The sequence below is a fragment of the Sorghum bicolor genome, chromosome 3 (genome assembly GCF_000003195.3).
Source record: "Sorghum bicolor cultivar BTx623 chromosome 3, Sorghum_bicolor_NCBIv3, whole genome shotgun sequence".
NCBI classification, from domain to species: Eukaryota; Viridiplantae; Streptophyta; class Magnoliopsida; order Poales; family Poaceae; genus Sorghum; species Sorghum bicolor.
The window spans coordinates 12,130,367-12,200,571 of NC_012872.2; the positions used below are offsets into that span (position 1 = coordinate 12,130,367).

At 43.7% G+C, this 70,205-nt stretch overlaps 7 protein-coding genes and 1 long non-coding RNA gene across 9 annotated transcripts; 5 read left to right on the plus strand and 3 right to left on the minus strand.

Annotated features, from left to right (window-relative positions):
• Positions 3,540-10,214, minus strand: LOC8054660. Of its 2 annotated transcripts, none has more exons than XM_021457045.1 (10): positions 9,460-10,214; positions 8,686-8,822; positions 8,517-8,594; positions 8,113-8,202; positions 7,585-7,750; positions 6,961-7,147; positions 5,857-6,698; positions 4,353-4,934; positions 4,174-4,239; positions 3,540-4,063 (listed from the first exon to the last, which is right to left on the minus strand). In XM_021457045.1, exons 1-10 carry the CDS (start codon positions 10,030-10,032, stop codon positions 3,944-3,946), a joined length of 2,841 nt encoding a protein of 946 aa, XP_021312720.1. In that variant the 5' UTR covers positions 10,033-10,214; the 3' UTR covers positions 3,540-3,943. The 2 variants fall into 2 exon arrangements, with proteins under 2 accessions (XP_021312720.1, XP_021312721.1); XM_021457046.1 differs by having other exon boundaries at positions 8,517-8,579; positions 9,460-10,213.
• Positions 10,405-11,696, plus strand: LOC110433923. The gene is made up of 3 exons (XR_002451356.1): positions 10,405-10,908; positions 11,071-11,120; positions 11,194-11,696. It is a non-coding gene; the product is annotated as an uncharacterized LOC110433923 (long non-coding RNA).
• LOC8074532 (protein KRTCAP2 homolog) lies at positions 17,270-20,161 on the minus strand. Its single transcript, XM_002457598.2, has 5 exons — positions 20,002-20,161; positions 19,613-19,768; positions 19,065-19,116; positions 18,922-18,988; positions 17,270-17,651 (listed from the first exon to the last, which is right to left on the minus strand). Exons 2-5 carry the CDS (start codon positions 19,766-19,768, stop codon positions 17,561-17,563), a joined length of 366 nt encoding a protein of 121 aa, XP_002457643.1. The 5' UTR covers positions 20,002-20,161; the 3' UTR covers positions 17,270-17,560.
• LOC8074533 (isocitrate dehydrogenase [NAD] catalytic subunit 5, mitochondrial) lies at positions 26,720-32,040 on the plus strand. The gene is made up of 8 exons (XM_002455408.2): positions 26,720-26,867; positions 27,118-27,299; positions 30,014-30,334; positions 30,416-30,577; positions 30,671-30,745; positions 30,906-31,015; positions 31,091-31,163; positions 31,447-32,040. The coding sequence occupies exons 2-8, from the start codon at positions 27,135-27,137 to the stop codon at positions 31,636-31,638; spliced, it is 1,098 nt and encodes a 365-aa protein (XP_002455453.1). The 5' UTR covers positions 26,720-26,867; positions 27,118-27,134; the 3' UTR covers positions 31,639-32,040.
• Positions 34,043-40,332, minus strand: LOC8054661 (mitochondrial import receptor subunit TOM40-1). The gene is made up of 11 exons (XM_021455041.1): positions 40,012-40,332; positions 39,825-39,906; positions 39,635-39,734; positions 39,452-39,547; positions 39,298-39,348; positions 37,979-38,044; positions 37,310-37,411; positions 35,311-35,379; positions 35,144-35,227; positions 34,842-34,937; positions 34,043-34,466 (listed from the first exon to the last, which is right to left on the minus strand). Exons 1-11 carry the CDS (start codon positions 40,220-40,222, stop codon positions 34,410-34,412), a joined length of 1,014 nt encoding a protein of 337 aa, XP_021310716.1. The 5' UTR covers positions 40,223-40,332; the 3' UTR covers positions 34,043-34,409.
• Positions 43,492-45,055, plus strand: LOC8074534. Its single transcript, XM_002455409.2, has one exon. The coding sequence runs from the start codon at positions 43,957-43,959 to the stop codon at positions 44,869-44,871; it is 915 nt and encodes a 304-aa protein (XP_002455454.2). The 5' UTR covers positions 43,492-43,956; the 3' UTR covers positions 44,872-45,055.
• On the plus strand, positions 46,106-46,687 carry LOC8054662 (embryonic protein DC-8). Its single transcript, XM_002455410.2, has one exon. It carries the CDS (start codon positions 46,182-46,184, stop codon positions 46,476-46,478), a length of 297 nt encoding a protein of 98 aa, XP_002455455.1. The 5' UTR covers positions 46,106-46,181; the 3' UTR covers positions 46,479-46,687.
• Positions 53,250-54,345, plus strand: LOC8054663 (embryonic protein DC-8). The gene is made up of 2 exons (XM_002455411.2): positions 53,250-53,711; positions 53,825-54,345. Exons 1-2 carry the CDS (start codon positions 53,329-53,331, stop codon positions 54,108-54,110), a joined length of 669 nt encoding a protein of 222 aa, XP_002455456.1. The 5' UTR covers positions 53,250-53,328; the 3' UTR covers positions 54,111-54,345.

A 70,205-nucleotide genomic window follows, 5' to 3' on the forward strand; every position in this document is an offset into this window, starting at 1 on the left:
AGCTAGCGTCCGATGAGTGTTTTCTCAGCGAGAAACACTCCCGCGACTTCTCCAAATTTCCCACCGGCACAAAAGAAAATATGCACTTCATTTTCTCAAAAAGCGCCGAATCCCACGTCGCAAGCTCGGCGGGAGGGAGAGAGGAACCCATCCTCTCTCTACCCTTCAAACTCCACCTCCTTCTCAAAGTGTGCCAACACCACAACGTGTGTAAACCAACATGTGCACGTGTGTTAGCATTTTCATAAACATTTTCTTCGAAGGAGTTAAGTTAGCTCACTAGGTTCTAAATGCATGCACATGAACAATGACACCTAGTGGCACTCGATAACCGCTTAGCCAAAGAATTCCCTTCTTTATAGTACGGCTATCTATTCTAAATGTGATCACACCCTCTATGGTGTCTTGATCACCAAAACGAAAACCCTAAGCAATACCTTTGCCTTGATCTCCATAGGGTTTTGTTTTTCTCTTTCTTCTTTTTAAAGTTGAGCACTTGATCATCTTGTGGTCATCACCATCACCACCATGATCATCACTTGCTCCATCACTTGGCATGTACCAACCTCATTAAGTCTACACACACTTAGTATAGAGGTTAGCATAAGGGTTTCATCAATTATCCAAAACCAAACTAGGGCTTTCACCCACCGAAACCCTAATCCCGATCTGAGTAGGGGTGCAACCAATGACGGGAAGCCCTCTGCGCCGCCACTGCACTGCACCACCGTTTCTTCCCCGCCGGTCGCCACTGCACCACCGAGACTACATCGATCGTCGTTGCCTAGCGCAGATCCACCACTCAAGAGATGGCAGCCTCCGGATCCGGATCCTCGACCGCACCTGCTCCTACCTCCTCGGATGGTATGAATCTCCTACCCTCCCCGGTACTGAATCCTACTACTATGACCTTGTTTATTCCGAAATGAAAGTTTAATCCCCACTGGTCTACTCCTAGTCGATCCCTAAGATTACAAAAAACACTACTGAATGGCTGACAAATTCGGCTGATAAGCTCAAGCTGACTGCAAGGATCTTTGCAGCATACCTCTCAGTCCACCCATATAATACTTAGCTCCTTACTATTAGCACATGGTCCATTTCTCTATCTAAGAGTTTGGTTCCTGCGTCTAGCTTCCTTACATCCTGCTATTATACTTGAGATATACCCACCCCAAACCGGGTAAACCTAGGTACCCAGGTCATACATGTAATTTGATAGCTACTGTTTTGAATGCATTTAAATTTAATTTCATAGTAAAACATACTTTGAGCATACACTTTATAAAGGAACTTTGGATTTCAATTGAGCGCATGTGCTGAGAAATTACATGATAATACTAATTTTCTAATCATGAATTTAGATTATTTTTCTTAATGTTGAAAAAACAAATTGATGCTAAATAGCTTAACCAATAACTCAATATATAGGAAGAATTTTAACTTAACACTTCAAAAGCTATAATACCATATACAAACATGGTCGTACTTGATTCTTACATCCATTTCAAAATTATAAAAAAAATTGAAAGCCCCTATGTCCTTAATTTCGATCAAAGAAAAACATTTCAAAAAGAAACAACATACCCCCTTGGATTTTGTTTATAGGAGGAACCACTTATTAGAAAGACATTCACCCATAAAACGACTTTTCTATAAAAAATCCACAAAGTTTGTTGGTATAAAGAATGATCCTTGGCAAGCTACGTGCCTGCTCCATGGTATAGAAAAGAAAACAAAGAGGGAATGAGAAAAGTTAAGATACAAGGACGAGAAAGGTCCAAAGATAAAAACAGATATAATCCTAGGTAATAGTACTAAAAGGCTGTTGGTATTAGTTTCAAAAAAAAACTTGTTGGTATTATAAAATAATGATCGCAGATAACCGAAGTAGCTTTCACTCGGTTATCAGATCTAAGGAGAACATGAGTGAACTATCGATGACATATGTTCATCCAAGAAGAAGATAGGTGAAGATAAAGAAGATTTCTATGGGTAGAGCCAAATCGTTCGTCCACGCTAGCAAGGAAAATCACCGCTTGCACAAATACGAGGCATGTGAAAGCTCTAGTTTAGTTTAGTTTTAGTAAATTGGTTGTCAAAAAAAGTTCTAGTAAATTGATGAAATTTTATGTGCTAACCTATTGCTTGCATAGATGATGATCATGATGCTGATGGTGGAACCAAGGTGATCAAGTGCTCGGACTTAGAAAAGAAGAAAGAGAAAAACAAAAAGCTCAAGAAAATGTATAATTGGTTAAGGAGCTTTTTAGTTTGCACTCAAGACACCATAGAGGGTGTGAGTGATTTAGGATTGATAGCCATACTATGAAGAGGGGTGAAACTCATATCGAAATACGATTGTCAAAGTGCCACTAGATGCTTTAACTTATTGCATATGCATTAGGATCTAGTGAGAGTACTAACTCCTTCGAGAAAATGCTAACACTTTTGCACATGTTGATTTACACATGGTGGTGTTGGCACTTTTACAAAGAAGGTGGAGTTGATGGGTAGAGAGGTTTGGGATCCTTTCGACGTTTTTGTGAAAATAAAATATCTATTTTCCACTGCGCTGGAGATGGATTTGAAAAGGTGGCGAAGTTGCGAGCATCGGATGCTGCTTAGTGTCACGTCGGACGCTGGGCTGTCTCTGACGTGTACTGGGCCTTTCTGCACAATGTCGCACGGTGCACTGGCGCGTCCGACGCTCTAGCACCGAACGCGGCTGGAAGACTGTTGATCGTCTGACGTGTAGTGACGTCAGCACGGACGCGAGCAAGGAGTTTCTATGGTGCACGCATCAGACGCCCAACTGACGTGTACGACGGTGATTTTCACCGTTTGGAACCTCTCTGAGTTGCATCCAACCTGAAGGCTCAGCGTCCGGTGGTTTTTGTTGAAGCATCTGACGCCCCTTTAACAATGACGCTGATTGACTTTGTGACCGTTAGAGATTGATGCGCAAGATTCAAAAGTGGGACCCTCTCCCTCTTCCTCTCAACATTGGTCTAACCCATCGCATCGCACCGATCTCACCCCTCTCCTTCCTCCTCAACAGATCGCTCTTCCCTATCCTCGGCCTTAATCTAGTCGCACCATCCATGTCCTGATCCGATCCTCCGTCAAGTTGTTGATAGAGCGCGATCCACTCCACGACGACATCCCGCCTAGGGCGCAGTTGGCAAAGAGATGGAGAAGCGATGTGCGGGCATGGCAGAAGGATGGAGCAATGGTGCTTGGGCTTTCTCGACACCGGTGGCTTGGGCGACGACTAAGAAGAGCGTCGTAAGAGGAAGAAACGAGTAGTTGGATGTGGGCCCCAACTTATTAGGGAGATGCAACTCTCATTTTTTTAGGGAAGGTGAGGGAGATATTGGTGACCACATAAAAGGGAGAGGCCGGAGAGCTATTAGGGAGTTGCTATAGCAATAAAATTGCCTCATCTCCTCCAATATGATAGGTTGATGAGAATGAGGGATGATATTGGAGAGTTGCTAGAGACGGTTCCCTAAAATTTAGAAAATACTTTATGAACATACAAGAAAAGAAGAGAGAAATTTTAGATTATAGTACAATGTTAAAGCTAATACCCACTAATTTCAGCCAAAATCATAAGCCTGATTTCTCTGAATATTATACTTTAATTTACAAATGTTATTAATACACTATTACTCACTAGTTGTATTTAAGTTTCTTTCTTTGAGACAAGTACTACGTTAGTCGTTTTCCTTTTTTTTCTGGGAGAGTTCCTTTCTGCCTTTGCTTGGGAGGCCCAATTCCTGCCAGGATACGGCCTAGACCCATGTGGACGTGACCGTGGTGGATCATTTCCAACTTCCGAGTTGGCCATGGGCTGGCAGTCCATTCCTTCCTTTGATGAGCCAATCAGCCCAGCGCGGCCTGCCGGCCTCGTGAGTCGCGCCCCGGCGGCCGGCGGCGGCTACGTGGCGACGGCCGTCCAGTAGCTGGTCATACAGGCGCTGGCCGGCGTGCCGATGATCCGCGCCCACTCCCACCCGCCGCACCCCTCCACGGAGGGCGGCCGCCGCAGCTCCGCCAGCTGCACGCCAGGAAACCAAACCAAACAACAGGAATTATACCAGCCGATTCATGAAATGCAACGCGGCGGCAGATCAGGAGCAGCTTGCACGAGGTTGCTTTGGCGCTTACCCGGCCATCTCGCAGCTCGAAGACCACGGCGTCCTCTGAGAACGGCACCGGCCGCACGGCTGCCACCTGTTCGCCCAAATGCCACAGCGCCATCAGCACGAACACCAGAACATAGATTGTGCAATGCAGTTCAATTCACCGGTTTGAAAGATGCAGCTTGGTTGGTGGTTGGTGCAGACCTTCCCGTCGCAGCTCCCGCTGAACCCGTCCGCGTAGTGCGCGCCGGCGCCGGCGCCGGGGCCCGTGCCCGGTGTGGCGCAGCTCTGTTCATCAACAGCGGCCGGCTCTGACGGCGGGTGCCCGTGGCTTGTCCACCTCCACGTCCTCCCCTCCATGTGCCGCCGGTACACGTGCCCGTCGGAGCCGACCACGAACAGCTGGGAGCCGTCGAAGCACGGGCCCGGGGCGCCGACGAGGGTCACGTCCCGGTGGGGCGTTCCGTGCTCCACCCACTCCCACCCGTCCTTCGGGCTGAAGTGGTACTCCACCAGGCCCCCATGCTCGGACACCATGAACAGGGAGCCGGCCAGGGACAGCGGCGATGGTCGCATGGCGGTCCCTGGGGTGCGCGAGAGGACCAGGTGAGGTGATTGGTAATGCCTGTGCCAGAGCTCCGTGATCCTGTTGTACTGGTAGAGGCGGCCGTTGCGGCCTACCACGAAGATGACGTTTCTTCTGAAGACCTCCTGGTCCACTATGAAAGCAATCTTAGTGTCAGGTGGGCTGTGGCAGTCCTTCCACTTGAATTTCCGCAGCGCAACCTGCACACAGTTGCAAGGACGTTACTGGAGCCTCCTATACACAAGTTCAGTTTGTATGCCTGCATTGCTGGATGCTGGATATGAGGTAACTTCACTTCTTTATTTGAGGGTAAAGGAAAAAATGGTAATGGAAGGAATAAAACATATATGTATATCATTAACCCATTCTTTGTGCATCCAGTAATTTGTGCCTGCATGACTGTTTGTTTCACGGTTTCAGTAATTCAGTAGCAATTTACTACTGGTGGTATATATTACTGGTCCTTTCAAATTTATCAATACAAACGTTTATATAAGAGAAACATTCAATTTCTCTACTTCCTCCCATTGCACCTATGAGTAATCTATAAGTTACAATGTTTAGACTTCTTTTTATTGCCTGAATTTGTGTTCTTAGCTATCCCATTGCCTGCATTTACTAAGATATTATGGAAGGAGTGTATGACATAATACAACATATTAACTTCTAATTTGTAAATAGCCAAACTTTCATAGCAAAGTGAAGATTTTATCTGACTTGTCCGCCTTGAAAAATTAAAGCCTAATACCAGAGTAATTTTCTATGATTTCCTTGTTATTGACATATTTTGAGTTCTTTGTTTCTGTTCTCTAATTGTGAATTCCATCCTGTGGATTCTCTTGTGTACTCTAGATTACTCCATGAATCCTACATTCAGTTTTTTTATTGTTCCTAAGGGAAGAATCATTTGCTGACTGCTAGGATAGAGAGAACTATCTGTTTTATTTTAAAAATGTGGTTTAAGGTACCATGAAGGAACACATGCTATTTAACCATTATGTATTTATATAAACTTATAAGATCTTTGATTATTTCCATTGTCCTAATGAAAGTGCCAACAATGAATGTTTTTCATCTAACAAGCCCAACATGACTCAAATTAAATTGTGTTTGAACTTCTACCGTGAACTGTAGCAGCCTGCCTCGCTTGTTAACAAAGAAGAGTGCATCATCTGTTGTCACTCTGCGCAAGAGACCAGGGATGCCATCCCATGGAGACCCACTTGCTACCTGTCTTCCCTTCTTCATCGCTGTGCAGTTAATCCACAACAGTTCGTCTCCATTTCTTTCTCTAATGTGTAAGTTCCCATGCACGTCGACAAGATACAAACTGCCATTGTAGCTTCCTAGTGTTCCTTTCATGGCTGTAACATGTTCATGTCTTAACCACAACCAAATACCATTGCTGTTTAAATATTCAAAAGTCAATCCATTGTCTGCTATAAGGAAAAGCGATCTATCTGCATGCATCACCCGCATGTGGAAGTTAAGATCAATGGTCCTTGATAGGAAGTTGTATGATTCAGTTTCATCACTCTGCTGGTAGCTGTTAACATTTAGGTAGTGCTGCTTATCTTCTACTTTACGCCTCCTGGAAGGTGGGGTATTGCTCAAGTCATTTGATTCAGTGTCTGTAACTATATTCTTTGCTCCAGTAATACAATTTGTCGGACCATGCTCTTCACTGCAATATTCTGCATTCCAACCTTCTGTTTCTGGTGCATCTAGGATGGACCACTCGTACTTGTTTGATAGTTTTCTTCTTATGGTATTTTGGGGACTCGGACCAAAATCAGCACCCCCCATCCCAGGAAAATGTAGCTCCCCAAGCCTGCCATCATCTAGTGGGAATATCATTCTGCCGACTTGAACATGTACACCTGGGACGTTTCTTGCAACCTTTGCATGCTCAGGGGACATGTGATTTATCCATTGTCCTCTTATCTTATTGCTTTGGCCCCCACCTTTTTCAGCAAAAAAACAATGTTAATATAGTCCTAGCGAGGATGTCAAATCCAGTTTGGTTAGTTTGTTTTGAATATACTAATGTTTCAAATGTAATCAAGCTTGAATCTGTGTGCTTTCCCTCTTACTGAAAAACCAATCTCCTAGTTCTTCCTACAATCTTTGGTATTCTACTATTCTCTGAAACAATTTAATTTATTTTTATGTTTCTTTTACTTGAACGACATGTGGCACAAATATAAAGTATAGGATGACTATTACCTGTATATTTTGGAAACTGATACTCATATACTCTTCCTGTGGTTGTCGTTAAAAACATTGAAGTTGCATCATTGAGTTCATCCTGCTGAACTTGTGTAATTGAACTAAGTCTCTGACCCGTAGGAGCTCCATGTTTGTCCCACTTCCACTTCCTTCTGTGCAAGCGCCGCTCCACTAAAAGGCCATCCTGCCAATCTATAACTACCTTTAACAACAAAAGAGGGGGAAAATTGTTCTTGCAGTGAAAAAAGGGGCATGAGCTAGGAAAATATTGTTCGTGAATTCCTGTTGTTTTATTGTTCCTTTTGCTTATCTTTATTTAGTAAATGAAGCTTAAATCATGATTAATGTTTAATTTCGTTGTGGAGAGTAATGTTCATACTGATGTGGCACCATACTGTCACTGTTCTGCTATTAAATATCCAACTAATCATATGCAGATCTTTTTTTTTAAAAAAAAAAGTACATTAGCTTCATAAATCGTCCACCTGGAACTTATAATATAAGAGTTAGCATGGCTTAGAAAAATTTCAGTTTTAAGCAGATTATGTTGTGGGTGAGCTCTGAAACATAACACATCATTATTATCTAGGATCCGTTATGATAAAACAAATTCTAACATACCTTGGTTATCAGGAAAAGGGACACTGAGTTAGACCCTGACAAACCATGTAAAGCACAGCCAGCTGATGATCTTAATGAGATATTTTCTGTCAGTTCTTCACTCCATATATGCTTTTTCCATGATGGCTTTGTTTCTTTGTCAAACTCGTAGAGGTCTCCAGTGGAACTGCACTGCATATCCAATCTTAACATTGGACCAACAATTTGAACAAATATACCTTACAGGGTGTGCAAAATAGACTGTTGATAACTATACCACTTATATTGGATAAATAACATAAATGAGTATAATAACACCTACCTAAGCAGGTTTATCATTTGTGCCACTTAATGCACCAGCGTCTTATTGTTTTATGTTTGTTGTGCCCACAGTCCACAGATGGAGTAGTAGGAAAACATGCTAAGTAGGAAGTGATTCAACCTCTGATCAGGACAGGGGTTGGGCAAACTGGGACGTTCTAGAACTGTGTTTTTCCCTAAAGTAGACTGAAACACCATCTAGTTCTCCAGAACACATGCTCTACGTACCTTACTGTGAACAATGTCCCTGGCCGCAGATTTCCAGCATCAGATATGTACGACACATCTGCTCCTGGAGGACGCCCATGGTAATTCCACCTGTACATTGATGATGTTGGACCATTTAATATTTTTGTTCAGTAAGTCATGATGTAGCTTGTTGTGATGAGAAAATTTTGTTTTAAGAAAAGTAGCAGCTAATTCGCAACATTCACTTTAATAAGCACCCCGTTAAATTCAGATCTCCAAATGTAAGGGAGTTTCTTTAATCTGTAGAGTATATATGAAAGTCATTACATTTATTGTACCTCATCATTTATATAGTTTTTCATTTGAATTTTAAGCTAAGATGCTACAGCCATGCAAAGAGGTTGAGATTCAGAAAACGGCAATACAGGCTTATAGCTGCATACCTTAGAGGCTGAGTTTCTGTTACCTCAAGCAGGGATCCATTCATGATAGATAGGAAAAGTTTCCTGATTAGGAAACATCTGTCAGTCAATGCATATTAGCTGATTTAAAATTAACTAGCAAATCCCTGTTTTGCAATACTTAGAAGCAAGCTGTACTGTAGAGACTCACCTTCCATCATTGGATGCAATCCCATTTCTTATACGCATAGCTTGACTTTGTGTTTTTAATCCAAGATTCGTGAACTGCTGGCCAGAGTTGAATGTCATCTCTGTCCAGATAGGCTGGGCATGCTCATTTAGCTGTAACTGAGAAGTGTAGACATGTTAGAGTTAAATTGCAATTAAATGAATTAATTTGGCAGAAATTTTCTCTTGGATGTGTTCGTTTTACTGGCCAATATTTCACTCTTTCTATGCTATCCATCTTATGATTTTATAGTTTATAAATGCAACTAACATGATTTCAAGTTTAAAAGAGAAAGCAGAATGCTCCGGTCATCTTTTGATTTTACATGATATTACAGCTTGTGGTTAATCATGTCTTTATGCCTTACTCACAAACAAAGTTGTACCTGATCTGGACATTTTCTGCTCTTCTGCTACTTTCATTACTGTGGATTGATCTTTTGTTAGTTGTTACTTTTGCTTTTGCACGACTTCTTCTGTAAAAATTTGTCTGCAATTTATGACTACAACTACTGCTCGTTGGTGAACAGCTTAATTTGATTAGCCCATGTTAGTATTAAGAATACCCCAGAAAAGTAATAGAAAACTGGGGTGTTTTCTTTTTATAAGAAGTTAAAAGGATAATAAACCACTGTTCTATCATAACGCAAACACTTCAAGAAAAAGGATGACCTATAGACATAGTAATAAAGGGGTAACCTGACTAGAACTCCAAGTCTGAATAAGCTGGAACTGTTAATCATCGGGATCAACTTACCTGGTAGAGGATTCCAGCTTCAGACAGAGCAAGAATAGTTGTATTCACAATGAAAGTTGCTATGGCATATCCAGCTGAAGTAGGGAGTTCATGAGGAGCAATCACCCACATCACCCCATTCCAGAACCTCTCGTAGATCGATCCACTCTGGCCTGTCACCCAAACTGATGATTCTGACATTCTTGTCAAGGAAATTCTTTTCCGTATGGGCAGGACCAGGTCATTTGTGTCTTCTGCATCATCTCCTTGAAGCCTTGTATCTTCCTCCTCTTGACTATGAACAGGAGGATCATGACCAGGTTTCCTCGTCAGTTGCTTGATTGATCCTACCTTTGTGCAGGTACCATTGATACAGGACATCAAGTCGAACGGCACGCTTATTTCCACCCAGGTATTACTCTGTTCCTGGTACTCCCAAAACTTGTTTGTCTTCTGCTTGAACCTTGCTTCATGCCTCGGGCTGGGATTTGGAGTGCACCATGAATGAGCAGGAACAATGGCCTCCAGGACAACGAAAGCTGCAAAACATGTAAACCACGAGAGGAACCTGCAAGATGGACCATCCATGGCCATCTAACAGATCTTTATCCTTCATAAAGATGCATGCCAGCCTCCGAGGTTTCCTCTATGGCTGCGCATAAATTGGGACGAAGCCTGGAAAGCTGGAAGCTAAGATATCATGAGCTTCTCTCTGGGTCTGGGTGGATGGTATATTGAAACTTGGGAGGACCCCCTGTACTTGCCCGTCCTGCAGTTTAGCGAGGCAACTGCAAATGCAAATAAATATTTCAGTGGGGGTATTGATATCTCGGTGTAAGCCATCAACTGTCATTTGATGGAAGCCATAAAGTCCTATGGATGGTGCATTGGTGGTTTGCTTTCCTTTTCAATTTCTTTTCGGCTGCAACTTTCTCACCCGTCGTTGTTAACCTTTCTCCAAATCAATATTTTTCTTAGTAGATAGTAGTTGTACCTTCACACCTCCCACACGTTTCAGCACCGTTTGAAATGCTGATCTTTTACTGAACATCTTTTATGCGTGCCCATGCGGTAGGGGAGAAAAGCCAAGGGAATCTTGGATATTTTTATTAGTGGAATCTGATGTTATATTCATTGGATGGAATAAAGCTACATCTTCACATATAATTGTTCTGCTGTAGTCGTTTTCTCCTATTCCTGACATCGATGGTTGCTTAGGAGTTCAAATATCCAAACGCAAGTTGCCAACGCTAACCTACCACTGATGACCCCATAACTGCAGGGTGCAGGCCATAGAGAAGAACAAGTGAAAGGAACTCTATTGCTGATATCAGCCTGTAGAAATTGTTTTCAGGCTGTTTTGTCATCGTCTGCTGAATGGAATATATCAGGTCAGGTTGATAGTTGATTGATCTCTAAAGTCAGCTGAACCTTAGCCGTCGGCGTGGGGTTAACCGGTGAAGCGCAAAGGTGAGTTCTGCTCTGCGTCACCCTTGACTTTGCTGTTGATTATCAAACTCTACCTCCTTCCATTATTGGTGGCAAAAGAAAATATTTGATTCAGTGGCAGACTAGCAGTAATCAATAGCTAGCCTCGATCTTCATCCTGAAATTGTCTAGTGATCTGTGCAGAATAACGTCAGTGGCCTCTTCTCCGCTGAAACCTTAATATAAAAGGACAGGTGAGTCACGATGTTCAAGTTTGTTAGTCTCTGATCTCCTCAGGCCACTAATTGCCCTCCCACATGTCTCTAGCATGTTACCGGCTTGCTACTAGCAGTGCTAGGGAGGGACACATCAGAAATCAGAATTGTTTCCAAGTACTGACCGGTTGGAAAGCTAGGTCCTGCTTCTACCTGTTCTGTGTTTTTGAACTGCCTCTTTTATGGGATCTCATCAGCTGCAAGCACTGGACTGGCAATAATTCATTCTTCATTATGCCTGATCTGTCGATTGTCACTGAAGTGTGACCACTTTGCACCCAACGGCTTTGATAGCGGTGGAAGCACGGTGCGGTCAGGCAGGCAAAACGTGAAAGGCAGCCTTGCGTGCATGTCACGGTGTCCGGAGCCATTTCTGGTCATTTCTGGTGCACCGTCCATTATATTCGTACAGGGATGGTACCATAGGCACGCAGGTTAGCGTCTGCTTTTTTTTTCTTCCTATTATTTTGAGGGATTCACAGAGCTGGAAGCTTCTCTTCCTGTACGAAAAGCTTTTTGGAAACAAAGTTTAACTGATCTTTTGCTTCTTCATTATTAGCATGCTAAGCTATTGTGATTTTGTGATGTGAGAGGTTCCTGCCATGGATTTATCACTCGGTGCACTGGCAGGCCACGAGGAGCTAGCGGCTAGCCGTCCATGAATGGACCGAGAGGGTAGCAGTAGCAGCTTCCCTTCCACTGATTACCTGCTAGCTCCAAAAGCAATTATCCCTAGCAATTATATATTGGGACCCGATTCATCTCTCAAGCTAAATTCCGTGGTCCTATCTCTACCACTCAAATTATATACTCTGCCAATGGTTTTTTGCCTGCCCTTGTTGGAGTTGTTGCTTTCCTGTGAACCCAACAAAAATCAGCGAATTTCATTATTCTTCTAGTGGGAGAAAACAATCCTTATATATGAGTAACAAGACTAAACATGTCTAGTCATTAAGGTTTAAATTCTTCGCTTGATGCTAGTACTTTTTATTTATTTATTTCACGATTTAGTGACGTTATTCTTCTAGTGCAGACGACGTGTATGTGCTGATGACTTTGTTAACCTTGAGATCTATCAACTCAGTGTTTTGAAGGTACTCATAAGCATACAATGTTATGAGCACATATGCACGATTTGCCAAAAAAAAAGTTTTTTATTTGATATATGAATTGCTCTCAAATAAAGATTTCATAGATAAGTAGACGAGAATCTTGGATAGCCTAATCCACCGCACGAAAAGTAACTGGCCCCGTGCATTAGCAGGAAGCCAGGAACGCTTACCTGCTGGAACATCGTTTGACTTGACGATCGACTCGAGTATCGACACGATCCTTTTCAGTGGAATCAAATTGGAATCTAAGCACCTGGAGCTGCTGTTCGTCCACGTGGCTTGAGAATCATGAGGAATCTTATCACTTGGTTATGGAAAAAACCCAGACTTTCTCGGCCCCGCGGCCCGCGCTGTCATAAGAAGATTCAACAATGTCTCCTCTTTTGCGTTGAATTTATCTTAGGCTCTGTTTGATTCCTAGAAATTAAGAGGAATTAAAAATTAATCTGGTAATAAAATGGAAAACACACGGCCCCTTTAGACTACTTTGCTCAATATTTTCCCGTTCTGCTCCACCTTCATTGTAGAGCAGTGTTACTCTCGAGTTAGCTTTGTAAGAGCAACTTCAAAAGCTTGGCTATTTTTATTGTGAAGACTATTTTAGAACTTGTATAACAAAAAGTAGGCTCCAATAGACGTGGTATTTGGTTTTGTAAAATAGAAAGGTGGCTATCCCTTAATTTTTGGTGGCCATATATAGCCAACCACTGACACTGACTATCTGATTTTGTTAAATAGCAAGACAGTTCTGGATTTCTTCTTTTTTTAAGAAGTTTTCTATTTTACAAAATAACTAAATAATAGAATTTGGTTACTAATTTTAGTCAAACTCTTGGAGTTGCTCTAAGAGACTAACACAGAACATATACATCTTTTGGCTCATATAGCTCTGCTTTAGCTCGATCGATTGGAGGTTTTGGTGTGATGGGCTCTTAGAATGTTGTATCTTAACTATTGTGATATATTTAGCTTGTGTAAGTGTTTGAGTTTTTTTATTATTTCAAATACCGTTTGCAACTAGATGCTACACATGCCACTTCCAAATTAATGGTAATCACTTATCACCATGGTTTTAAATCTCCCGCTATAGCTGCCGCTATAGCCCGCTATAGCCTTTTGAGGCAGGGTACCGCTATTTGTATTCATGTACAATTTAGCCGCTATATCCCGCTATAGCCCGATTTAGCTCCGCTATTAGCTGTTTTAGACATAAACCGCTAAACACCTTAGCCCGCTATTTAAAACCTTGCTTATCACATTAATACAAAATTTCATGGCTAACATAAATGATGTTTGCAGCTGTACCATGTCCCATTCGTTTGTGGTTGTAATCTATTTATATAATATTAAAGAGCGAAGAGTTTCTTGCAACCTATTTTTATTTAAAAAAAACCATGTGTCCTCTTGTCCCGTATGTGTGACCCGTTCTTATATAGGTTATACATAATTTGATTCTAAAACCTATTTTGTCCCGTTGATACGTTTGCTGGTAAAAACAAAAGCAACAATGTCCATCAACATATAATTAATAATATACAAACATCTATTTGCATGTTGTCACTGTCTATGTTCCATACTGTTTTTTGCATGTTTGTTGCCTAAGCTGGACAGCTTGAGGAATGCTACTGCTCTATAATTCATTTCTTGGCGAAAGCATTTGGTCCAATAGGGTGCATTCTTTGATAGAGCAAATCTCTAAAAGATAAAACAGGGAGGGACTAGTAACTAAAGCTATAGTGGGTGATTATCATTCAACTTCATGATGAGGTTAGAAACTCAATTCATGAAGTACATCTTGAGGAGCTCTAAATACGTATAGTTGTCCCTTAATTCTACTTTTTTTTTTCTAGAACATAGTTTGTGAGGTTGACCTGTTTGCCTAGCAAAATTAGAAATGGAGTTACAAAAGGTGGAATAGTCCCAAACAAGCCTTTAAAGGATTAAGTCATTTTTGGTTCCTCAACTTTTGCCTTTATCTAGTTTTGACTCTCACTATAAAACCAGGTAACTTTGACACCTCAGCTATCAAAATCATTCAATTTTGACTCTAGAACATGTTTTGAGTTGTTTTTAGGTCTCTCGGGCCCACTTGTCATTTTGGACCTGCTACTAATATTTATGGAGATTTTATGCAAGATTGCCAACACATAGAACTTTACAATTGCTTTTAGATATTCCTGGAGCAATGTGTGCTCACACCTATGTGCCTCTTGGCTTGCCCATCCATCCTTCTTCCTTTCTCTGTTGTGTTCTTATAGAAGCCATGAACATTGAGCTAGCTATCATGACTGGGCATTGAACAATTTCTATAGTTGAGCCAAAGTTACACAGTTTGTAGTTGGTGGTCAAAATTAGACAAGGGCAAGAAATGAGAGGCCAAAGGTGAACTTAATCCAAATTTAAGCTTACTTCTTTTATACCTAGTGAGTGAAAACTAACGATATGATTTTTCAAAATTTTATTTTTTAAAAACTATCCATTACAAATATGGTGACTTTGTGTAGTATGTATAACTTTAATGAATGTTATCATAGTTAGGTTGTTGTTTTGGTTAGAACCGCTCTAATAGTCTGGTTGTTGTACCAGACTTCTGTGTCCTTTTTTTTTTCCTTTTTTTGACACTGCCCACGCTTTGGTTCAACTTCAACAAGAATTAGTACGATAATGCAATTATGTGTGTGCGCAACAAAAACATATGGTTGTGTTGTAGCGTTTGCTACCGTTGTGTGCTGTGTGCCTTAATACAACAACAACAAAAAGTACTGACAAACTTTTTCTTTTAGTGGACAACTGACAGTTGTATACGAGGCTATCAAACAGCTAAGGGGCTGAAACACTTCGGCCCACATATACGAGGTTAATTATCCAGGCTCAGTAACTGAGGGGTTGAGGTTGGGCCCAGGCCAGGGCCCAGGTGAGGTGCATGAGCTCGCTTGGCCACCATTTACCAGCTGATGCTGATGCTAGAAAACCTGAAGCTTTTGGACTTTGCAAAAATTTTAAAATGCCTCATCACATATAGATTAATTCTACAGTTCATCTATAATTTACAAGATAAATGTTTTAAATCTAATTAATCTATAATTAAACATTATTTATTAAATATAAATGAAAGTACAATATCTATTTTGTAAATTTTTTTACAACTAAAAAGGCCAAGGTTTGAGGGAAGCAAATTACACTTTATTTCATTTATAGTATACAATTACAATAATTTGATGGTAGATTTAATTATAAATTCAACCTTATAAATTTAATTAGGTTTACAAATTCGATGACCATCATCAGTTCTGGTTTAACTCAATCCGTAAAATTTACTCTCTGCGGTCAAGACCCGCAAATTGTCTGCTAGTTTTATATGATGAAAAAAAGTATTGTGAAACCAGCAGTAATCAATTATAATAAAAACAATACAAAGTATAATAATTAAACAAATGGTTTGGATGGGTTTTGGAAATCAGATCGCGGAGGAGATGATCAGATAGAGCTAATACAGTTTGAGCCATCATGGCGGCCAATCAAACCAATAGGGAAACAATTCGATCATCACATCATCTCCCTCACCGCGAAAAAAACAGGATCCCAGAATTCATCAGCACCAACAAGCAAACGGATAAAGGGGCGTAGGGAGCAACTGAGGATGCATCAGATCTCCAAGGTGAAAAAGGGTGTGACATCACAGAGATGCCTCAGACGCAAATTACCCATTAAAACTTGTGTCTCCTCATCTGCATCAATACAGCAGCCCCCAAAATTCGCCAAACCAGCGTCGGACAACATAAGCCAACAACGAGATTTTAAAAGAGAGAGAGGAAAACTGAAACGGCGAGACGGGTGCGGCCACAGCTGTCCAAGCCGAAACGGCGAGACGTCGGGAGGGAAGGGGGCAGAGGCGGCGGCGGCGGCGGCGGCGGCGCTGTTCGCCAGTTCGTCACACGACTTTGGATATATATATATATAGCGATAAGGTCTAGGGTTTCAGAGAGGGCGCCGCGTAGCGTAGCGGCTCCTGCGGAATTTTCAGGGCCCATACCCAAGTGTATGGGCTAAAGCCCATTCGGCAAAAATCGCAGCGGAGTGAATGGATCAGGCCAGATTTAACCTGGCTCGGCAGGTTTTCTCGGCCCTTTATGCTTATCGCTAAGCTAATAGAATAAAAACAATAGAATATTTGATTAACATAGGTGATCAAATAAATAGCATATGTAGATAACTTATATGTTAATAGATTAAATTTAAAGTATTTCACATGATATGATGATATGGATATTTTTTGCAATTAATATGAGATGTGTCCCCTCTGGATCCATTTCACATCGATAACGCGTCCTCTTCCATTTATAGATAACATAGACTTAGTGGAGAATGATGTAGACACTTTGCATGAAGAGATAGAACATTTAGTGGGTCACTTAGTGGGGAATGATATGGACACCTTGTATGAAGAGAGAATTCATCTAGTGGAGTTTAGCTTTATAAGAGTATATGATTTCCGACCACAAATGTGTGCTTAATTACTTTCAAAATTTCCAGCGACAGATGTGTGCTTAATAACTGTAGATGTCAGTAGGGATGAAAACGAATCGGATACGTCAGTAGAGATAAAAACGAATCGGATACGGACGGATATCACTGATACTATATTTGTTTTTATATTTCTGATCAGATTTGCATTCAAATACGGATAATGTCAACCATATCAGATAAGATACTATTAGATGTTAACATTATAAATATACAATTTAAATATTCAGATATGGTATCAAATATTGAATATTTGGACTCGATACGAACAAATCTGAATTCCTGTAAATGAATTTGGTCTCCGATACGATTGGAATACAATTTTCACCCGTGGATGTTAGGATCAACACTTGTTTTCATAGGATGGCACCAGAGCATTATCGATTATCTTATTTTAGTTGTGTGCGATCAAACTTTGGAGGACGTGTCCTCGCGTTTCACCGAAAGATTAAAAAAAACAGCGGAGTGGACAAACAAATGAGCGACAAAAGATGGCCAAACCATTACGCACGGATAGATCCAACGCACCGCGAGTATGGCGAAAGGAAAATGACATCGCGAAACCGGTAAAAGATGGTAAATTACCTAGTCAATTGATTAGACAAACATCAGAATGTGACCTCGGTGCCAACGCACCAGTATCCAGAATCCAGGGCCCCTATACGCCTAGCAGAAAAAGGCCTGATGAGTTCAACTCCGATGGTGAGCGCGAACTAGCACTTCAGTTTGACATACAAAATATGTCATCGTACATGAATCATCTCTTCTGTGCTGCTTCTGTGCTCAGTGCCGCCTCACCTTAGACTCGCTCCTCGCAAGTATCATGCCAGAGAGCTTGTCAACCTCGTAAAGGAGTCCAGCGGAAAACAGGAAGCTGGAGTAAAGTGGAGGAACAGGGTTAGTTTGTCCAGAGTTTGCATCATGAACTTGCAGAAAAAAAAACACATAATTATGATTGAGGGAGAGGATGAGCAACAAAAATAGGAAAAGTATATAAAGGCTAGGGTCTTGGATGCTCTATGGTATTTGTCACAATGGTGTCTATCTGCTGCCCGATCTTTCAGAGCAAATCACCACATATATTCTAATAATAATAATAATAATAATAAGGGAGTGAATGAGCACCAAAAATAGGAAAAAGTATAATTGCTAGGGTCTTGGATGAATACTTTATGGTATTATGGCAATGGTGTCTATCTGCTGCCTGATCTTTCAAAGATATTGTAATAAGTTTCCACCATCACACTTTTACTAGGCAAAATGCCGATCCAAGAAGTATACCAGAGAATGATAGCATCCTAGCAAAAGGCATGGTTGTTAAGTTGCTGAGTTTTGACAAATATATGGTGTAGTTTAGCTTGGAAGCGATGTGGCAAACTGCAAATCTGAAACTGAAGAAGGATCACTATTTCACTAATATATCATTTTGTATAAAATGGATTTTACTCAGCTGCTAGCCAACAAGCCATCCATCTTACAAACTTAAACATTGTGGTTGTGCTGACCACATTAGGCATCTGTTCGGATCAAACAACATCAAACTCATGAATAGCAGTGTAGTCGTAGCATTTTCTATAGTTTTCACAGCATGGAAAAATACTAGTGTTAGTATTCATAACAACAAAGTTAACAACAGCGAACAATGGACAGACATTGCATAATGTACTTGATTCTCTGGCTGGTGACCAGAAATCAGTTCTAACTTCCAACCAACACATAATGTATGTTATCTATGTTGTCACTAGACTGTAGTTTCGATGTTGAACATGTGAACTGTGCAATTGGACCTTAAGATGACAGCACCAGAAAAAAAAAATCCCAGGCTCACAACAAATATATATATAATGAATATGATGTATGCCTTAATAACAATAAACTAAGTTTGGAAAATGACTCCATTAACATTTCCAGGTTCCAACTCCTTTACCCAAACAAGTGACTTGTTTTCTTTTTATGACATCAGAAAGAATAAAACCTCACAGACAAATATTCCAATAGAATGTTCAAACTAGCACCTATTTATAATGCCAAGTTCTCAAGAAATTCCTTATTTAGCATAAAGGAAGCATTGATGGATTCATACAGCAGATTAAATGCTAATGGCTGGTAAAAAAAATCAGTGGTGTGTGTTCAAGGTAACATACCATGTTGTGATACAGACACGGTGGACAGTGCCAGCTACAATAAGAGCTACAAGTTGTGCTACAACAACTGCAAGAAGAAGCGACAGTGATCAAAGTAAAATAAAGACTATGAGAAGACATGAGAGATCATATGCCACACATACCTGCACCCCACCCAGTTCTATCTCCACTAGCTTCTTGGTAGTTTCCAATAAACTGCAACGGGTGTTCCAATTATCAGTTCATGATAAGGCAAAATTCCAAGCAGTAAGCACACTTCTTTGATGAAGAGCTGACGAATCCAGAACAAATTAATGTTATAACACAAAAGTAACTATAAAATGGATTGATCCACACCAACTTACTAAGGGGTGTTTGGTTTGAGAAATGGGATGGTTATCATCTTCTGACTCACTTTTTTTGTTTGGTTTTTAGAATGATATGGATTGATCCACCACAACCTAAGCCTGAGGATGGAGTCATCCCACCAAATAAATTTCACGGGATAGATTCATGGAGCACCACCTCATTTACGACGGGTGGTTCCTCGGACCAAACACGGCCTATGTTTATTCACTACTTCATGGCCATACAAGTTTCTACCACTTCAATTTAGCAAATCAGAAAGAGGGGCAATGGCTTCTTCACCAATGCACCATTCGGAACTAGAAAGAAAGTTAAAAACAACAGGGGACTAGAAGGGGAAACGCACGGTGAGGAGTAGCAGGAAGAGAAGGGAGCAGACGAATCCACCGGCGATGGTCATGAGCTCCGACGAGGCGAACTTGGCTCTGTACATCTCCAGCAGCGACAGCGTCACTGCGAAGAGCAGCAGGGACAGCAGCATCGACCGCCCCGTGCTCGCCATCTGACAAGAGGACTGCGAAATCAGTGACAGATCTCTCTGTTCTCTAGAAATCAGAACAGGGGCGGACCCAAGACATCGTGTGCAACCGATAATTTTTGCCCAAAAAAACGAAGTTATTAGTAGGCATAATACATATACACTTGTAATTAGATCAGATCCGAATGCAGATAGCTTTAGTTAGGGTTTGGGTGCTCGATTTCGAACAGCACGGAGGGAAGAAGGGTTGGGCATACCTGGCGGGTGCTCGTCGCCGGCGAAGGGTCCGACGTAGAGCTGGGGTAGAGCGGCAGCGGCTGTCGCCCAGTCGTCGCCGGGAGGGAGAGAGATTTAACGGAGGCCGGATGAACGGGGGTGAACGGGTGAAGAAATAGCAGAGGTGACTATAGTAGGCCGAGCCTCCGGGGCCGCTGGGATTTTTTTTTTTTTGATGAGATTTTTAAATTTGTCTTTAACAATAATTGTCCGAGTCAAAGTTTGCAAAATATACTCGCCTTGGCAATAGAAATGGAGGATTTAAATTCTGTCATTTTAACAAAAAAATCCTGCCAATTTAAATAGAAATACTTCCTCGTCCCAAAATAGTTGACCTTATAGGTGTGGGAATGTTATAGGCCAAATATTTTAGGATACAAATTAAAAAGTATAAGGCAAGCATTTTAGAACGGAGGAAAGCATTTCAACCTATTTGTTTGAGCTTATTAGCCGAATCTGTTAGTCATTTAACAGTGTTTTTCTTTTACAACAAATCAGTCAACATTAATTTCTGTCATGGCTTATCATCCAAACAAATGAGACGTTGTTTTCGTCGTATAAAATGACAAAAGATTCTGTTTTCTGCACATCGCACTTAAGAAGTCTTAAATTTTTTTATATAAGCATAGGTGGAAATAAAATAATATAAAAAATTAAGAGCTCAATGACTATAGCTTTTTTTATTATTTCATGTCATCTTAGTGTTAAAATAATCGATACTATGTTTAGAACTTTAGATGTGTATTTGCACAAAGTTTTATCTTTTTTTTTTGGCACCAAAATGATGTCAAATGAAAATGTGACAAACCATGAATTCGTAGATCTTTTTGAGTTTCACAATGTTTATATAAATTTATTTATATCCATACAAGATCACATAAAAATGTTATGAATTTTTGTCATAAAATTTTCATATGACCTAGAATGGGGATAAAACTTATATTAAAAATTATTGATCTCGAATGATACATATAATTTTGTAGTTCATTACCTTTTTATATAGAGATCTTAACGTTATATCCATTATTTCATCACCAAAAGCTATAAATTTGTAGATCTCACAATTTTCATACAATTTTTTATCTCCATTTATACTAGTATAAAAATGTTATGAATTTTTTTTGGGTAAAAATCTTATGAATTTCTAATAAGATGCAAAATCTAGAAGAAGGAAATCTAGCATTGTCTAGTTCATGAAATAAAATGGTACTATAGCAACTAGTGTCCAATTATAGACTAACTAGACTTAAAAGATTCATCTCATAAAATACATGAAGGCCATGAAATTAGTTATTTTAAATTTATATTTAATGCTTCATGCATGTGTCTAAATATTCGATGGACGAGGTGAAAAGTTTCTTGGTGGGAACTAAAGAATATAAGAAGTTGTTTTTGTCAAGGTTCCAAGTTCTCGGGAATAAGAATTGAAGTCATTTTGGCAGGAGCTAGAGCCGACCAAGAATGCCCTAAGGTTCAATGTTCCCTCCACTCCACCCTAAGAGGAGTCCCTTTTTCTTTTATTTGCTACAAAAGGTAAATTGCAAACACAACCCATTCTGGTTATAAATGTACCTCCATAAAAATAAAAACCTACACCAATTGTAGTTATATGCGTTTTTGGATAGGGAAAACCAACTAACTACGCACAAATCAAATTTGCTTCTAGTAACATCATCTAATTACAATTATATGTAACACATTGTACTTATCACCCCAAAGATCTAGTTTTGGCATAAAACCACATCATTATATATTTCACTTGTATGAGCAAATGCTCCATGCAAGTTGTTGGAATGGGAATTAGGTGACAAAGAATAATCTTACTGTGTATACCCTCCATCAATTGTGGCATTATGAGAGTAGACTAGTTATAAATCTCATGGACCCTAATTCCACGTGAGACTATAACATTTTCTTTGATATAGTGAGTATTAAAAAGGATGTTAACTTAACACTACCATTATCCATCCTTGATAGATCTCTCTTATTCTCAAAAGGACTACTAAAGATTGAGAGAGAGCCTCCTCTATAATACATAAATTGTTGCAGTCTCGCAAACTAAAAGAACATATAGACCATGAAAACGATGTTGGTCTATATTTCGGCCATGCCAGGCGGTTCATGCCCTAGATTTGGTCAGTCCACCACCCTCACCCACACAACATACATTTCATATGCACACAACACACATGATCCTACAAAAAAATTGTAGGAAAAACAAATATAACTTCAAAATTATGAAACAAATTTGTTAAATTTATTATGCTATCATCTACCTTCTAAAAATATGTTTGCACAACAAATTATGATTATAATTTTAATTAAACTTAACCTATTGTTAACTTTATTAAACATAAGAATTCTCTATAGGTTGAAAAATCATGAAAGTAGTTTTGTTAGCTTTCTTTCTGACATGTGCTATATATTTAAGATGTTTCTTACCTAAAATCATTGCATATGTGCATATGGCATACCTATGTAGGCCTCACTTAGTAACCTAGCACTAGAAACCTTAAGCCATGCATGATCTAGAAGAACTTCATATGGGCAAGACCAACCCTGTATACCTTCTTAGAGCATCTCCAACCATTTAGCAAAATTTATTTCTTAAATCTTGTTGTTTGCCATCTCCCAAAATAATATGGAGAGGAAAAAAAGATCTCATCTTCAACAATTTGACATTTTTGTTTCCAAAAACCCAAAAACCTGCTAACAAAACGAAGAACCCTACTAAGCGAACAAAAAGCCCCACTAAGCATGAGGAGAAAGACCGATGCCAAGCACGGAGCCTGCGCGTATATTTGCGCACTAGACAGGGAGATATGCCAAGTTAGAAAAGATGGGAAATCGAAAACTCTTAGAGATTGTGGGGGTATAAACCCCTATACCCTTACGGCTAGACTTAGGCCAGGAGACTTGGCCCATCGCGAGACAGATTCGGGGCTTGATCCAACTGCTCGGAGTTTCGCGCAAGGAAACAAGACGTGTGGATCAAGCAGGATTCTAGTCGGTTAGAATAGGAATTGATATGATGTTATCTATGACAATTGTAACCGACTAGGATTAGTTTCTAGATCTGTAACCCTGCCCTCTGGACTATATAAAGAGAGGCAAGGGACCCCCATAGGATATCGCATCTCAACTCGACACAATCCAATACAATCAGACGCATGACGTAGGTATTACGCCCACACGGTGGCCGAACCTGCATAAAAACCTTGTCTGTGTCTTGCGTCACCATCGAGTTCGTAGCTTGCTCACCTGTCTGCCGATAAACTACTACCGTGGGTATACCCCAAGGTAGACTGCCGACTAGCTTTCGTCGACAGAGATGCTCTTACAACGTGTCATATACTGACCTAGCAATATACTGGAAGCCCCCTTAGCAAACCAGGGACAAAAACGCTCCTGGCAAGCTTGAGAATGAGCATAGGTTCTTCCAACATGGGTAGCGACGGTCTAGAAATGCACGTCAGACAGTCTAACTAGTCAAAACTCACCCAACAAAGCCTTAGTAGTTTTTGTTAAACGGGCATGGTTTGAGCAGCTGAAAGCCCTAGTTTGGTTTTGGATAATTGATGAAACCCTTGTACTAACCTCTATACTAAGTGTGTGTAGACTTAATGAGGTTGGTACATGCCAAGTGATGGAGCAAGTGATGATCATGATGATGATGGTGATGACCACAAGATGATCAAGTGCTCAACTTAGAAAAGAAGAAAGAGAAAAACAAAACCCTATGGAGTTCAAGGCAAAGGTATTGCTTAGGGTTTTGGTTTTGGTGATCAAGACACCATAGAGGGTGTGATCACATTTAGGATAGATAGTCGTACTATAAAGAGGGGAATTCTTTGGCTAAGCGGTTATCGAGTGCCACTAGGTGTCATTGTTCTTGTGCATGCATTTAGAACCTAGTGAGCTAACTTAACTCCTTCAAAGAAAATGTTTGTGAAAATGCTAACACTCGTGCACTTGTTGGTACACACGTTGTGGTGTTGGCACACTTTGAGAAGGAGGTGGAGTTTCAAGGGTAGAGAGAGGATGGGTTCCTCTCTCCCTCCCGCCGAGCTTGTGAGGCGGGATTCGGCGCCTTTCGAGAAAATAAAGTGCATATTTTCTATTGCGCCGGTGGGAAATTTGGAGAAGTCGCGGGAGTGTTTCTCGATGAGAAAACACTTACCGGACGCTGGCTTCTGGAGCACCGGATGCTACGTCTAAGCGTCCGGTGCAGACAGTGCCTGGCCCAGCTAGGGTAAGGCACCGGACGATAGGCACCGGACGCTGGCTTGAGCGTCCGGTGGTGCGCGTCCGGTGTGCGGGCGTTTTGTGACCCTCTTTTGCGCATGGGTCCGGTGAGCACCGGACGCTACCGGTGCTTAGCGTCCGGTGACCCGCAGGTTTGCGGAACTCTCTGCGCATGAGTCCGGTGTACTTGCTCAGCGTCCGGTGCACTGCAGGTGACCGTTAGACTCTGACACGAGAAGTTCAAAAGGCGACACGTGGCTGACGTTGGAGCACCGGACGCAAGGGCTGAGCGTCCGGTGCCCCTTTAAGAGCGTCCGATGACCCCGAGTTTTGCCCAGTGAAAGAGACAACGACTCTATTTGTTTGAGGGGCTATAAATACGTGTTTGGCCGGCTTGGGGCTTACACTCTTGGCATTCTTGACTACTTGACATCCTTGTGAGCCTAAGCAAACACCTCCCACTCATCTCCTTCATAGATTATACATCTTTGTGAGATTGGGAGTGATTCCAAGTGCATTTGCTTGAGTGATTGCATCTAGTGGCACTTGGGGATCGTTCTAGCTGCGGTTTTCTTGTTACTCTTGGTGGTTGCCGCCACCTAGACGGCTTGGAGCAGTAGAGGAGCATTGACACGAGTTGGTGATTGTTCGTGGCCATCTCCTGGTGATTGTGAGGGGTCTTGTACCTTTCCCGGCGGAGAGCCGAAAGGTAACTCTAGTGGATTGCTCGTGTCATTGAGTTACCTCACTTGTGGGTAGGTTCTTGTGGTGTCCTAGTGAGGACGAGGTTCGTGCTACACCTCTTAGCCACCGAACCACCAAGTGTTGGTCGACACAACGGGGACGTAGCGTGCCGGCAAGCACGTGAACCTCGGGAGAAAATCGTGTGTCTCCATTGTGATTGTACTTTGGATTTCTCCCGGTGATTGGACTTCATATTATTGATTGGTTCATCCCCTCTACGCGGTGGTATAAAGTTCAAACCATCTCTATTACTTTCTTGCAAACTAGAGTAGCTTACATACTTGTATAGAAACTTTAGGTAGCTCTCTAGTGTAAGTAGAGACATAGCTCTTGTGTGCCTAGTGATCATATCAACTAGAATTGTTGGATAGGTGGCTTGCCAACACCCCTTTAGAGCTAGAGCAAAAAACTTCGCTTTGTTTTTTACTAACCTCTTGCTCTAGTGATCTTGTAGAATTTTTAAATAGGCTATTCACCTCCCTCTAGCCATATTAGGACCTTTCAGCAGCCCGAACATCTTTTCCACAGACTTGTGAGTTTTTGTCCTAGAGTTTGCATACGGTTCATGGAACCTCCCAGTACAATCCAAAGCCTTGTAATTAGAAACATGGCAGGACAACCATTCTAGGTTAGGTAAGAGTCTCTCGCTTTAAATCTTTATAGTTTCAGTTTGAGGCTTGTAGTGTAATCAAGATTTATAACTAACCTTTAAATTTGTCCTGTCATGTACCATATCATGATTACTTAATTGTGCAAGGACACATGTGGTATTTCTGGCTTTGTACGAGTTGCATAACGAATATCAGGGAGGGACGTGATTATTTTGCTCGAGGCTCGTTAGCAAGAGGCCAATAATTGAGTTCAATCCTGATAATTTGGACCGGTTCCTCCTATACTATATTCATGACGATGATAGATTTATTGATGCCCATCTTTTGAAATATATAATACTAGTCTTTTAAATAAATTTAGTCAAATTTAGTACGGTTTGGCTTACAACAAAATTGAAAGTGCATATATATACAAAATTTAGTACGGAGAGCATCAAATACAACCATCATTAAAAAAAGGAAAGAAAAGAAAACCCAGTCTCATGTTAGTTTTATTTGCTTGCAAAGAGAGATCTTATCTTTATACTCTTATAAAGCAAAACCCCACTACATACTTTTATCAACATATAAGCTATCCAGTTAGGCAATTTAATATCACACAATTAAAATTCACTAGCTTATGCAATTGTAATATCTACGTCAGCAAGTCACCTATTTCTACGAAGATGCAAATTGTCCGATTAAGCAATACACACTCTAATATATTTATATTCCTTTTTCATATGCGCAGTAGCGCGAGGAGAATCCTCCTAGTTTGACATGAATCAAAACAACCTAATTCAAATATGTGAAATAACCAGACGTACACTATATATACATGATTTTTTTAATCCAACTCCTTGAGATTAGTAAAAGAAGTTCTCCTAAGCAAGACGACAATGAACTTTGCAACTAAATAAACTTGTTTTGCGGTCGTTGAAGATCAAGTTTCTTTTCAAAATAAAATTTGGGCCCAAGGCCAACTCTGAAACAATCTTCTCTTCTATCTCCGGAACAAACAAAAAGAAAAAAGAAAAAAAAAATCTTCTCTTCTGCTTGCGCAACAAACAAAGGGCCCACGGAACACCAGCCGTCCGATCCATATCGACGGCCAGATAAATCGGAGGAAGCCCGGAAAAGTCTCCTTCCACCACCACCCTTCTCTCCTCCGCATCTCCCTTTACCATTCTCCTTCCACCCCTCCTCGCCGCCGCAGACGACCGCCGCCGCCGCCGCTGCAGCGAACCCTTGCGAATCTTCGTTGTCCGGTACATTCCCTCCTCCGATCTTGCTAGCCACCGCTCCTTGCCTTTTTGTGATCGCCTCCGTTCAATCGGGGGCGGGCCTCTTCCCCCGATCGAATTCCGCTCGAATCTAGAGGGTTTCCTCCGATCGAGTTCCTCGCGTGGGGACGGGCGGTTTCATGTACCGTTCGAGTTGTTATTAGGCACTATAATATATATGCAGGCGGCGTCCCGTTCGATCAGGGTTTGACGTGCGTGGTGTTGGCTGTCGCAGGGCTGTGGGGGGCAGGCATGGCGCTCCGGAGGCTGCTGCAGGGGAGTGTCCTGCCGCGGGTAACCGGCAGGGCTTTGGCACCGGCCGTGGCGCCGTTTTCAACGGAGTCCGGGGAGACCATCCGTGCCACGCTCTTTCCCGGCGATGGCATCGGGCCAGAGATCGCCGAGTCTGTCAAGCAGGTACAGAATTTAGGTTCGGCTTGGTTCCTTTGTACAACTATATGGATTGTCTACATGTATGTATATCAGAAAGTTCGTTTGTTTGATAGACAAACTAAAGCTATGTTTGAAGCTAAGCTTGTAGGAACATCATTGTCCATGGCATGCAGGATGGTGTACTGTTTTTTGATGCCTATACTCATAGAAAGATCTATGTTTCACTTTTTTTGTCTGACCTAATTCCTAAGTTTTTTCTTGTATATAGGCTAGAAAAGAGTGAAAACAATTTTATATGTAATAATGAACTTGACCACTTGAGTTAGTAAGATGGGGGTAATACTATGATGGCAATCATTAACAAACCAAATGCTCATTCTCTTACTCTCATAACAAGATAGATTAACATTTACTTTTCATTGTGTCCGAAACATAATGTATATATATGCTATTCAAGAGCTAAGCATTTGTTATGGTTTTTAAATCGATTCTAGTTAGTGGCATACTGGCGTGAGAAAGAGAAATCATCTTGCATTCGACAATATGGTAGCTATAACTTAAATGCAAACTCCAGCATATGTGCCGTGTTTATGCAAAGTTTGTTTTTGTGGTGTTCTTTATAGATATTGATCTGACACTAGCATATAACAGTTTGGGTGACCATGTGGGGATGCTATTATCGAAAGCCACTGTTCTTATTGCCAGAGGAGCAATTGAGAGTTGAGAGTTGAGACAGGCTGTGTGTTCTTCCAAAAAATGTTATTTGTCACTTGTGTACATTTCTATTATTTTCTGTTTTGATATTCATCTTGAAGTGGGATAGTCATTTGTGGTTTTCTGAGTATGTTTCTACCAGTTATTTATGGCTCGCTTATTATTTTGTAAGTTTGTGATCTACACCTTGGCCAATTCTGTCTGAAATGCATTATATGAAGTATACATTCAGTGACTACTGTAATATAGACACTGCTATTGTTGCATTCACTGTATCAACTCTCTTAATTGTATTGGATCCAATGCAGTTGAGGGCAAATGTGATGTGAGGCACTAGGTCCTCAAGTTGCACTTGAGGTTGAGGTCAAGGCATAGGAAAATTATGTATACAAAAAGCATCAGGAGTAACCTATAAACATCGATATACAATATATCTTGTAGTATATCCTTTGGCTCTTATTTTGATGTTTGGATCAGCTAGGAAATTGTTCTTTCAACTGGGCTATATTTGTCAGTATACATATCAATCAAAATCATAGCCTCTGATTTACACAGATAAAGCGGTTATTGCTGAATACTTTTAAAAGTACTGTTTTACTTTGTATGTCTTTTTTCGGCATATCATATTATCTTTGTAAACTATTAAATTATTTTATAGTTAAATGCATGAGCGTCCCCTAAATTTATCGATGTCACAGGGTCCACAAACTTTGAAAATGTGTTTCTGGCTAAATGGTGGACTGCATGTCCGTAAACTTGTTAAATGGTGCATCGTCCACTGTGGTGTACCACTTAACAAGTTTAGGGAGCCAGAAATGCGTTTTCAAAGTTTGTGGGCTTTGGTCAAAAAAAAAGTTTGTGGGCTTAAGTGACACCCTTTCAGGGGCCGCTCATTTTATAACCATAGAAGGTCGGCAGGGTGGGTAGTGAATAAGTGATCTGCAATAGCAAGACGACACCTTTTCATGCACAGATTACTAGGAATGGTAAGACCTAAGAGGCTGGACTTAGGACAGTGAGCTTTGTCATCTCCATGATGATAATCTCTGTTCACCACAGCTCATCTCTTGCCTTCTACGCTCCTTCAGTTCACATTGATTATAAACTAATGATGGGTTAAAGTTAAACAGTCTTAAAATGCTACATCTAAACCTTCAGTTCAGTCTTAAAAATATTTGAGTTTCATTTAGGCCTAGCAACCTCCTCTCTTCTTTCTTTTTCCTTATCCTAAGCTTATATTCTGTTGTGAGGTACACAGTATCCAACAAAAACACACATGTCTCACCTGATACACTGCCAGATGAGACATCAGACATGCTGCTTTAATGTGCCCAGGCGGCAGGCACACAGTTGTGTCAGCAATGCATATTAGTTTGGATGGATGTTTATAGATAGTACTTGGATGATGCAACTCCCTTTTTTTCTGCTAGTGGAGTGGGTTCCAGCCTTATAGGGCATATTTATAATCTTCCATGCCTTAATGAGGACACTAGGTTACAAGGCATTTGGAAGTTTAATTTATATCTTATTACATTCAAGTGTGATTAAGAGAGTTTATCCCCTTGCTCTTGGTTTGAGGAACTGTTATTGGATGTTTCATGACAATCAGTAGCTAGGTTATTTACTTTATTTTGATTTAATTCCTTAGTTTTATATGGTGTGATTCCTTTAAAGCTACATCTCCTTTATGGTTGAACAACATGAAGTTCAAGAGCTGCTGAGCAATTTAACAGCAAATTGTCCTTTCTGGTTGCATGTCTCTGAATTTTCTGCTGGAATGGAATCTTACAACTATTGCTGGAAATTCATCTTTGTCCATGCTATGCAAATCTTGAACTTCCAAACATGGTTGCAAAATGGAAGCTGATTGCGTCAATTGTGAAACTGCAGCTTTGAGCTAAAATCTGCAGTGGTGCTGGTCTTGCTACTGTTGTTAATTAGTGGATGAAGTTCATTGATGCATGATATTTGAGAAGGTAGCTTGTTTCTATAGTGTCCTGAAGATTTTTGTTTTGCTATTTCAGGTATTCAATGTTGCAGGGGTACCAATAGAATGGGAAGAACACTATGTCGGTACAGAAGTTGATCCCAGAACAGAGAGTTTTTTGACTTGGGAAAGCCTGGAGTCGGTGCGTAGAAACAAAGTTGGCTTGAAAGGACCTATGGCTACACCTATTGGAAAGGGTCATCGATCTTTGAATCTTACATTAAGGAAAGAACTTGGGCTCTATGCCAATGTCAGACCTTGCAACAGCCTCCCAGGCTACAAGACCAGATATGATGATGTTAACCTTGTGACAATTCGTGAAAATACTGAAGGAGAATATAGTGGTCTTGAGCATCAGGTAAGCATTCTTATAAAGACATGTTGCTTCAACTATTTTGTCACCATGATTCTTTTTCACCTTGTCCTAGTTTCACTCCAGGTTGTGAGAGGTGTTGTGGAAAGTTTGAAAATTATTACCCGCCAAGCAAGTTTGAGAGTGGCAGAGTATGCTTTCCATTATGCCAAGGCCAATGGCCGGGAAAGGGTCTCTGCGATCCACAAAGCCAATATTATGAGGAAGACAGATGGTCTTTTCCTCAAGGTTTGTGGGCTACCATTGTTCCTTCTTTTCATGGATGCAATTCTTTTATTTCTTTGAGAATTTATGTTTTCTTGATTTTTATTGTACTTGTAGTGTTGCCGTGAAGTGGCTGCGAAGTACCCTGAAATTCAATATGAGGAAGTCATCATAGACAATTGCTGTATGACGGTATGTTGTCAGTTGAATGTGTCCATTTTTTGATCAACTGTTGTTGTGCTCTTGATAGTGATGGCCTGCCTAATGCATCAGGCTGGGCTATTTTGATATCAATTTTTTCTTACTATAGCTGATACTAATGCAACTCATAATGAACTGCATCTTCCTTCAGCTTGTGAAGAATCCTGGTCTTTTTGATGTTCTAGTGATGCCAAATCTCTATGGTGACATTATTAGCGATCTATGTGCTGGTTTGATCGGGGGCTTGGGCCTAACACCCAGGTAAACTTGCTTTGATTAATCTAAATTCCTTGGGTATTGATACGACAAATGCTCACATTTCTTTGTTTTTCCCAGTTGCAATATTGGTGAAGGCGGCATTTGTCTGGCAGAAGCTGTTCATGGTTCTGCTCCTGATATTGCTGGCAAGGTGAGTAGGTCTTGGAACAATTTCTGCTTTCTACCATAATTTGTTGTATTTTACTTGTGGTTTCTCATGATATGTTTGGGAATCAATAGGGTCACTTGATTCATTGATGTTTTGCGATTTTTCAAGGCTGTTAATATATAATTATCTGATACTTATTTAGATACAGTTTAATGCTTTTAACCTGAAAGTTGTCTGGCATGTTCCTCCTGTTAACATCTTGATGTATTGGTATTACAAGTTGCTATATATATTCACCCGTACTGGATTTGTTGATTGTTTCTAGAACCTCGCGAACCCGACTGCTCTTATGCTGAGTGCTGTCATGATGTTGCGCCACTTGCAATTCAACGACAAAGCAGACCGGATCCACAACGCCATCCTTCAGACCATCGCTGAGGGAAAGTACAGGACTGCTGATCTTGGTGGAAAGGCATCGACATCAGAGTTTACAAACGCAGTCTGTGAACACATCTGAGAATCGGATGTGATTCTTTCCTTCTGATTGTTTTGTCTTCCTAATTTTTTTTGTCGCATATGGAGAGGAGCTTTAGCTTTAAGAGGTTAACTGGCAGCACCTCAAACTTTTGTGGGTGTTTAACACGGTTTGAGACCGTCAAATAATTTTGTCACATTTCTTGCTGTTCAGAGATTCTTTCAACTCCGGAAACGAGTCTATAATTGTCTGTAATAATCAACAGCAGCATTATAGCAGTAGGTAGGGTTTATTTCATTCACGTTCTTGAAATATTGGGCCAACTGGTTGGAATGCCAGTTAGGGCATGTTAAACCTTGTTTTCCCTTTATGCTTGAAAAGAACCAAATTCATGTATCGAACGGAATTTGCAGCTTTATTAACATGGTGATACTATTCATTTAAGCACTGATAGTTATCTAGCTACTCCTTTCGTTTCAAATGATAATACGTTTTGTCTTTTCTATGTATTAGTTTTGCTGCGTATCTAGACATAAATCTAAAAACCACAAAGTTTTATAATTTAGAATAGAGGGTAGTAATAGTTACTGACAATTAGCTAGGAGAGCTGATAGTTAGCATTCCCCTAGTTAATAAGTAATAGCTGTCTATTAGTAGGTCTATTGGGCTCTACTAGCAGTAATGTTAGCTACTAACTATTAGAGCATTTAAGAGTCTTTATAAAATTACCTTTTAAAACGTCATTGGAAGAAACATTTAAGTAAAAATTGTTTTTCAGTATTTTTGTACCCTCCAATGGTTTTTTATATCTTGTCTGTAATCTAGATAGCTATTTTCGCTCTTAATCTTTGACCAAGGAGAAATTAGGATTGTTCCTCATCTTTAGCCTCTAAGGAATCTAGAATGCTCTATATGCTAGCGAGAAATCTGAAACAAAGAATGTTTATATTTTGAGATCAAATAAAAGAAAAATCATTGAAGAGTATTTTTTCACCAAAATCTCAATTCTTATAAATTAGAAAAGGATATAAAGAGTCTCTTGACCTTAGCGCACTGGACCCAAACATATCGTTGTTCAGAAAAGTGGATGTTTTTTTTTTCTCTAATTATGTACTTCCACTTAGATCTTGTTTAGATCCTTTAGCTGCTAATAGTTAGCCCAATAACTTTAGGAAACCCTAGATCTAGAGCCGTAGATGTAGACATGTTAAATGTATTTATATGACTCATTTTATTTATATCTTAGATTAAATAAAAACATTTAAACTACTTTAGTTTAGTATATAAATTATAGCGTAGATCTCGGAGAGTCCTTAGAGCACCTCGAGGAGTCTCTTAAACTTACTCTCATAATCATTATTTAAAATATCATTTGAATAAAATGATCTCTATTTTTCTATCCTCTAATATATGTGCACTCTAGAGAGCTAGCTTCACTCTTCATCTTTATCTTTAGCTAGCAAGAAATCTGAAATAGAGAATAGCTATATACTTAGAGATCCAATTAAAGAAATTAGAGGATTTTTTTCACCAAATCTCTATTCCTATCAATTAGATTAGAAAAGATATAAAGAGGCTTTTGAGGTTGCTCTTAGTGAGCTCTGCATCTATAGCTAATGATAATTTTAAAATGGAAGACAGCTAAAGAGTTGAAGGTATTTTTTCACCACGACTGAACTTCTCGGAAAGGAGAGCATGTAAACTTGGAAATTCATTTTCCAATGGAGACAGATTTTAGCTCAAAATTGCTGTACCTGGCTTAGGCCTTGTTTAGTTCTATTTTTTTTTGCAAAATAAATATTGTAGCACTTTCATTTGAATTTGATAAATATTGTCTAATCATAGACTAACTAGGCTTAAAAGATTCATCTCGCAAATTACAGATAAACTATGTAATTAGTTATTTTTTATCTATATTTAATGCTTTATACATGTGCCGCAAGATTCGATGTGATGAAAAATTTGAAATTTTTTTAAAAAATTTGGAACTAAACAAGGACCTAACAGATAGAGACGCTGTTGGCGTTACTCTAGAAGGCTCTTAGTTCTAGACGATGCAAAAATGCCGTAAAATATGAATGGTCGACATGTAAACACACTTGGAAATGTGATGCGAAATGCCTCAAATGAGAATACGCCATATGTAACATAACGATTTATCTATCTATTTATTTTGTAAACCGAATCAGGCAGGAGAGGGTAATGGATGCTTTGGATCGTTTAGACGAAGCGGAAGCAAACATAAACATACATCGTGCCTTGCCTGCCGGACAGTAGAACAGAGTCTGGGGGTCCAGATCTTCGTATTGAAATCCACGGACAGAGGAACGAGGAAACGAGCCTGCTACACGCGATTTGTTTTTTTTTTGAATGGGCTTAGTATCATGAGTATTACATGGCACATGAAGTGTGCCTACACTCCAAAAATGCCAGACCAAACAGCACCTTTCTAATGGATGAAAGTCTATATTATCTTCATGGAACAAAAATCGATAATTTTTTCCCAGACTTATCTTGCATCAAGACATGACTACGTCTAGAAATCAAGCGTTTGGCATGCAGAAATCCTAATCTGCTGGACTGCAGTCTATTCATGCATTCCCGTTTCAGTTTAACACTACTCAAGTGATGAGCCCAGTGAAATCAAAACTTCAAAAGGTCTCCACGGCCCACAGGCCACAGCCATAGCAGCTGAACGAATAACTGGGAGACAAATAAATGCCAAAAAAAAAAGTAGAATCGTCTTGATCTCTGTTGACTAATGCCAACCACTATAATTGTACATGTGTCTAGAAGAGTTTGCTCAAGTCGTTTTACTCTCCAAGAGCCATACCGAACCCAAATTTGTAATCTTTCTTCCAGTGGTCAAGCTGCACAAGATTGCAGAACAAAATCAGCGTTGATAAAGAGGTAAAAAAGTGATGAACTTCACATTTTCTGACTGCGCACTACAATCATCTAGAGTAGGTGAAGCATCTAAGGTGGCCAAGATCAAGGTCTAAGGTTCCTTTCTTCTTTGATATAGTTCTAATCTATGTTTTCAATCACTTGTGCATCTATATAATTTGACTAATTCATAGTATAAATTTATGACTTCTGACTTTCTCAAATCGTAATACGCCATATAAAAAGTTTGACTAACTCTTAGTATAAATTTATGACTTCTGACTTTCTCAAATCGTAATACGCCATATAAAAAGAAACAGATGGAGTACTAAATAGTAGAGCAAGTTTCTCAAACTGACCTCTGCAGACAACTGGAAAGTGACGCCTGGAGTCAATCGCTCCTCCAAAAGAGCAGAAATTACGCCATTGGTATCCAGTTTCCCCCTCAATCGACACTGCAAATTTGATAACCAATATATTCACTTATATTATCATAAGCCCATAGAACAATAGAATTTCTTAACCAAAAAGACCCACTTGATCATGTGACATGACCCAACTCATGAAAAATTGGATGCCCTCGACCATTTTATCGAACATTTGCATTACAAGAACTTGAAGCATGGAAAAATTAACAAATGGGTCAAACTAACAAGGATACCTGTCTCAGCATATAATCATAACCAAAGGTTGCTGTTACATCCTTTGTCATTTGATTGTACATGAAATCAGATGCAAGGGAAACCTGCACACATTTGCTTATGTAATGAAGCTGCTATAAAAGTGAAAAAAGATGTAATCATTAAATACGATATGAAAAACACTCACCTTTTCAGATACTTTCTGTACATAACTAAGTGCAACCATTCCAGTGGTTGCAATTTGGGCAGTCGCAACCTGCACATATATGAGATCCAGCTTCATCAGATACAGATAAAAATATTTTATTTCCCCAACTTAATATATATATATAACTACCAATGCTTGTGCTAACTGTGCGTTGCCAAGATGAGTTCTGAGGCTCTTGTTACAGAAGTCTAAAAAAGATGCTAAACACAAGCAAGAAACCTGATTTATCAGGTCATCTAAAGTAATATATGAGCCTAAGTACTTCTGAAAAACCTTCACTATGGTGCTCTTGTACATGACATAAAGCAGCGTGCACACATATTTTTTAGCTTCAACCAAGGAAGCGCAGTACTGGAATTTCATATAAGCAGATCAAGTTTTTAAATAAAAGAAGTGAGCAAGTATTTAACCTTATCGATATATGTACAAAAATTGAAATAACATGAGTTTATGAACACTTCTGAGCTTTTCCACCCAGGATTCCACAAACTGCCAATTGCTGGGTGATAACCACCGAGAAGTTCGGGCCAGACAGTAATTCTTGGACACCCAAGAAACCCCCCTCCTAATACCAAACTCCACATTTTTTTAAGAACTGCTATTTTTGTTAAAGTAGTTAAAAGGCAACGCCTTAAGAACAAAACAGCAAAGGCTTACAATCACAAACATGTTGCGCGTAGACAAGAAATAAAACCGACAACGGCCACCACCAAGTAGAGCATGGCATCACCAAAAAAAGAAAAGAAAAAAAAGAAAAGCAGAGCCTGCTCTCCAGTTTGGGATGGGTTTTGGCTTCTGCAACCCGTAATCTAACTGAGACTAGAAAATAGTCAATAGGAAACTTCAAATGAAAATAGGAATATCTGATCTCCAAGGTTCAAAAACAGATTTCTGGAAACTAGTTGCGTACATTCAATTTCAGCATTCCTGCGATGAAGTCCAAGTCTTGCCTAACAGTCCAGCAGTAAGTTGCACTATAAAGACTAGCATGAAAATTTTCACTAAATGGTTCATTCCCAAAATTATAGTCATGAGAAGTTTTTAGTTTCATTCGAAGAAGTCATAAACAGTTTGCATGCAAGCTGTAAAAAGGTAAAAACAGAAGACTGACCAACTAAGCTTTACCAGTGCTTCATAATGTTTGTTGTTTGATATTTTGATTTGATGCAAAACTGACTTCAAAATACCTTACATTTATCTATCAGTTCGGAACTTTGGATCAAATTGTGGAAACTGGAAAGGGCAGACTTTCTAGGGGCCTATAACAGGATGTCCACAAAATAACGCACATATTGCTTTATTTACTGCTAATGAGTGTTAGCAGGAGAGGTGGGAAATCAATGACTTGAAGTATTCAAGGAAAACCAAAATCACACACATATTAAAAATAAGAAAACATTTATGCATGTGTTCAGAGAGGTTAATATTATTGCTTTCCGTTTTTTCGATTACTTTAAAGAACTAGTTCTGTTTGTATTTACTTGGGAAATTCCAGCCTAAAATATAATTCAGCATCTATTATTATAAAGGTAGAATTCATACTTTCCAAAATTCTAGCAACCTGAACTGATTAAGTTGTACATTTAAGGGCCCATTTGGTTGCGCTCACAGGCGCTCCGGCTCCCAAATCACTGTTGCGCACTGTTCAATGCTGTACTGCAACAGTGGGGAAAACAGCTATAGCTCTGGCAAAAATGAACAGCGAAAGGGAAGAGATGCATATTTGGGGCTTCTCCTGGCTCCGCTACATTACTGCTAGACAGTGCTGGAGCCCGAGCCAGGAGGAGCCGCTCCAAACGGGCCCAAGTCTGGAATAAATTGAGAATCTAAAAACTTGAGGCCTCTTCAAATATGAATTATCCTAGAAACTGATAAACTTAGATTCCTATGTGTAAACAGATCGACTATAACTGATGAAAATCTGAAACTTCATAACAGATTACATAATGATCATGAAGTTGCACACAAAGAAACTAACCATTTTCTTTGTGTCATAGCGAGCAACAACACCGACTCCAGACTTCCTTTGCTGTCCAAGCCAGAAGGCTTCAGTTCCCAAGGAAAGGTTCTTGGTGACACTCTGAAACACATTAAAAAAACTCTGATTTGTTGAAATGATAGAACAAGGATGTTAGTTGTACAAAGTCTATCTGAAATTAACTTATCATGATTAAACTGAACTCATGAGATTTATGTGAAAATTGGCACTTTCATGAAAATGATGACCTAAAGAAGGTACCTTCTAACATCCTTTTAAACAACAGAACCACTGCGTAAGCTATGTTTGGGGTGGTAGGTTAATGCCTAATTTCTTATTGCACTTTTATTGCTTTCAAAAACAAGTTGTTTCTTGTCATATGAATGATGATCACTTTGGCAAAATAAACTTCAAGTGGATGAAAGAGGAATTAAAATCGCTGTTTTCCATTCCACTTGTAGCGGGCAAAGGAACAGAAAAAGCATCTATGGCTACCTACAGGTATGAACCAGAATTGAAAAGAATCATTAAATAAACAGTAAACATTTGTTTTAACAGACTAAAATGGATACTGGAATTTTGTGTGTGTGTGTGTGGGGGGGGGGGGGGGGGGTGTCTGCTCGGTAATAGCGCAATTTATGAGAGAAAATGGAAGTATGTAGTATGTACCTGGATATAGTTTGCTCCATAGAAGCCATTGTTTCCAAATTGAATCTGAGATCTAAAATCTTTTCCCTGGAATCAAGTTACAAATAAAGCACAAATTCAGGTAAACAAATGAATGGAAGGAATTAAAAGAAAGCAGACAGGAGGTGAGGCCATAATATTTGTGAATTGTTTATCTGAATACGCAGCCAAATTTAAAATCCAGCAGCGCATGGACAAAGCGACAAACTTGAGGATACAAAACCCCGCACAACTGTTTTTTTTTTTTGGGGGGGGGTGTTGTCTATTATTTCTACGTTTTTGTCAAACTTAGACTACGTTCTGACTTATGCACATGCTCAAAATCTCTACTACATTCCTCAAAAAAATATAGAAAATCAATGGCAACAGAGATGTATCAACAAATATAAATAATTAAGAAAGATGGAACTGAAAAAAGACATGTAAGAATTAGAAAACTAAACAAAATAATAGCAGTCATTGTTAAATAGGCTCATGTGCCAAGAATTATTCTGAAAAAAGATACTAGCAGGAAGTTATGTCATCAAAGGGATTATGAAAACTAAGCTCCTAAGGATTTTCTGAAACCAATCATGATTCATAAAAAAGACAAAGCCCTGGCCCTGCTTTTTATAGAAAGCAGGTTTTCACAAGTAAACGTAAAACTATCTGGCCCTTTCCTATAAAGAGAGCAACAACATGAAGCAACTCTAGGCAAACAACTCTACTATATCCAAACGTCCAACTCTAGGCAAACAACTCACAAGGTTCAAGAAGCAAAACAAAGATTTAACCGCCCATATAATAGACTAAACTACAAGTCTTTGTGCTACTCCAATTGACATCATATGATTTCAAGTTTTGTTTCATGATGCATGGAAAGTTAGACACAATTAGGACAAAGCCGATACATCGATGCTATCAAGTAGTTGCCTGAGCTGACCGGGTCAATAGCACGTTTTCACTAACTTCAATACAACTCAAGCCACATACTCATCTGGTTCAAAGGAAGAATGGGCAGGCCTAATAGCATGTAAACAAACTTCAGGAGAGCAAAACAGGTTAAGTCATAATTTCTATCTTTCCCATACACAAAGTCCTACAAATCATGATCCAATCAATTTTGTGCAAGACAGCACAGCAGCAATAGCAATAACCTATTTACTTCAACATAAGAGAAGGGAGTCAGATAACATACTTCATTACTTGATGTATAAAACAAACAGTTGCAATATACAACTGCTGGGAAAGCCCATCAAACCAAACAACCAAATAAAGGCTTCCGAGCGAACAGAAATCGATCTTTACAAAGAGAGGCTGACCTTATAATCAAAATTAAGCATCCCTTGCGAGTAGTGGGGCTCACTTGTCAACTGCAGGAGCACAAAATCGGTCAACTAAGGAATTTAAAGGTGGCATCAAGCAAAGCTGATCCCAAATAATCATCAATTTACCAGCAGTTAGAAATCAATTTACCTGAGCATTTATCTTTAAAGAAAGGTAGTCCGTGATATCGTGCTTGACACGGATGTTCTCCCTCCCGTCATGTGAGATCCTCCCCATGAGCATCGTCTACAAGCGAATCCCATTACAATGAGGGACGAAACCCAGTAGAGAACACTCAACAGCACTCTTATATAAAGGGAAAAGGAGTACAACCTTTTGATTGATAAAGTTGGCACCAAACTCATAATTGGAGGTGGGAACCTTGATCACATCGTTTCCCTGTGCCGGGATCTCAGTGGATCCCATGTAAACGCTGGTTCAAACAAACGCACAGCAGTTGTGAAAACATGGGCAGACAGCCAGAACAGGCTGACAAAACAGGAAGAGGCACCAGGTACCCTACCTGTGGCTCAAAGCGAAGCACGGGGTGATCATCTTGGTGAAATCGAAGCGCATGCCCTCGAAGAGATCCGGCTTCAGCGCCACTGCAACAAACGCGAAGAAGGCCACATCGTTACTCGCCACCGGCTCGATTGGCGGTCAAGTCAGTCGACAGATCAAACAAGGTGAGAGGAACACCGGGGACTTACTGAAGGCCTCGCGCTGGATCTCCTCGTACGGGACGGGGCACGGGAGGTTGAGGTAGTCCACCTTCTCCTCGGTCGCCTCCTCCTCATGGGGTTTCGGCGGCGGGGTGGCGAAGGCGGCGTCAGCGGCAGCGGGCGCGAAGGGGGGAGGCGTCGACGCGTATGTGGGAGGAGGTGGAGGAGGGGCCCCGGCCTGGCTGACGGAGGAGCCCATGGCGGCGGCGGCGGCGGCGATTTGCGGTGGGGGTGGGCGTGGCGGCGGCGCGGGGGTCTGGGTAGGTTGTGGGCGTGTCAGTGTGTGATTTCGCTGCGCCGGCGGCGCGGCGGGGGTCAAATCGTCGGGGTTTTAGCAGGGTTTCCTCGCTGCGCCTGCGCGGACGGTACGGGCCGGGGCGGGGCGGACGCTGCTGGCGGTTGGATTTTGCCTCGTGATGCGCGTATCCGATCGATCGTGCCCGTGTTTTCTTACATTTTCGTCTTGTGCGTCAAGGTATGCCACGTCGTGCCGTTCAAGTATAAATTCTGGGTAAAACAGCCACAAAATTTTATTTACAAGCTTATTAGTGTCCGATAAAAAAGAGTAGTATATAGTAAAAATAAAAAACATATAAATAGGTACTCTGTCTTCCTCCGATCTATAGGTCACTCAAGCATTTTTTCGTAGTCCAAGTTCTTTAACTTGACCGAGTCTCGCCATCATTTACAACATCAAATTAATCTTACTATTTTTTATATAATTAAATATGTCTTGGCCTATTCGCTGGTCTAGAAAATCATGGCTAAAAATATTGTTCACTGATTTATTATGAGAGAAAAATATTATTGTCTAACAGAAAAAGTAAGACTTATAAGACATGCTCGCCTTTATTTAAAATTGTACTCCCTCTGTACCTATAATAAAGAAAACCATTTAGGACAGTAACACGATCTCCAAAGCCTAACTTTGACTTCTTATTTTTTTATAAAAATAATTATCAAAAAGTGGTGTATATATATATATATATATTTATAAAATATTTTTCAAGACAACTCTATTCATATAGTTTTTATATTTCTAAACTCAATGACTTAAAAGTTTTTCGTAATTTATATTCCCAATGTTTGTCCCAAACCTTGTCAAAAATGATTTTTCTTTAGGGGTATAGAGGGAGTATGTGTTAATATTTTTTGTAAAAATTATATAAAATTAGCAAAATTTGATTTAGGAACCAAAAAGAACTTCTAATTTGACCGGAGGGAGTAAAATTATATTTACATGCACCTACAACATTAGCTTGGTTAATTTGTCGATATGAACATGAGATTGCAGACCCAAGAAAGTCTAATACTCTAACCGCCTCTAAATTTTACCATCTTCAGCTGCAATGTGTACTGTAGGCACAACCCGTGTAGTAGAAGCGAACATGACAATTAATATGTGATTTTTCCCTTTTCATCTAACATTGCTCATGTTTCTTCTCTGACTCCACGGAAAGCTTCAATTTCTAGAATTCATATCAAATCTTTTCTTAAGTTTGATCAATTTTCTAGAAAAACATCAATATCTATGACATAAAATGAGTATATTATAAAAATATATTTTATGATAAATATAATGGTTACTAATTTGATACTATAAATCTTAGCATTTTTTAGAAATTTGGTCAAAGTTTAAAAAGTTTGACTTAAGACAACTTTAGAAATTGAAGTTTTCAGGGACAGAGGGAGTATTAAATATTAATAACTCTATCTCAAATTATAAGACGTTTGACTTTTTTGACCCTAAGATTGACCACTCATCTTATTAAAAAATCTGTACAAATATAGTCAAATTTAAGTCATTCTTGAAGAACTTTTGTTAATAAACCAAGCCATGACAAAAAGAAGTAGTATTTTACACAAATTTTTGAATAAGGCGAATGGTCAAACTTGGTATAAAAAAGTCAAACGTCTTATAATTTGGGATGAAGGGAGTATATATACGAATAAAGGTCTCCATACATGTAATAACAAATGAATTGTTTCTCTTTGCTTCAAAAATTTGACTCCACGCAAAACTGGGCTTATTAGTTTGGTTAGATTCTTTACAGTAAAATCTGTTCTATTTTTCTAAGTTTATTTTAAATTTTAATTATGTTATTCTTTCAACTTATCTTGGATTTAGATCTTTGTTTCGGTACTTGTAAGTTGCACATTTGGCTTTCTAAACTTATTCCAAGTTCTTCTTCTGGTCCCAACTCCCAATACCTATAAATTACACACTCGGCTTCGTTCCTAAACTTGTCATGAGCTCTTATCACAGTCCTTAGGGGGTGTTTGGGACTGCTCCACAAACTCCACCATGGAGCAGCTCCAAAAAAAACTAGAGTTTGTGGAGTACCTCTTTAGGTGCTCTCACAACTCCATCTTTTTTCTCGAACTGAGTGCGTGGAGCTAAAACCGTTTGGCTAAAAAACGTAGAGCGGAGCTGAAAAACGTGGAGCAGAGCAGTCCCAAACACCACTTACACTTACAACTTGGCTCCATAAACTTGTTTTACTGCCATCGCCCCGCCCCGCCCGCTGCACACGCATACCTCAGCCTATATGCGGCTGCGGTCCATGCCACACCATGCTTACTCGCACACAAGCTTGTGCCTGTGTGCACTGCGTCACCACGCAAATGTCGTACCCGCACTACTACACCAGGACCTGCTGCCCCTGCCCACACCGCACCGCACGTTGCACTTGCCTTGCCACGCTATAGCAGCACGGATGGAAACGGTACACATATTTTTTTATTGTACTCCCTTCATACCAAATTCTAAGTCATTCCAAGAATCTTAAAGAGTCTAAGTATTTTCACGTTTGACCAAAATTATAGAGAAAAATATTAAGATTTGTAACATAAATAGGTATATTATAAGAATATAATTAAGAAAGAATATAATAATACTTAGTTAGTACCATAATAATAATTATTTTATAATAAAAATTTGGTCAAACTTAGAAAAGTTTGACTCTCCAAGAATTTTGGATGAAGGGAGTATTCGAGATTGAATTTGTTTAGAGTGGTTTAGATCTCTTCGCGAGTCAGAATATTTAACATCCGATATTGTATCCGTATTCAAATACTTAAATCGTATATTTATGATGTCGACATCCAATCGTATCTTATTCGACATGGTTGATATTATCCGTATTCGAATCGAATTTGACCAAAAATATGAAAACAAATATGACATCGGTGACGTTCGTATCCAATCCGTTTTCATCCCTATCAACACAAACGCCTACATGTGTGTGCATTATTGCCATGGTACCGATGTGCCTCGTCCATGCCACGATGCTGTAGGATGGCACAATACCATAACGTCAGAGAGCCGAATGTGCAATTTGCAAGTATTGAGACATGGATGAGAACTTAGAACATGTTTAAACTTTAAAAAAGAGTATATGCAATTTGCAAGTATCAGGATTGGGTTGAGAACTCATGATAAATCATGAGAGCAAAATATGCAGTATATTTTAACTTAGAACAACTAAATCTAAAGAGAACAGTAATTTGGATCATGACTGAGTACGACCTATCAATTTTATTGGGCACACCTAATGAAAGAAAAGGGAGAATTTGGAGACTTGTACTAGTTGCGTGGCATGCATGCAAACCATGCTCTCTGGCCACTGGGCGATATGCCAATACCACACGCATATCGTTCATCGCAAAAACTGCAATTTCGAAACCTCCCCCAACCAACCAAAACGACGTCACGGTCTCACTACGCCGGTAGTTGAACGAACCACGGCAACCCCTGCACCGAAATCTCACTGAAGCCTATCTACTCGTACTCGATCGCCAGAAGCTCGCTCAAGTCTGCTAGCTCACTTATCAGCACTTTCATTTGATCCTCGTCGTCTCTCGGCTATATATAAGAACGAGCCGCGCCTAGCTCTTCTTCCTCGTGTGCCTCATTTGGATCCCCAAGAAGGGATGGCGCGCGTGCACGAGGCCGAGGCACCGATGGCATCCAACGACGACGACGACTCCGCGTCGCTCTTGGTCGACGAATGGTCTCCACCACCAGCAGTAGTCACCCCTGCTCGTGGGTCGTCGTCGTCTCCTTTACGGCGGCTCGGGAAGAAGCAGGCGACGACGAGGCCGGCCACCACCACCACCGCCAGCAGCAGGAGGCACGACGTCAAGAGGTTCATATGCTCGCCGTTCGCGGCCGTGTTCCGGGCGATGTCGTGCGCGCGTGATGCTGCGATCCGTACATGCGACGAGCAGCAGCCAGCAGGCAGCAACAGCGGCGGCACGGGCGCCGGGGTGGTGGCGGCGGAGCGCCGCCGGGAGGCGGCGAGGAGGAGACGGCCAAGCCTCGAGCAGCTCCTCAGGATGGAAGCGCCGCCGCCAGCATCCGCCCGCCCGCCAGGTCATCAGCAGCAGCGCAAGCTGCTGGCCGGCAAACCACGAGAAGCGGCGGCGGCGGCTCCGTACGAGGTGATCTCTTCCTGCACCGCCGTGAAGGGGAGTAATAAAGAGCAGCAGGAGCCGTTATTCCCCTCGCCTCAAAGTCATCTCGTGGCTGCTGTCTCCTCCGACGACGGCGATGAACGGCGGCGGCGAACCACGATCGTGCCCGCCGTGAAGTTGGAGGCCGGCGGCCCCGGCCGGCAAACGAACGCGAAAAGGCTGGTGGTCGTCTTCGCGTCGTCTCTGCGGGCGTGCTCACGGGCTCCGAGGATCAACGACGGGAAGGTGGCCGCGGCAGGCCGTGCTCCCGGCAAGGCGGAGCTGTTCTATTATCGGCCCATTCCCATGGGGCGGAGGTGCCGGGTTCAGCATCTGGAGGAGTCTCCTTACAGTGGTGACCTGTCGTCGCTGCTCGACCTTGGACAGATGTGAGGTGCTGGTGCATGGACGCATGGGTTTCCCCGGCCGGACAGGAATATAGGCGAACAGCCATGCACACTTCGTACTCATATATATACAATATACTACAAATGTACGTTCCTTGTATTTTTCCAGCTGTGTATGTTAGTATTTTTATTTACATTATACATAAAAATCTGTCATCATCCACGTGAGATTCCAACGTTCACTTTATCAGCGACGATCATCTGTTCTCTTAAAAGACACTGCATTCAGAAGTGTCATTTTACATGTATATACATGTACAACTATGGATCAATGAAGAACAATAATTTTTAAGACTCATTTGTCTCTTGAGTCTCTATTGTAGTGACTCGGTGTACCATGATTGTTCTTGCTTCTAATTTTCAGAGTAGTGAGAGCAACATGTTATAACCACCTTGGTTGTTCAATTGTTCACATGTTAATTAGTTGTTCATCACTTAATGAATAACAATTGAGCATGACATGTTATGTTTAACCAACGCCATACTTTTATGTGGTAAATTACAAAAAACCTACTCCCTTTGTCCCTAAATAGCTATATTTGCGCTTTTTGAAAATAATTTTTACTAAATATATATTAAAAAATATTAATATTTATCGTACGTAATTAATATATTACTAAAAAGATATTTGAATCTAGTTTTTTTAATAAGTTTATTCACAGGTTTAAATATTATATGTATTTTTTACTAATTAAATCAAACTTGTGATACACATATAACGTCAATAGATACTTTGAGAGACGGAGGGGGTATAATTCAAGTTTGTCCATCCACAATTTTTTTTTTGCTTTGGATCTTGTTTAGTTGGTAAAAAATTTTAAATTTAGCTACTATAGCACTTTCGTTTATATTAGTAATTATTATCTAACTATAAATTAACTAGGTTTAAAAGATTCGTCTCACAAATTACAGTCAAACTATACAATCAGTTATTTTTTATCTATATTTAATGTCCTACATAATTGTCACAAAATTTGATTGGATGAAAAATTTTAAAAAAAACTGAAAAAGTTTTGAGAACTAAACAGGCCCGGCTGCATAAACGCAACGTGCCCTCTGTGTGAGCAGCATGTCAGAAACTCAGGATTGTACGTGTCCCACAGCTTCCACGCGGCGTGTAGTGCGACGCTAGCGACCGGCACTCGCCACCGCGGCACCATACCATCTCTGGAGAGTTCTCGCCGCTCTTTATATCTCCCAACTCGCACTGGTCATCGCACAAGCAAGCAAGAACACGAAAGTGCACCAGCGGCATCGAGTAGATAGTGTGTCAGGTTGTCTTCAGCTAGAAGAGCCATGGCGTCCATGCAGAAGAGCCACGACCACGAGGAGCGCGCGCAGTCCGCGGCGCAGAAGGCCGGCGAGACGAAGGACGCGGTGGCGGACAGAGCGCGGGGCGCCATGGACGCCGCCGCGGACAAGGCGCGTGCGGCGGCGGACATGGCCGCAGATAGTAAGGCGGGGGACGCTGGGTCGAAGGAGGACGACGTGATGCTGCGGGTGAAGGAGGCGGACCAGATGACGGGGCAGGCGTTCAACGACGTCGGCCCCATGGGCGAAGAGGGCACTGGCATGCCACGGCGACGGCGCTAGCTACCAACCTGCGTTCCATGGAGACGCCGTTCTAGCTCTGATGGCCGCTGGATCGGAGCTGGCTGACCTGGCCGACGTTGTGCTTCATGTAAAAGTACAAACAAAGGTATAAAAGAACTACCATAAATAAAGAGACGCGACGGATCTCCTCTTCTCCCTGAAGTTCATATATACAATAACACAAACTGCATACTATTTTGGTTTTTGCATTTGCGATAGTCAAGTGTGTGCATACATAAGCAAAAGCAACCATACCTTGAACATCATTTCAATTTGAACGGCCGCAAGAACTGCCTCACAGAGTCAGTCACCGATAGGCAGTTAGGCAAGCAGCAACTACGCATACGGCATGCGCAACAACGTGCCTCCCTTGGATCTGTCAGCGGAACGCCTCCAACGGCGGCTAGAGCTCTCCGGGTCTTCAGGCAAGCGCATGCCAGGTCCAGTCTAGCCTCTTCCGCTGTCCTTCAGGTGATCGTCGTCCGCTACATGGTCCACTAGATCTTCAGGTTTCACCACTGTCTTCAAGGCCGCCTTTGACTTTGTTGGCCGCGCCTCACCGCCTTCTCCCTCCCCGTGCCACGCGGCCACGCCATTGAGGGGTCTCTTCCTCAGCAACAAGCTACAACGCCACGGTTTACCTCGAGCTGAGGCTCAACTATGTTCGGCAAGTCAACCTCTCGATCAACCACTACTACATCAAGATCAAGCGCCTCGCTGATCGATCAGCTTCGCGACATCGGCCACCTCATCCCTGAGCCCATTACCTTACTAAATCTGCACTGTGGCCTCAACCCTCGTTACTGCTACGACAAGCTGGTCATCACCTTTAAGTTCCTGTCACACACCTTCATTAGTGCACGCTCTTTCCTCATCTTAGAGGAACTTAGTGCCCAACAAAACGCCAATGTCAAAGCTAAGCAAGCTCTCGCACCACACATTAGTTGAGCGGTTCTTCTGACATCACTCATGCCACTGATCGAGGACACATGAGTGGTGCCAGAAGAATCGCTCGACCGACCACCATGTGTGGTGGTGAAAGCTTGTCCGGTTTTGACATTGGCGTCGTGTTGGGCGCTGAGTTTCTCCAAGATGAGAAAGAAGCGCACCGTCATAAAGGTGTACGGTAGGAACTTGGAGGTGATGACCGGCTTGACGTAGCAGTAATGAGGGTTGAGGCCGCGAAGGAGATTCAACACCTAGCTTGGCTCGGTGACGGATGACCAATGTCACGAAGCTGATTGGTGAGGTGCTTGAGCTTGGTGCAGTAGTCGTTGATCGAGAGGTCACCTTGTTGCGTGGAACACAGTTTTCGGCCTCGAGGTAGACCGCGCGCTGTAGCCCATTGTTGAGGAAGAGGCCCTCGATGGCGTGCTCTCAGGAGAAGTTGGTGAGGTGAGGTTCATGAACATTGTCAAAGACAGCCTTGGAGATAGTGGTGAAGATCTAGTTGACAATACAGGAGTCGGCCTTGCGCAACTCACTGTCACGCTCCTCGGACAGGGTTTCTACATTTGGATTCTTGGAGTTATCGTGTCATTAGTCTAGGGTTTATTCTTTTAACCATGGGTATTCTTTGTGGAGCAGTATGGGCTAATGAGGCATGGGGATCCTATTGGAATTGGGATCATAAGAAAACTTGGGCATTTATTACCTAGACCATATTTGCAATATATTTACATAGTAGAACAAATCCAAATTGAAAGGGTACGAATTCCGCACTTGTAGCTTCGATAGGATTTCTTATAAATTGGATTTGCTATTTTGGTATCAATCTGTTAGGAATAGGTTTACATAGTTACAGTTCATTTACATTAATTACCATCTAAATAATTACATAACATAAAACCTTTGGGGTTTTTTCTTTTTTTTGTTTGATTTGAGAACCCTTTGATAAGACGTTCAAGGGGTTCTAAAAAATTCGAGATAGATCTAATTAGACTTTTTTTACTTTTTTCTTAATTTTAATTTTTCCACTCTGGAATATAGAGCGGACAGGTTAAAAAAAGTTTATCTATGCACAGCTTGATACCCATTCTTCATTTCATCAAGATCTTCTAATGTACACTTTCAGCAGCGTATGGATCCCACATCCCTCCTTAACATTCATGCAAACATGTATACGTACTCCTTGGTCTGGAAGGGTGAAATATCTTTAAATATCATTGTCATTCATATGAACATGTATACAACTCCGCTTGTCTGGGTCAGTCTCAAAATATGTACATATATTGTTTGTTGAGTGATTCATTAAATATCCTTAAGTTTGACTAAGTAAATATAAATATACTCATTTTCATGGTATGTAAGAAATATCATTAGATTGATAATTAGACAAAAACACATAACCTCACCCCCCGTGTTGTTCCCACACGAGCAATACGGGAGACCCCCTAAAACCCTAGCGCTGCCCCCTTCTCCCTCTCCCTTCGCACTGCCGTCAGAGCTGGCCGCTAGCATGGCTGCTTAGCTGGCCGAGATGGCGACGGCGCGGCTCTTCCTCCCTTGAGTGCGGTAGCGCACACGGCAGTAGGCCAACGGTCCCTCCCCTGTACGACTACATGGAGCTCGGCGAGAAGGCTTCCACGACTGTGGTGGCTCCGGTTGGTGCTTGAGCTAGCACAGAGGATGGCCACGGGGCTCCCTTATCTTCTCTGTGCATCCCATCCTCCAGATCTTGATGGCGGCAGTAGTGGCGGCCCCGGCCGTCGATCTGGCCCCATGTTAACTAGATCTAGCTTGCCTAGGCCAAGCGAACAGCGTGGTGCTCGTGCAGGCGATTGGGGGATGCGACAAGGCTGCCTCTTCTTTTCCTTGGCCTGTATCCTCCCATCACGGCCTTGGTTGCTGTGTGGCCGGGGTCGGTAGCGACCAGAGCAGTGGACGGCCAAACCTTCCTGGCTGCGGCTACGATGGCAATTGTCGACGAAATATGGTCGGCAGTCTACCTAGAGGTATACCCAAAGTAGTAGATTAGGTGGAGGTGCGTGAGACAATAAACTAGATGGTGATGGAAGACGAATAGAAGAGTTTTTATCCAGGTTCGGCCGTCGTGAGGGCATAATACCTACGTCCTGCGTCTGGTTTGTATTATTGTATGATACAAGATGAGATCTATTTAACCTGTCTTCTAGGGAACCTCTGCCTCTCTTTATATACTGTAAAGGAACAGAGTTATAAGTGAAGTATTCTATTTGGTACAATATCTTCTTGTAGCCTTGCAGTGCACGCCAACCAGTGTCGTGCGCCGCATGTCTTCATCTTGTGGCCTGGGCCACCTCCGATGGTGTGGCCTATCTCGAACCATGAGGGTATAGAGGTTTATACCCTCACAGTAGCCGGATGGGCTTGCGTACCCGTGGTGGACGTTGGTGGTGTGGCGTACCGACTAAGTATGACGCCCACAAAGATAGTGAAGAGTGAGGCAACAACTTACCATGGGGCTCTGCTAGGGTCTGCAACCGCTAGAGGCAAGGCACGAGTTCGCATGATTGGAAGTCGGAGCTGCTCTCCATGTGTTTGAGTTTGGTAACGATGACTGATTGCGGCTCTTTGCTTCGGCCCATCAGTGGGTGCCTTGTGGGTGGCTTGTCATGGGAAGTCGGAGCTACTTGTAGCTTTGCTTCCATGCTCGACAATAATGACACATGGCAATGTGTCGTGTTTGTGCTTAGTCGTATCGCATGAGCTGGTTAGCGCGCAGAAGTCTTTGGCATCTCATCGGGCTAACCTTCTTATAAATAAAGTTCATTAATCTTTAATTGAGCGGTAGAGCTCCTAACTTGTTTTAAAAAAAATTAGTAATTAAGCCAAATTTAATAATAATTTTATGCAGAGATAAAATTTTTGATCCTATTATATACTTGGTCAATGATAGAAATATTTGATACTTATTTTGGGACAGAGAATGTAGTGTAAAAAATTGTTACAGTTCTTTATTTTTTACTAGCAAAATATGCCCGTGCGTTGCAACGGAAGGAAAAAAGCTTTTAAACCTTAATGGAAAGGGACCACTGTAATGATATAATTTCTATTTATATATATTCTTTCTATAAAACTTGAAATTTATAATTTATTTTACACTAACTTTGATATCCATAATATAACTTAGTGAGCATATCTAAGAGTCTTTACAAATCTCACTCTCTAAATCATCATTTAGAGAACTGTTTCTATTAAAAACACTTTCTATATTTCTTCACTCTCGAACAGCTTTTCTATCTCTCATGCGCACTCTAGAGTCATTCTCGTCTTCTATTTTTGGCTAGCAAAAATTCTGGAATAAATGCCTATACTTGCATAACCATTTAGACAGAGTCTCTTGGAGTTGCTCTTAATATGACAATATCTTATTAAATTTGTATCAAATTAAAATATAACCTTGAGAGACTCTTTTGGTGTCTTGTTCTAAGACAAAAAATAGATATAATTAAATATCGAGGTTTGTAACTTTTTTAGACCCATAAAATGTTTAATTGTAGTTCACAAGAAGTTATTTGCCGACGTGTCAAGAATTGGTTTGTGCAATGATGATTATGACGAGAGTTCTCTCTTGATTTTTTACATGACAGTCATCATCGTTGATTCTAGAAATACATTTATTTAGACTGGATTAGACAACAAACCACAACAAACTGATCAAGATTTAGTTCATGGACTACTGGTTGATTTAGATTTTAATGAAAACAAATTATTGTAAACAATACTGCATCAACAATTTAGTGACAAATTTTTCTGTGGGGATAATTAATAATGACCTTGTTTATTATTTTTTTGACATTTATATCTATACCTAATACTAAAGAGGCTATATCTCTATCTAATACTAAAGAGGCAAGAACTATTTTGGATGATCTAAAATCTAGATTTGGCAGCCTAGATACTACATAGAGATATGATACTTCACCTTGTGTGACACAGAAAAAGGAATCCTAATTTTTTTTCTTAGGTGGGGTATGATTACATAAGGTAAACATGATATGATAAGCAAGGGAGATCAGACAAAAAAATATCAGACTAAAAAATTAGCTAAAATTTTGTCTATTTAACATCTTAGTGATAGAAATATTTATCTATTGATAGAATTATGTATTAGAAAAGAAAAGACAAAAAACACAAAAAGGAGGCATGGGACACCATAATTTAGGAGCAGGAGTAGCACTTGATATGTTACATATGGAACACTACCGAACTATAAACGGGAGAAAAAAACGGAAGAAGAGACGGAAACGAAAAAGGAAGCGGTGGAGCCTGAGCTGGTGGTGTCCGAGCTCAAAATGGCAATGGGTACCCGAAACCCGAGTACCCGACGGGTTTTACCCGATAAGAATGCGGGTATGGAATAGATTTTGTACCCGCGGGTACGTTATTGGGTGAAATCCTTTACCCATCGGGTATGGCGGGTACGGGTGTGGAATAGTAGTACCCATACCCGCGTACCCGTGGGTAAGAAATACCCGCAAAATGAGTAAGCAACCTAAGCAATTTAGCCCATATAGCCCATGAACTGATTGGCTGAACGTGGGAAGCGTTGAGCGGTTGGTGTGCTATTAGTGCTGCTATTAATTTGCTGGAAGTTGTTATGTTTAATTTCCTAGAAGTTGAGATATTTAACTTGCTAAAAGTTGTTATATTTCTATTGAACTCGGGTATATTTTCGGGTATGGAATACCCGTCGGGTAAGAATTACCCATCGGGTGCGGGTACGGAATGAATTTCTTACCCGTCTGCTTTCGCGGGTAACCCGATGGAATAGTTTTTTGATCTGGCGGGTGCGGGTACGGGTGGCCAGTACCCACCGGGTATGTACCCGTTGCCATTCCTAGTCCGAGCAGGTAGCAGCGTAGCGGGAGGCAGCAGGAGACAGACGAAAATAATTTCAGACCAAAAAATAAGCAGAAATTTTACCTCTTTAGTATTAGAGAAGATATAGATATAGATATAGATATAGATATAGATATAGATATAGATATAAAAGATCTTAAATGTACAATTTGAGGTGTACGGATGCAAGATTCATCAATGTCGATCTCTCATATAATTGGAACTTGGCGAACTGGCATAGAAAACAAGGAGACGGGATCTTAGTGGTTTTTTTATGACAATCTGGGGTGTCGTGGCTTTGTTCAAGGTTACTCTTTATTGTTTTTTTTGTGCTTCTTAAAATCCAAAATAGTTCATTTTCAACATGCGGGGCGAGGTTTTTCTAAATAGACGGTTAGGGATCGCTCCACTGACCGCACCGGATTCGCCCGCGTCAAGAGGGATACTCGACGCCCTGCGTACTGGGACTTTGTCGTCGAGCGAGGTGGAGGGCCTAAACACGCTGTTCCCAGCGTTTAACAGGCGCGCGCGTGATCTCTTCCAGAAGGACTCGTAGGATGCAACGTTGAGTGTATTATGGTTGACCCATTTATGTAATATCGGCCCACAGAACTCTTTGCTAGGTCGGTTCAGCTAGTGACCACCTAGCGCGCTTGTTGCGCGTTGATTGTATTATAAACTCTTTTTTCTTAATAGAATGATACGCAGATGTCCTGCGTATTCGAGAAAAAAAAACATGTTTTATATTTTTCCACTGCTTCAGTTTAGATATACGTCGTTTTACGTACGCGGTGGAAGGGATGGGGTTGAGCACACCATGCCGGCATGCGTGGGTACGTACGTGTCAGGTCGCCTCACACGCGTTGCGCAGCGCGATACCCCGGGCTTCACCGCCTGCCACGTCACCCTCTGATGGCCATCGTTTTTATTGCCCGCCTCGCGCTATCGTGCTCCGGCATCTCACCCAAAGCATCAACCAGAAGCTTGCACAACCCCCCCGAGATCGAGTCCGGTGCGCGTGTGTGTCATGGCGTCCATGCAGCAGAAGAGCCGCGAGCGCGAGGAGCGCGCGCGGTCCGCGGCGCAGAAGGCGGCCGACGAGCTCGCCGCGTCAAGGCGGGAGGAGGTCCAGCAGGTCCACGAGGAGGCCACCACGCCCATCAGCCCCCGCGGCGGCGGCATCCTGAGCAGCGTGCAGGAGAAGGCGGCGGCGGCGATAGAGCGCGCCAAGGAGTACGCGGTGGAGAAGAAAGAGGGCGCGCGGCAGGCGCTCGCGGGCGACGCCGTGGGGAGGAAGGGCGAGACGGACGAGTCGGCGTGGCAGCAGGGGCAGGACGTGCGGCGGCGCGCCGCCGAGAAGGCCCAGGAGGAGGCGCGGCGGCGCGTGCGCGAGCCATCCGAGGAGGAGAAGTACGTACACGCTAGTACTCATCCGTTTCTTCTACCGCATCTGCAATTCTGCATGCATGCATGCTTGTGTCGCGCGTGACTCTCTTCTGGATTTTTGGACTGCGTGCGTGCAGGGGCCGGGCGGCGACGGAGAACATCTACGGGAAGGGGAAGGGCGCGACGGGCGCGTTCGGGGAGAAGATGGTGATGCCGACGGACGTGGTAGAGAGGAAACGGGCTGAGGCGGCGGCCGGTGGCGGGGACGGGGAGGCAGCTGCGGCATCGCCGCCGGCGCCGGGGATCGGGGACGACGACGTGATGCTGCGGGTGAAGGAGGCGGACCAGATGACGGGGCAGGCGTTCAACGACGTCGGCCCCATGGGCGAAGAGGGCACTGGCATGCCACGGCGACGGCGCTAAGCTACCAACCTGCCTGCATATGCAGAGACCTGAGGAGGCGGCTGGGCGTTTCCATTCCAAGGCTGAGAGGCGAGGCGAGGCGAGCAAAGTAGCTAGACAAGTACTAGTCCAGAATACGTCGATCGGCGTCGTGTAGCGGACGTATTTTACTGTTGTCAGCAGAGACGTACGTACCATCAGGCAGCGAATTCAAAAGTGTTACTGATCATGTTTGTCTACAAACGCGTTACATATACTCGTGGTTGTCTACACACAACAGACGCGTCATTATCGGCATACATACTACGCGGTGAGTGTTAATATATATATATAGCGTTAAACCCTACACAGGTCTATCAAGGAACACGAGCATGTTATTACGCGGCCAATGAGAATCACTGCTACAGAAGTAACTATCAATACTACCGGTTGTTGACGCTGCTGGTTGCATCCAAACCAGCTAGCAGCAATGGTAAATTCGCTTATCATTAGGTGGTGAACAGTGGATTATCACTGTGAGATAGGTATTGATAGTGAATTATTACTATCAGATATTATTGAACTTTAGCAGTGTGATCGGTTTGCAACTAGAGCCAACAGTAGGCGTTTTTTTTTTCTCTCAATCTGCTAGTGGGCGGCTCCCCTTTGAGCGTCTGCTAGAGCTGCCATCCCTTTAATTTTGATCTGGACTCATGTTTTGGCAATTCTCTTAACCGCTTACAGAATTTTTTTTTTCTTTCAAACTGATAGAAATTTTCTAAGAATGATCCTAACAATCTATAACTACACAGCTAGAGATGATCTAAGTTTGTCCCTATAGATAGTACAATCATGTATCTTGAATCAAGTCAATCACTACTTAATTTAGATCCGTGAAATAAAATATTCTATAAATATAGATGCTATACAAGCATCCAACCTCCATATTCATCAAATGAACAATGATTATATATCAATGCAGCCAACCACACTATCTTTGATCATTGCTCATAGCATGAAGTCCCTCCATTAGTCTTCGTCAAGCCACTTGGATCATCAACACAAATCAACACTTGGCTTCATCTTTCTTGAATAATATGATCCACTCCATCTTGAACTCAGTCCATCGATGTCAAGTCCTTCCTCTAGTTTCACCGTCTCAATGACCCACCACGTCCAAGCTTTTGATTTGACCTTCACACTAACAAACTGGTCCTTCATAGCTAACCCATTCCTCTTTATCTTCTCCGCCTAGCCACACAACATCATGTTATGCCTCGTATACAATGAGCTCTTCTATCATCACTACTTGAACACTTTCAACATGTCCAAGCCACTTCGCCATGGCTCAAGTTGCTCACACTAGTGTACCTGTGGACTAAGCACTAGTATATCTTATATCAAACACATGTTAGACCATCTAAGTTATCATTCAATTACTAAAACCAAACCAAGAGTGATCTAGTGGTGCCCAAGGGTTGTGCCCCACCATCTAATATATTGCAACCAAAGAGAAGCTAGTCCTCCACTCACTTGTGCTTAGTTGATTGTGAATCAGAGTGAGATTGGAGTGATCTAGTGCATTTATTTGAGAGAGATAGCATCTAGTGGCACACCTGTATATTTGACATCAAACACACATGTTAGACTACCTAGATGGCTTGGTGGCTTGTGGATCATGTGGTAGCATGCACAAAGAGTGTGCGGTGCTCTGGAGTGAGATCGCATTGTGAGGTGTGTTGTGCTCACTGTTGATGATCGACAACGTCAACTTTTATTAGAACTTTAGACCCAAAGGAGAACATGAAAACACACTAGTCTAGGGTTTAAACTGATAGTTTCTACAAGTTTTGCATATTCTGTGTTTTCTAGGGATTATTTCACAGAGAGCTGAAAAGAGGGATTCAAGTGCAAATAAACACGAAACTTAACCGCGACGCAACAACACCACCAACGGGGTCAGGAAGGCTCTAGAAGACACCCAAAGGACCGAGACCCGCAGAGGCGGCAAGGTGGGGCTGGCCGGCGCCCCCTAGGGTTTTTGGCCGTCGCCTTTCGGAAGCTTCCTCCACCGCCTCTCTTGATGCATCTCGGTCCTTGGTTAAGTCGGTTTGATCCTACGACGCACGTCGATCCCACCGGGCTATAAATAAAGGGGCAGTCCCCCCTCCCTAGAGGCATTCTACTCCCTGGCGATTCATATTATCTACATAATTAGGGTTAGGGCCCCTCTAGTTGATCTATTTCTAGTTCATATAGATCTAGTTCATCTAGATGTAGCAATTAGGAGAGACTAGTTCTTCTAGATCTAGTCTTGTTTAGAGATTAGAGAGATTGAGTAGAGGAGTAGAGATTCTGGAGGAGTTCCAGCCTATCGGCGCTTCTTCGTGGCTGTATTTGTCTGGATCCAGTTCCCTCACCTGGAGCTGCATTCTGAGGTACATATATACTTACCATTCTGATTTAAGTAAGCAAATTGTTCTTATTCATTCTTTGGTTCACAACTCATATTGAGTGCTTTGATCTATGGACGCATTGGTTGAAGTAGTATTTCATAGTGTAGGCGTGGTGCCTAGGCTAGGTTTACTTGTGAATGTCTCCTGATCAGCCGGACAGTGGTAGTTCGCGTAGGTGACAGCTGTGTTGATTCCTCTGTAGTCCACTTCCCATTGATAGGACTGATAGGCTTATAGGTTCCTGGTAGGAGATTACTCTATTTCTTCTCCTATTCGGGTTACTTGCCCGATAAGACGATATTATACAAAGTTTACCGGAATTAGAACCAGAGTGCATTAGCTATTTCCTTTTTCTTGATATGATCTAACCTAATTGTAGGGTTAAGTCCATATACTTTATCATCATCATAACTGTTCCCTGTGGATACGATATTTAAAACCTTCGGAGAAAATGTGACACTGGTATGGTATCTGCACGCTTGCGGATAATTCTACTTAAATCTATTTAAATGGAGTGCAGTTAATTTATACCAACAAACATTTTTGGCGCCGTTGCCGGGGAACAGTTTGCTGATTTTGACTTAGTTTAGCTTAATCTTGTATTGTACTTTTATCTTTTCTTGTTTTTAACCTAGTCTCTTCATTATTTTTGTGTTTATCCTTATGGATATTTATTTAAACTAAAAGCCCTCCTTCGGCACCACCTCTAACCCTAATTCCATTCCCTTCCCTCCTTAGTCGCCGACCCGCCACTCACGCGCGTGGGGGGAGTGAAGCCCTGAATCCATAGTCTGCACTCCTCTCGCCCTGGCTCCTCGAGCCTCTAACTCCGCACCGCACGAGGTGGCCGTGGCCTGGCCTCAATCACCGGTGTGGTGCATCACCCCAGTGAAACCACTCCACCGCAAGCTCCTCTCCCCCTATCCACTGCGAGGCACGCCTCAGATGCGAGCGCGGCGTGCCCGAGCACCGCCCCGCCGGCCACCCAACATTGAGCATCTTCAAGCTCCGCCACCACCACCAGCTCTCTGGTGGCCCACAGGTCGATCTGGCATGTTGGAGGTGCCGTGCTCACCGGGCTGGCTTGGCACAAATTCTGGTCCATAGTGTCGTGCTTGCGCTGAGGTTGAGGCACGACATGCTGTGCTGGCCCAACCCTCTACAGGTCGTACCGAGCTGGGCTAACCTATTCGCCATCTATACATGGGCTATATGTAACTGAGTTGAACACCGTTAGAACTACGTAGAGACCCTAAGGTCGCGGGGCGCTGGGCCCACAAGTGGTTAGTAGCTGTTTTTTAGGCAACCACCACTAGAAATGAGTATTTCTATAGGTTGTTGGCTTAAGAAAAATGCTAGTAGAAATAGTATACTAGAGGCAGACTTAAGATTGTTGATACTAGAAATGGCTTTTTTATATATAAATGTTAAAGTAAACCATTCACTACCATAATCTTGAATTACCTTGAGTACCCAAAATAGTCGGGAGAAACGGCTAAACCGCCAAGAACATAATCCTTGTCCACAAACCATTAAACAAAATCCGTCAAGGATAGAAGACAAGGAAAATTGATTTTCTTGATGGTTTTGGCACTCAGGTAATTAGCTGCTAATAAAAGCATCTCCAAGAGTTTCCAAAACCCACCCTCAATCTAGATTTTTTTAGCAATATTAATTTTTTTTGCTATCCAACAACTCCAATCTTTCCATACTCAGGAAAATCGATTCAATCACATGCAAAATTATTTTCTACTCCCTTCATTCCAAACTATAAGTCATTCCAAGAATCTCTTGGAGAGTCAAAGTATCTAAGTTTAACCAAATTTATATGATAGCATAATAACATTTATGACATCATCTAAGTATCATTAGATTCTTCATTAATTATATTTTTATAGTAATATCCATTTGATGTTATAAACCTTTCTAATTTTTTTCTATAATGTTGGTCAAACTTGAGATGTTTTGATTCTCCAAGATTCTTGGAATGACTTATAAATTGTGATGGTGGGAGTATATTTTAGGAGCCAGGTTTGAAAATCAATTTACCAACTTTTTTAGCCACTTCTAAATCTCATTGATTTACCAACTTTTTTTTGTAACTATTAGAGATGCTCTTATGCATGTTTGATCCAAAGAGATAGTAGTTAGATGCTGTCGACGAAAGCTGGTCGGCAGTCTACCTTGGGGTATATCCACGGTAGTAGTTTATCGGTAGACGGTGCGCAAACTACGAACTCGATGGTGACGCAAGACACGGACAAGCTTTTTATCCAGGTTCGGCCGCCGAGTTGGCGTAATACCTACGTCCTGCGTCTGGTTGTATTGGATTGTGTTGAGAGAATATGATGTGTCCTAGGGGGGTCCCTTGCCCCTCCTTATATAGTCTGGAGGGCAGGGTTACAGATCGGGAAACTAATCCTAGTCGGTTACCATTGCCATGGATAATTCGATATCAGATCCTATTCTAACCGACTAGAATCCTGCTCGATCTCCACATCTTGTTTCCTTGCGCGAAACTCCAGGTTGTCGGATCAAGCCTTGAACTCGTCTCGTAATGGGCCAAGCCTCCTGGCCGAAGTCTAGCCGTAAGGGTATAGGGGTTTATACCCCCACAGCTAGTCCCCGAGCACCATGTATTGTGATGTAACACGCCGTCTTGAGCTTCTTCGATCAGTGAAACTTGACATCTTCAATGAGTGGGAAGGTCGCCCAAACAGTTGCAACGGTTCTTTGACCAACTCAAAAGACAGTTGATCAACATTGACATCGAAGAAGCGAGTTGTTCGAAGAATGCATGGTGCTCTAAATTAAAAAAGATTTCTTTCCTGGTGAAGTGTGCCCACTTTACTTTTTTGAAAGGTATAAACATAAAAAAAAAGCAAGCATATTCACCGCAAGGTGAAGTGTGCCCACTTAGTCCCCGAGCCTGGTAGCAGGTAACGTAGGCACGTGGTGCCAGGGTCAAAATAAAAGTCCTCAAAGAAATTCTGTAACTGAGATGCATCGCCAGATGCATCGTACCGATGTAGTCCCCGAGCTTGCTGGAAGGCGAAGTATGAGCCTTGTAGCAAGGTCTAAAAAATTGAATTTACCAGTCCGTCTGCGATGGAATAGACCAATCGACCAGTCCCCGGGCACCAAGTGCGCTCCTTAGAATTCTGTGTTGCTGTGCTGTACGACCAGTCCCCGAGCGTCGAGTGCTCGGTGGTCGGTGCAGTCCTTGAAGTTCCGAGCTGATAGACTGGGCGACCAGTCCCCGAGCGTCGAGTGCTCGGTGGTCGGTGCAGTCCTTGGATTGTTGACTCTCTGGCATATGTGTCTTCTTGTTTTTGAAAAGATCTTTCCAGTTAAAGTTGACGTGACGAGACCTCTTGACAGGGTGTCTGATGGATGCATGAAAAATTGCGCCTGGCAACTGTGCAGCCGCCCTTTGCATGATTTGAGAAAAGGAAACCATCAATTGGTACGAAAATTCCGCCGCATTAATTGTCTATAATCATTGTAAACCGAAACGCCGCATCCGCCGCATGACCCGCCCACTTCCCGAGATTACGGGATGTGGGAGAGGTGGAGTTGCGGGTTATAAGAGCCTGACAGTTCCGCCTATACCGCTTACCCTGCCATTGCCTTCAAGCCTTCCGCTCTCGCCTCCTTCAACCACCTGCATCTTCCTAACTCAAGCCCACCTTCGCACCTCCAATGGCGAAGAGCGACTCCAAGAAGAGGGCCGAACTGATGGCCAAGGAGTGGAAAAAGTCCCGCAGCACCGCGAAATCTCTTGGTGACCTCGTCGATATGGGGCTTCTGCACAGCCCGGAGCTCGGTGGCTGGAGGGCACCGGAGGGGGAGAGCTACCCCGACCCCCGCGCCGGTGAGATCGTCGTATTTGAAGATTTCATTAAGAGGGGCTTTGGTGTTCCTGTTCATCCTTTTCTTCAAAGTCTTCTTTTGTATTATGAGATCGGGATTTGCAATCTGCACCCGAACTCAATTCTCCTCATTTCCACTTTTATCCACTTGTGCGAGGCCTATGTTGGCATAGAGCCGCACTTCGATCTTTTTCGGTACCTTTTCTGCTTGAGGAAGAAGGGAGCAGTTGGAGGTTCCAAGGTTGCAGGTGGAGTATACCTCAACCTTCGTGATGGAATGAAGAATCGCTACCTGCACTGTCCATGGAACACTTCCTTGACCGAATGGTACAGGAAGTGGTTCTACATCAGGGAGGAGCCGGGCAGCTCCACTTTCTGCGACGTGGGATACATTCCTGAGAAGAGGATGAGCTGGACCGACCGCCCGGAGTTCGACGGTCCAGTGGCGGATCTCATGAAGCTGATCGACTGGTCGCGCCTGGACGGGCTTGGCGTGGTCGGCAACTTCATTTGTCGTCGGGTGATGCCCTGCCAGAAGAGGGTGCACTCGGCGTACGAGTATGCCGGAAGCGTGGACCCGACCAGGATGCGATCGGAGATCTTGGAGAAAGCGGAGGTACAACAGCTGTTGAACGAGCTGTTTAACTTCGCGGACGGAGGCTTCATCCGTGGCAGTGACCGGGTGCAAGCCTTCAAGTTAGGACGACCAGCACCAAAGGTATGTAGCAGATTATTTTGTTTTAGCATTCGTATATCGTCTGCACCTGACTCATCTCTGTTGCTTTTGCAGATCGGCGATGTCGACCGGTGCACAGTGTATGTATCACTGGCACCGAGGATGGAAAATCCTGCGGGAGAAGACCCGCCAGAGGAGGACGCTGCTCGGTGTACCCATTACACCAGCAGTGAGGAGGACCAAGCCCGCCCCGTCCCGACCTCCGAGGAGAGGGTAGCGGGGAAGAGGCCATTGCCGGCAGATCCCTTGCCGACACCGGGGCTGCCAGCAGATCTACCGGCGGAGAGCAGCCAAGCACCGAAGCGTCGTCGGCTCGTGCGAATCGTTGACGACGACGACGACGACGAGGAGGCTGCGCCGTCGTTAGTCCGACGGGCTCGGAGCCGCCCAGATAATACGCCGGCCGCTACTGATCGAGTGGCCAGCGACCCCCCTGCACCGCAAGTTGTCGAGATGGGGGCGCAGGTGCCGACCGGCCGGGCGAGGAGGAGGTTCACCGCGACCCACCGCCGATCAGACCTGTAAGTGTTCGACTTACGTATTTTGGACTTCTCTTTGTTTGTTTTTTTTTTGAAATTACACTTTTGTTCCTGTAGTGCGGCGTCGGATGTCGACCCCGGCCAGGCTGCCAGCCAGGGGACGGGCGAGCCTGTCCGCGCTGCTGAGGATACGGCTCCCCAGACCACAGAGCAGCCTACAGCTGCAGTTGCGCCTGGGAGCACCGAGGGGCTCCCGACCGCAGCACCGACTACGACAGGCAGCCCGACCAGGGCTGAAGAGGCTCCCTCAACTGGCTCCATAGAAGAGGAGGGAAGATCCCCGACCGCTCCTCCTGCCGGGAGGAGTGAAGTCCCCACGCCACCCCGAGCAGGACCCTCTTCGGCTGCAGGCTCCCCAGGTCTGGTCCGAGGGCCAGTAATACCTGGGACCACCACTGGGGGTGGCGCAGCGCAGGAGGAGGAGACCCGGGCGGCCTCTGATGACGAGGTGGAAGAGATTGAGGGTCGCCCCCGTGATGGCCGTCAACACGTTTATGTGTGGCGCCAACGCGGGGATCACTTTATCGGGCATGAGGAGCTCGCTGAGACCGAGGAGGCCGCCAGGGTGGAGCGCGCGGCCAAGCGCCTCGTCGACGAAGTCAAGGTAAGCGGCTTTTTGTACTGCTGTACATTGTATGCCTTGCCTTGCATGGTCGTTATACGCTTGCTTTGCAGGGCGTAATGAAAACGGCAAAATACCGGAAACGGTGCTTTGACCAAATAGAAGGCGTCGTGGCCGAGAACAAGGCCCTTGCCGTAGAGGTAGACCGGCTGCGGTCGGAAGTCGGGGAGAAGGTGGCCAAGATGAGTGCCCAAGAGGAGCGTCGTCTCGACCTCACTCGTCGCTTGGCGGTTTATGATTCACGCAGACTTGGAGGAGGAGGTGGCGCGCCTCCGACAAGAGAAGCAGCAGCTCAGCCAACAGCTCGCCGGTGCGCTGGAGTCCGGGCGGCGAGTGGGAGAGGAATTGGGTCGAAAGGAACGGGAATTATTTGGTAATGGGTGCTGCTGCTTGTTGCCCCTTTGTTTGTTTGGTATGCCGAAGATAACGCTTTGTTTCGTTTGCAGTGCTCAAGGTGAACGCCAAGAAGCACCTGGATGATCTGATCAAGGACCGGGACTCCTGGAAGGTCAACTGTTGCAGGATCTGGAAAGGAGTGTCCCCGGTCCTAGACCTGATCAGTCCCGAGCTCCCGGAGAGCCAGCCCCGCGCGCCGCAGTTGACCCCGGTCGAGAAGGCGCAACGGGCGTGGGACTGGCTCCAGCAGTTCGTGAAGGACGCCGGGGAGTTTGCCGGCGCGCACGTCCTCAGCATGGTGCGCGCCCACTACCCCCTGGTCGACTTGAGCCGGCTGGAGAAGGGGTACCCGAAGGAAGTCGGTCCACTGGAAGCAGACGAGCTTCGGGGTAGTCTGCTAGACTTGTCGTCGACAGTGATCGGCGACATCAATCTGTGCGGAACGGCCACTCCCCCCGACCAGCCGAGTTCAGATAGGTCGGACAGGGAGTTGTCGGGCGCGTCCATTGCGGGAGATGGGCGGTCGACGCCTGCGGTCTCGACCAGCCAGGCGCCGGTGGCCCCGACCCCTTCGTCCGGGCAGCAGGGCCAGGCGGGTGATCAGCCCGAGCAGCTAGGCCAGTAGTCTGTAGAAATAGGCTAGTGTCTGCCCGTCAGGGTATTTATTGTAAACTTTGTATGTAAAGTTTGTAATAAAGTTGGTCTTTTTTGTCATGACTGTTATTTTGAGCGCTGTAAGAATATCTGAGTGACGTGTCACCGTATTCGTCTTGGTAGTCGTTAAGAGCATCCATTGCAGGAGTTTTGCCGAGTGCTGTGTGCGACAAGGTACAGGCAAAAAATAGAGAATTTCATTATCAACAATTATAAGATACTTACGAAGGAAAGTTATCAAAACTTTATGGATAGAAACGTCGCAGCTTGTCGATGTGCCAAGAGTTAGGCACTCGCGTTCCATCTGGGTATGCCAATCTGTAGGACGTAGGTCGTGTGACCTCGGTCACCACGAAGGGTCCTTCCCAGGGAGTGGATAGCTTGTGCATTCCCTCCTGGCTTGTTTTCCATCGAAGTACCAGATCGCCGACCACGAAGGAACGGTCCTTGACATTCCTGTTGTAGTATCGCCTGACTGCCGCGAGATATTTTGCTGTTCGGAGACAGGAATCTAAACGCTTTTCCTCCATGCAATTGATTTCGAGTTCTCTGGCATTGTCGGCGGTCGCCTGGTCGAAGTGTTCGATTCTAGGAGATCCGAAGTGTATGTCAGACGGCAGGACCGCCTCTGCACCGTACACCATGAAGTAGGGAGACACCCCTGTGTTTCGACTGGTCTGAGTTCGGAGGCCCTAGACCACTGCCGGCAATTCTTTCATCCATCGACCGGGCGCTCTGTCGTTTTCGGTGTACAACCTTTTCTTTAGGGCGTCAACGATCATTCCGTTAGCACGTTCCACTTGACCGTTGGCACGTGGATGTGCCACTGACACATATTTTATGACTATGCCTCTGTCATCGCAGAAGTCCCAAAAAGTGGTGCCAGTAAACTGAGTGCCCAGGTCGGTGATTATGCTGTTCGGGATGCCGAATCTGTGTATGATTTGATTGAGGAACTCCACAGCCTTCTCGGAGGTTGCCTTGACCAGAGGCATGTATTCAATCCACTTGGAGAACTTGTCGATTAACACGAAAACAAACTTGAAATTGCCCGGGGCTGGTTTAAATGGCCCGATCATGTCAAGCCCCCAGCAAGCAAAGGGCCAAGACGACGGGATGGTTTGAATTTCGTGGGCAGGTACGTGGGTCCTCTTAGCGAAAAACTGGCATCCTTCACAATGTCGAACCAGTTTTTCTGCGTCGCCGACCGCGGTTGGCCAATAAAAACCTGCTCGAAAAGCCTTTCCGACCAGCGTTCTGGATGCGGCGTGATTGCCGCAGGATCCAGCATGTATGTCCTTTAAGAGCTTGATACCATCATCTTGGGGTACGCACTTGAGCAGTACTTCGGAGCTTGCGCTTTTCCGCATGAGTTTGCCATCGACCAGGACGTAGTTCTTTGATCGTCGAATGAGGCGCTCGTTCTCTGTTTTGTCCTGGAGGCCTATCCCGTCTGATATGTATTTGATGAACGGGGTACGCCAGTCAGGCCCACCGGTTGTCGGAGTGGCGTCGTCTATGAGCATTGCCTCGGTGGGCTGCTTGTCGACCAGGGAGGAGCCTACGCTCGGCTCGTGGATGTCCTGGACGAAAATACCCCGCGGGATCTGGGCCCGAGATGAGCCTAACTTCGACAACGCATCTGCTGCTTGGTTCTTATCCCGGACCACGTGGATGTACTCTATGCCGTAGAAGTTGGTTTCCCATTTGCGAATTTCTTTGCAGTAGAGATCCATCTTCTCGTGGGTTGCGTCCCACTCCTTGTTGAGCTGGTTGATGACCAAAGCGGAGTCGCCATAAACATAGAGGCGCTTGACTCCTAGCTCTACGGCTAGTCTTATGCCATGCAAGCATGCTTCGTATTCGGCGACGTTGTTTGACGCCGGAAAAAGGATCCGAAGGACGTAACGTAGTTTGTCCTTGTTGGGTGATACGAACAGTATCCCAGCGCCGGCACCGTTGATGTTCAAGGACCCGTCAAAGAACATTGACCAGTGGTCTGAGGCATCGGGAACGGAAGGCTCGTTGAGATCCGTCCATTCAGCAATGAAATCGACCAGGGCCTGAGACTTGACAGTGGTGCGACTCTGGAACTCCAGGGAAAATGGACATAATTCCATTGCCCATTTCACGATTCTGCCATTGGCGTCTTTATTGCGCAGGATGTCCCCGAGAGGGAAACTGGTTGTCACCAGGACTCGATGGCCGTCGAAGTAGTGCTTCAGCTTTCTTGACGTTATTAGAATGGCGTATATGAGCTTCTGTATTTGAGGATACCTGGCCTTGGACTCGTTTAAGACTTCACTTATGAAGTAAACCGGTCTCTGGACCTTGTAGGCGTGACCTGGTTCACCTCGCTCGACCACTATTGCCGTGGAGACAACCCTGTCGGTTGCAGCAATGTAAAGGAGTAGGTCTTCATTGGGCTGAGGCGCTGTAAGGACAGGTGGTGAAGTGAGGAAGGTCTTAAGCTGGGTGAATGCGGTGTCGGCTTCTTCTGTCCAAGAAAACTTTTCCGACGCTTTTAATAGTTTGAAGAAAGGGAGGCCTTTTTCTCCTAGCCTTGAGATGAAGCGACTGAGGGCGGCCATACATCCTGTTAGCTTTTGGATATCCTTTACGTTCTTTGGTGGTCGCATGTCAAGTACCGCCTTTACTTTTGAAGGGTTTGGTCGTATGCCGTCGCGACTGACAACGTTGCCGAGCAGTAGACCAGAAGGAACACCGAAAATGCATTTTTTGGGGTTGAGCTTCCACTTGTACCTATTAAGTGCCTTGAAGGTTCGGTCTAAGTTGTCGATTAGGGTGCTCGCGTCCCTTGTTTTTACGACCACATCGTCCACATAGGCCTCGACGAGGTCATCACGAATCTCGTCGTGGAGGCATTGCTGGATGGCCCTTTGATAAGTGGCTCCGGCGTTTTTGAGTCCGAAAGACATGGTCGTGTAGCAGTATGCGCCGAAGGGTGTGATAAAGGATGTTTTGATCTGATCTTCTTCCTTTAGCGAGATCTGGTGATAACCAGAGTAGCAGTCTAGAAAGGAGAGGAGTTCGCATCCGGCCGTTGAGTCGACCACCTCGTCGATGTGAGGGAGACCAAAAGGATCTTTAGGACAGTGTTTGTTGAGATCAGTGTAATCAACGCACATTCTCCATTCATTATTCTTTTTGCGTACAAGAACCGGATTGGCGAGCCAATCGGGGTGATACACTTCTTTTATGAATCCGGCTGCTAGAAGCCGTGTTATTTCTGTCCTAATAGCCTCCTTTTTGTCGCGAGCGAACCGTCGCAGTTTTTGCTTGATTGGTCTTGCGGTCTTCGAGACATTTAAGGAGTGCTCGATCAGGTTTCGTGGGACACCGGGCATGTCTGCGGGTTTCCATGCGAAAACGCTCAAGTTGTCCCTTAGAAACCTGACGAGCGCGTCTTCCTATTTTGGATCCAGGTTGGCCCCGATGAGGGCTGTCTTCTCGGGGTTGCCTTCGACCAGCTGCACTTCTTTGTACTCCTTGGATTTCGAGTTATTCCTGGCTGTCGTCTGTTCGGGTAATTGGAGCTGGTCGGGAGGCAGCTGTGCGGCTTGGTTTGCTGTTTCCGCCATGCGGATTGAGATGTCAATTGCCTCGGTGATCTTGAAGCTTTCTTCTTCGCAGGTGTACGCAGTGTAGACGTTGCCTTTGACGGTTAGGACACCCTTCTCCGTGGGCATCTTAAGGACTAGGTATGAGTAGTGCGGGACTGCCATGAACTTTGTCAGCGATGGGCGGCCCAGTATGGCGTGATAGGTCCCGTCGAAATCCGCGACTACGAAGTTGATGAACTCCGTCCGGAAGTGGTCGGGTGTGCCGAATTGGACAGGCAATGTTATCTGTCCGAGGGGCACGGAACTTTGACCTGGCAAAACCCCCCAGAATTGGGCGTCGTAAGGTTTTAGTTGTGCCGGGGATATCTTGAGGGCGAGAAGGCTGTTGCGGAAGAGGATGTCGATGGAGCTTCCCCCGTCCACGAGCACGCGCTCGAATCTGATGCTGTTGATGCAGGGGTCAAGAATCAGGGGGAAACGACCCGGCTCTGGGATAGCGGCCCACTGGTCCTTCTTGCTAAAAGAGATCTCCCTGTGGGACCACGTGGGAAATTTTGGGTCTGCGATCAGCCCGTCCGTGCTGTCTATGTTGAGGCAGGCTCTCTTTAACAGCTTTCTTTCCCGCTTGGACTCGGTGGAGACCTTGCCCCCGAAAATGGAGTGGACCACGTCAGTGGGGCTGACGTATTGGTGTCGGGGGTCCCTATCTTGGTCTTCATCCTCATCTTCGTGGTCGTGCCCGTCGCGCTTGTTATTTTTCTTTTGAGGACGCGGCACTCTTCCATGGTATGATTGGACTTTGGGTGTAGTTGGCATGGTCCCTTCAACGTTTTGTTGTAGTCTTCTTGGTAATCCCGTCGTCCATTGGGACGTTTGACCGTATTTACTTCGTGGTCGTAGTCACGAGGGCGCTTTCCTCTGAAGTTGTCGCGGCTGTCGCGCCGCCGATCCCAACCCTCTCGGTGATCGCGGTTGTCGGAGCGGCGGTGGCTTCTGCTGTCGTAGCGACCACGACCGTCATCTCGCCGGGGAGGCTGGTCGGGACCTCTCGCATCGTCTCGGATTAGTTTTTCTGCGTCATCGGCATCGGCGTAATTTTTGGCCGTGGCGAGGAGTTCTGCTACCGTTGTTGGGCGCTTGCGCAACAGCTTGTTTCTCAGCGCTTCGTGGAAACGCAGGCCCTTGATGAAGGCTGAGATGGCCTCGTCATGGAAAATTTTCGGGATTTTGAGGCGCATATCCGAGAATCGTCGGATGTAATCGCGCAGAGGTTCGTTCTTCCTGTCCCTTATCCTTTCAAGATCATACTTATTTCCAGGCTGCTCGCATGTGGCGATGAAGTTGTCGATGAAAGCCTGGCGTAGCTCTTCCCAAGAGTCGAAGGAGTCCTCGGGCAAGCCGAGAAGCCACTGATGACCAGCCTGGTCGAGGACTACGGGGAAGTAGTTGGCCATGACGTGCTCATCTCCTGCCGCTGATCGGACGGCGATTTCATAGAGGGTGATCCAGTTCTCTGGATTTTCCTTGCCGTCGTATTTTTTAAGTTTTTCGAGCTTGAAATTGCGGGGCCACACGACCTGGCGGAGGTGTGAGGAGAACTGTCTTAGGCCCGGAGGCCCGTGCGTTGCATCGTACTCGATGCGGCGCAGGTTTTCGTGGACTGCTCTCTCTGCGGCGCGCCTGTTGATGCGGTCCCGGGCATCTTTGGGAGGGATGTTGTGGCGGAGATCCCAGTGTTGATCTTCTTCTTGGCCGCGTACGCGGTTCTGCTTGCGGCGGCCATCGGCGTCCCGACCACCATCGTCACGCCGTGAGTCCCCTCGACGGTTGTCGGGGGAGCGGCTGTGGTGACGCCTGCTGGGTGAGGCCCGGCTACGATTAGTCTGGTCGGAGGCGGCTTCCATATAAGAGACGTCCTGGACTCTCTTGAGCAGAGTGGCTGTCTGTCCCATTGCGGCGATCAGGTGTGCTCGGATGCTGGTCTGGACTCCCTGGCATTCGGGGGTGTCAGGAAGCCGATCCAGGTTAGCCATGGCGACAGCCACGTTGGCGCTTGGCGTTTTGTAGACTGGCTGGTCCCCGACCATATCAAAGGCATCATTGAGATTATTTGGTGGCATTTGTTGTTGCTCGTCCGCACATCGTCGGGCGCGATCGGCGTTACGCTGCTCGCGGAGTTGCCTCTGGTCATCTGTTTCTCCATCAACGACCGGTTCGTCGGCGCTGACATTGAACACAATATCCCCTCGCCGGGGGGGGGGGGGGATATCGGGAATCGGTCGAAACCCGGAGGGTATGAAGGAAAATCCAGGTCGTAGTCCTCGTCTTCGGTGTTTATAACCTCGGTGGGGACGGAGCCGGTGCTTGAGTTGGTGCTGGAAACCTGACCGTCCCGTAGTTCTCGGATTGTCACCATGTTGACGTGGTGACGATTGTTCCTTGTCGGCGACCAACCCGCCTTGCTGAAAACGGACTGGGTGTGCTGTGAGTAAACAGAGGCCGAGTTGTTCAGGCCGCAAGGATAGTCTTCCTTCTTGAGCTCGACGGATCGTCCTGAGGGGGTTGAGGTTATCGTCAGAGACGTTTCCAGCCGTTCGTGTGTGGCGACACGAGTTGGCCGGCGGGATTTGAAAAAATCCGCTGGAGCGGCTTGGTCGGGCCGACGCAGAACTCCATCTATTAGTTGGGAAACTTCGAGTAGCTTGGAGTCAGCGCGATCAAGCGCTTGGAGAAGGTCCGAGCAGTCGCTCTCCCTTCCCTTGTAGAGTGGGAACGGTGGTCGGGCGCTTGGTGCCGTCATGCGCGTGGTCGGAGACGGCGTGATCTCAGATTGGATCTGGATCTCTTTCGAAACCGTGGTCGCGAAACCACCGCTGCACGTCGTCCACGTGATCTGGCCGACGGTGAACGTGAGGCCTTCGGGCACGGTCGCGGAAGCTGGGATTGTGACTATCTTGTTCGCCGGAAAAGTTGCACGCACACCCCCTACCTGACGCGCCACTGTCGACGAAAGCTGGTCGGCAGTCTACCTTGGGGTATACCCACGGTAGTAGTTTATCGGTAGACGGTGTGCAAACTACGAACTCGATGGTGACGCAAGACACGGACAAGCTTTTTATCCAGGTTCGGCCGCCGAGTTGGCGTAATACCTACGTCCTGCGTCTGGTTGTATTGGATTGTGTTGAGAGAATATGATGTGTCCTAGGGGGGTCCCTTGCCCCTCCTTATATAGTCTGGAGGGCAGGGTTACAGATCGGGAAACTAATCCTAGTCGGTTA

Bases quoted from the DNA above. Each gene is read 5' to 3' on its own strand.
- LOC8054661 (XM_021455041.1), bottom strand. From the start codon at position 40,222: ATGGGCTCCTCCGTCAGCCAGGCCGGGGCCCCTCCTCCACCTCCTCCC. The intron at 38,045-39,297 runs GTCAGCCTCTCT...ACTTGATTCCAG, and splicing joins TGCTTAATTTTGATTATAAG to GGAAAAGATTTTAGATCTCA. The intron at 35,228-35,310 runs GTGAGTGTTTTT...AAATGTGTGCAG, and splicing joins TACAGAAAGTATCTGAAAAG to GTTTCCCTTGCATCTGATTT.
- LOC8074534 (XM_002455409.2), top strand. From the start codon at position 43,957: ATGGCGCGCGTGCACGAGGCCGAGGCACCGATGGCATCCAACGACGAC.
- LOC8074533 (XM_002455408.2), top strand. From the start codon at position 27,135: ATGGCGCTCCGGAGGCTGCTGCAGGGGAGTGTCCTGCCGCGGGTAACC. The intron at 27,300-30,013 runs GTACAGAATTTA...TTGCTATTTCAG, and splicing joins TCGCCGAGTCTGTCAAGCAG to GTATTCAATGTTGCAGGGGT. The intron at 31,016-31,090 runs GTAAACTTGCTT...TGTTTTTCCCAG, and splicing joins GGCTTGGGCCTAACACCCAG to TTGCAATATTGGTGAAGGCG.
- LOC8074532 (XM_002457598.2), bottom strand. From the start codon at position 19,768: ATGGCGAGCACGGGGCGGTCGATGCTGCTGTCCCTGCTGCTCTTCGCA. The intron at 19,117-19,612 runs GTGCGTTTCCCC...CACCCGTTGCAG, and splicing joins TCTTCCTGCTACTCCTCACC to TTTATTGGAAACTACCAAGA. The intron at 17,652-18,921 runs GTATGTTACCTT...ACTTTACTCCAG, and splicing joins CGTGTCTGTATCACAACATG to CTTCCTGTTTTCCGCTGGAC.
- LOC8054662 (XM_002455410.2), top strand. From the start codon at position 46,182: ATGGCGTCCATGCAGAAGAGCCACGACCACGAGGAGCGCGCGCAGTCC.
- LOC8054660 (XM_021457045.1), bottom strand. From the start codon at position 10,032: ATGGCCATGGATGGTCCATCTTGCAGGTTCCTCTCGTGGTTTACATGT. The intron at 8,823-9,459 runs GTAAGTTGATCC...TACACTTCTCAG, and splicing joins AAGCTGGAATCCTCTACCAG to TTACAGCTAAATGAGCATGC. The intron at 4,064-4,173 runs GTAAGCGCCAAA...CCTGGCGTGCAG, and splicing joins TCGAGCTGCGAGATGGCCGG to CTGGCGGAGCTGCGGCGGCC.
- LOC8054663 (XM_002455411.2), top strand. From the start codon at position 53,329: ATGGCGTCCATGCAGCAGAAGAGCCGCGAGCGCGAGGAGCGCGCGCGG. The intron at 53,712-53,824 runs GTACGTACACGC...GCGTGCGTGCAG, and splicing joins GAGCCATCCGAGGAGGAGAA to GGGCCGGGCGGCGACGGAGA.